The sequence below is a fragment of the Bos grunniens genome, chromosome 20, assembly GCF_055505025.1.
Source record: "Bos grunniens cultivar Pamir isolate PY7600 chromosome 20, Bosgru_T2T1.0, whole genome shotgun sequence".
NCBI classification, from domain to species: Eukaryota; Metazoa; Chordata; class Mammalia; order Artiodactyla; family Bovidae; genus Bos; species Bos grunniens.
This window is the reverse complement of record NC_141184.1, coordinates 40756872-40828960: the sequence shown is the minus strand read 5'-3', so window position 1 is coordinate 40828960 and position 72089 is coordinate 40756872. Positions and strand designations below refer to the sequence as shown.

The window sequence follows — 72089 nt, the reverse complement described above, 5'->3', positions numbered from 1 at the left end:
GAAACAAATGCTCTCAAAACAATGCCATTAGAAAAATGGCACCAATAGAGCTATTCAATGCTGAGTTGCCACAAACCTTCGACCTGTAAAAAAAAGGCCATATCTGTGAAGAGTAATACAGCAAAGTGCAATAAAATAGATATACCTACAATACAGTTTGCCTAAATGATACAGAAGACAAGAAATAGAGGGAGGTAAGAGTAAAAGACTATTCAGCTCTTCATATTTATGTATATCTTCATTACTTAATCATAAGGTTCATGAAGGCAGAGGCACCTCTGAGACCACTTTCAATTCCCTACATTCAGGTGTCCCCAACTTACATGACACCCTGTGCTTCCAATGGAAAGTTAATTAGATAAGACATTCTCTCCTAGACACTTTTAAGATTAGAATGTGCCCACTAGTCCACTCTTTAGTTAGAAGTTACTAAATTTTCAAAGACTTTTACTGTTTATAACTCAGGATCTTCACTTTGTGTATTACCTACATCCAAAACAAGCTACTTCTTACTATTCACAAATATGGTCTATACCTATTTGAATTTCTCACCAATCAAGATGCTTTGCTTCAAACTGTGCTCTATTTTGTTCTTGTACTATTATCAGACTTTGAAATTCTCCATGGCCAAATCATTAATGATTGCTCCTTAAAATTGTCTCACATCTTTCTCATCTACATCATCAAAATATTTCAATGTTTTAGTTAAGAAGATAAATTTCTTCCTCTTATTTTTCCACACAGAACTAATGATTTGTTTCTCATGACATTTATTGCTTGAGTAAAACAAATACCTCTCTAAAGACCATAGCTTAATCATATTACTGAAGTTTCCATTTCAAATAGATTGCCCAGTGGTCACCTATAATTTAAGGGTAAATCAGTCCAATAGTGAAAAGAATTTCACTTCTCTCTTACATATCAGTTGGTTAAATCTCTTACGGAATAATTTGTGTCAAAGTAACATAATCCAACATACTGCTTCTGGGTGATAATGTGGCAAGTGTAGTAGAAAGATGGGCTTCCCTGATGGGTCAGTGGATAAAGAATCCACTCACAATACCGGAGAGGAAGGAGACATGGGTTTGATCCCTGAGTCAGTAAGATCCCCTGGAGGAGGGCATGGCAACTACTCCAGTGTTCTTGCCTGGAGAATCCCATGGACAGAGGGGTCTGAAGGGCTACAGTCAATGGGGTCACAAAGAGTCAGACACAACTGAGCAACTAAGCACATATGGTAGAAAGAATGCTGGACCGAGACCCAAAATACATGGCTTCTAGTCAGTTGATACACATGGTTTCACAACTAAAAGTATTCTAAATGTAACACTGAGCAGAAATCTGAAATCATGACTCTGCTGAAAAATTAAGATTGCTGGAGCTCTCATTTGACTTCTTGTATTTACTATCTCTGAAATTTTGTACAAGTTATGTCAACATTCACCTATCTCATCTGTACAGTAGAAATCATATCTACCTTACTGGGCCCAGAGCACCAGTTATTATAACACAGAAAATGGAGGTTCCTCTCATTCTTCTCTGTGACTATCCCAGTTCATACTGGCAAAAAATTAGCCCATTACTCTACATCTTATTTCTCAAAGTAACATGTCAAGATTATTTGACTCTTCCCTGATCCTTCCTCTTTCTTCCTTTACCACTTTTATTTTCTTCATTTATTCCCATGTCAGTCTTCTTCTGAAGGATAAGCTTAGCATCAGCTGGGTCTTTCTGATTCATGGGCACATGAAATGGAAGATATTGCCAATTGTTCTATTTTTCTTGCTAAGAGACTTAGCTTTTTACCAAAAATAGGCTGCTCAAAGAAAAGCAGCAAATTAACCCAGACTAGACTCATGTTTTCTGTCTGCAATGTTCCCATAAAATTCATAGTCTGCATGTTTTCTTTAATGCTTCATCCAAAACTTTCCCATTCTGGAATACTATCTAGTCATCTACTTTGTGTAAGTGCCCAAGTTAAAATTGGGGTGTGTGTTTCTATGGACAATTAACATTACTTTAAAAGTCTGAGAATCGAGTCATCCTCCATAAGACAAGGATTGTTTATAGGTAGTCTATATAGACGTTGAAAGTCTGTTTTACTCAGTGAACTGTTGTTATTGGGCATTTATTTACTTAACTCAAGTCATTTTTGCCATTATGAATGTCTCAAAAACAAAGTACAAACGCTTGACACAGTAAAACTGGACTTGTCTTCTCACATGATCCTAAGTTCTCTGATTTCCTCTTTCTGTACTCTCTGCTCTGGGAAACTAATATGATCACACCTTTTCAACCACTGGTACAAGTACACAGTGGCTTTTAAATATTAGTTTAAAGATCAATCTTAAAATCATTAGCCAGTAATTTTTATGCTTCACTGCCTCTCTTAAACTTTGCATCTTAAATATGAAGCAATTTCTTTCTCCATAAATTATCATTTCTTAATTCTCTGTGACATTGAATGACATTTCAACCTCTTGATCCCTCACTCTCAAATATTATAATGGATATTACTTCAATCTTTAATCTTTTTACTCAAGAAGGGAACTATTCCTGAAATGAGATCAGGTTGCATATAACCTACCTACCACTCCTGGAATAAATTCCTTACTATGGCCTACAAAGCCCAAGACCCTCAGTGAAATGGATTCTGCCTGTTTCTCTAGCCTCATTTCCTAATACTTTTTACTCTAACCCCAGTGACAGTAGCTTCCTTTTTGTTCCCATACCATGGATAACAACCTTCTTGTAATGCAAGTCTCAGCCAAAATTCCACCTTCTAAAAGAGAATTTCTACCTATCTCTTGCCAAGTCATGATCTCATCATCTGGTTTTTTGTTTTTTTTTTCCAGAAAACTCACTGTTTACTTGTTGATTGTCTTCCCCAAACACCCACACACACAGAGGGAGATCTGAATGCAATCCACAAGAGTGACAGCTTGTCTGTTTTGTTCTCAGTTGTTCCCCCAGTACCCACTAAACTAAATGGAGATGCCCCCGGGTTCCATTATTCTTTCCCAGGCTACTCTCTACTTGGCCTTTCCACTTACTCATCACGTGGCATTCTGTCAGGTTCTGTCTACCACCATCAACTGTAAGTTCAAAAAGAAGATGAAATATATCTGTCCCACTCACCACTATTTCTGAGCCACTTAGCACAGATATTGACATAACAGGCACTCAGTAAATGCCTGTGGAAGCAAGGAAAACAAGAAAGAAGGAAAGAGGGAAAGAAAGGAGGGTGAGAGAAGGGAAGGAGGGAGAGGAAAGAAAAGAATAAGGACTTGACTTTAGAGTGACCAACCTCCCAGCATGCTTGGGACTGACGAATTTCAGTCTAAGGGACTTTCAATGCTCAAACCCAGAAACACTCAAGAAAGCCAAGACAATTTGGCCACACTAGCTTTGAAGGAAACCATTAGAAAACAGTCATCTCAGACATCAAAATGCCTGCAGATGTTATATGTAAGTCTCTCCTACATGTTTAACAAAATAGAAATCATTCTTATTTGTCTGGTTGAGTAATGTACTTCATAATTATATTGACAACTTCAAAGAAATCTTCAAGTTCTTCCAAATCCACAAACTCACAAATAAGGAAGGTATCCTAATACCCTGGTCTTGATGTGTGGACAAAGAATGTGCTGCTGACCCAGAAGCTGCCATTTAGAGGTTGGCTAACAGACTGACAAGTAATCTCCATGAGAACTCAGCCCACTGTGGGAGCCAGGAAAGCACTATAAAATAGATGTTGATTAACTATACCACCCTTGGAGTCAGGGGGTGGATCAAGTTTAATGTTTAACCAGGAGGAGATCAGGGAGAAGTGTCATGAGTAGTAGATCCAGAAATAGCAAGCAATGTCAACATAATATAATGGTGACATGTAGAATAGGGAGCAAGAGGTTTCTGGAGTTTCTGAGTCTCAGGGTGATAGAGCTAAGAACTATATCCTAAAATATACTGTGGTCTCCTAGAGGCCTGAATGTCTGGTGTTGAAACTGTTTCTGGTTTCCTTATTTCCCAGTGTATCATTACAATAAATCCCATTAAGTAAGGTAAATATGTCTCTGCTCCTTAGAAGTTAAAAGAACCTAAAAGATAATTATTTCTTCAGTTGAGGAATGGGACAAAAAGTAAGAATCAAGACCAAAAAGTCAGAAGAAGAAAAGAAAAAAAAAAACAAAAAAACAAGTCCTTAGGCTATCAAGTGATCATAAACCTCTAGTAAAGAAAGATTGGTGGCCAAGCAACCAACAGTATTTTTGATTATTTAGAGCTGTCTCTATGTGTTATATGTACTTGTTTGGCTATTTTTAATAGCCAGTTGTATTTTTGACTACTCAATTGTATTTTTGAAGGGTTCTTTAAAATTTTGTTTGATGAGGTACTACCTCACGCAAGCTAGAACAGCCATCAGATTAAAATCTATAAATAACAAATGCTGAAGAGTGTGTGGAGAAAAGGGAACCCTCCTACACTGTTAGTGGGAATGTATATTGGTGCAGCCACTATGGAGAATAGTATGGAGATTTCTTTAAAATTAACACTAGAGTTACCATGTGGTCCTACAATCCCACTCCTGGGCATATATCTGGAGAAAATTATAATTCAAAAAGATGCATGCACCCCAGTGTTCATAGCAGCACTATTTACAATAGCCAAGGTACAGAAGCAACCTAAATGTCCATTGAGAGATGAGTGAATATAGAAGATGTGGTACATATACAGAGTGGAATATTACTAGGCCATGAAAAAATGAAATAACTGCTATTTGCAGCAACATGAATGGACCTAAAGAATATCATACAAAGTGGCATAAATCAGTAAGATGAGCACCGCATGATTATCACTTACGTGTGGAATCTAAAATATGACACAAATGTACTTATTTATAAAACAGAAACAGACTCACAAACATAGAGAAGAGACTTGTGGTTACCAAATGGGAAAATGACAAAAGACGAATAAATTAGGAGTTTGTGATTAGCAGATAAACTACTGTCTATGAAATACATGAACAACGAGATCCTACTGTACAGCACAGGAAACTATATTTTATACCCTATTATAAGCCATAATGGATTGCATGTGAGTTTTGACCTGCTCCATTTTGGAAATGGGCCAGTTCACCCCCTCCTTATGCAAACTGGTGGTCCCTCGTTCCCAGGAGGTCACCATATTGATGAATTTACTGCAGACACCCTATTGGTAGACCACACTACAGGCCTCCTAGGCTCAAGCAGTCCTCCTGCCTCAGCCTCCTGAGTAGCTGGGACTATAGGTACAGACCATCACGCTTGGCTGTAATAAACCATAATGGAGAAGGAAAAAATTGTTTACAGTGGAAACCTGAATTTGATTGGATAAACTGCAACTCATTCAGTAGTCAGCCTGCAATGTGGGAGACCAGGATTCAATCTCTGGGTCAGGAAGATTTTCTGGAGAAGGAAATGGCAATCCACTCCAGTATGCTTGCCTGGAGTATCTCATGGATGGAGGAGCCTGGCAGGCTACAGTCCATGGGGTCACAAAGAGTCGGACGTGACTGAGCGACTAACACATACACACAAACTGCAATAACCTTCTGATAGATAATGTGGAATATAAGCAGGATTGAAGTACTTTGATTTGAAATATGTCCATCCATCTTTGGAGGCTTCCTTATTTTGGGGGGCTCCAAAATCACTGCAGATGGTGATTGCAGCCATGACATTAAAAGACACTTACTCCTTGGAAGGAAAGTTATGACCAACCTAGATAGCACATTGAAAAGCAGAGACATTACTTTGCCAACAAAGGCCTGTCTAGTTAAAGGCTATGGTTTTTCCAGTGGTCATGTATGGATGTGAGAGTTGGACTGTGAAGAAAGCTGAGCACGGAAGAATTGATGCTTTTGAACTGTAGTGTTGGAGAAGACTCTTGAGAGTCCCTTAGACTGCAAGGAGATCCAACCAGTCCATTGTAAAGGAGATCAGCCCTGGGTGTTCTTTGGAAGGAACGATGTTAAAGCTGAAACTCCAATACTTTGGCCACCTCCTGCGAAGAGCTGACTCATTAGAAAAGACTCTGATGCTGGGAGGGATTGGGGGCAGGAGGAAAAGGGGACAACAGAGGATGAGATGGCTGGATGACATCACTGACTCAATGATGGACGTGAGTCTGAGTGAACTCCGGGAGTTGGTGACAGACAGGGAAGCCTGGCGTGCTGTGACTCAGGGGGTCACAAAAAGTCAGACACGACCAAGCGACTGAACTGAACTGAACTGAACTGAACTTTGTGGCTCAACTGGTAAAGAATCTGCCTACAATGCAGGAGACCTGGGTTCAATCCCTGGGGTGGGAAGATCCCCTGGAGAAGGAAAAGGCTACCTACTCCAGTATTCTGGCCTGGAGAATTCCGTGGACTATAGCCCATGGGATCACAAAGAGTTAGACTTGACTGAGCAACTTTCACTTGTCACATTTATTTATCCACATTTGGGAGGAGAGGGAGACAGAATTATAGAATTATATGATTGCCAAAATAATTATCAAATAATATTTTGTATTTATTATAAAATAAATATAATAAAACACAAATAGAGAACAAGAATATAATCTACCTATTCATTTTCTTAGTTCTATAACTTCCATGGAATTCTGTGTGTGTGTGCATGTGTGTGTGTGTGTGTGAGTGGCTCAGTCATGTCCAACTCTTTGCTACCCCATGGACTGTAGCCCACCAGACTCCTCTGTCCATGGAATTTCCTAGGCAGGAATACTGAAGTGGGTTGCCATTTCCTTCTCCAGGGGATCTTCCCAAACTAGGGATTGAACCTGACTCCTATATCTCTTGCATTGGCAGGCAGACTCTTTACCACTGCACCTCCTGGGAAGCTCACTTGTTGCCAGACTCATTACCAAATATTTGGAAGATTTTTTTTCTGCATCTGCTAACGGCAAGTTGGAAGTTTCCTTACTGTCTGTGACTTCTTTCACCTGCTTATTTTGCTTGCATATCTTTCTCTCAATGCTTCTATTATCTCAGTTCAAGTCAGCTGCTGAGAGGTTAAGCAATAGGCAGAATGAGATTAGCCACACAATCATGCCTGCGATATATACAGATACTACCACTCCTAAAAAAAAATCAGTTTTTTTAAATTAATTGATCTTTTCACAAAGGCAAAAGAACAGTCAATGAGAGAAGCTATAAACAATAATGTAAATACATTGTGTATTTTTTCTTATTATTTCATCTGTATATATAAATGTCAAAAGTTTGGGGAGTAAAATAATTACAAAATGAGGAGAGGAAAAATTAGCATATTTATAATGATAAATCAAATCAACCTTATATCCTACAGCATTTGATTGACTCTACATCATATTTTTCATGTAATATGATTAAATGTGGAGAGAAACATTTTCTGCTCAAACATAGCCCCCTCCACCATCACAAGATGGAATAAAATTCAATATTTCACCACGAGAAATTTCTTTTGCTTAAAATGACTGCATTTTCAAGAGACCTCTATCAAAATTATTCTACCTACATACAACTTTATTTGCATAAAATAATTGTATTTAATCCTGACCACAAACCAGTGAAGCAGGTATCACTGACCTCATTTTAAATTACGGAAACTGAGGCTGAGAAAGCCAGTTCATATAGTTTGTTACAGGTTGAATGAGAATTCAAACTCTGAGGCCAAGTTCCATGTTCTGTTTGCACACTGCCCACTCTGGCTACAGATGTGCAGGGCAGAGCTTTGTAGTAGAATCCTCCCTGCCACATGCCGTCCTCAGGAAATCCAACTCAGATTTCCTTGCAGAGCAGAAACAGGACATTATACCACTATAATCGTGTAACAGAGTCTGCTTATTTATTTCCAGATGCCCCCTGGCCAAAGAATCCCTTTTCCTTATGTTTCTACACAAATGCTATCTCCTCATTTGGCAGAAAACATGATAATAGCGATGACAGAGTTATAGGGCTTAACGACGCTTAAGAAACTCTCCTTTTTAGGATTCCAGCCAAGTATCCAACAAGCTATGCAGACCTCAATATAGATGGCATTTCCTCCACTGAGAAATAAGCTCACCCCTAAAGGGGTGACTCTTTGCTGAAATAAGTGGAAAATGCCTAATTTTCCAAAGGTCAGAAAGTCAAGCCTGGCAAGCTCCTTGTGTAACATAAACTGATAAGATTTCATAATCATAAGAATTCAGACATATTTTTAAATAGAGAAGTCAAAATGGAAACTATTTCTCCTTAATACTTTACTAACGAGTCATTCTCTAAAGTATGAAACAGTCATTAAAACAACAGGCATTTGTTAGCACCTGTGTATAGAAGCTAGTTGGTACCAACAATTCACAGCAACAAGGTAAAAGCTGTGAGGAGCCACACCTAATCCTACCTTGAGGAAGTGACTCTTAAATTTAACCTGAAGAATAAGTAGGAGTTCTTTGGGACAATAAAGTGAAGAAGTCCTTTTGCACAGAATATATAGCACATTCAGAAGCATGGGTACAAGATTAAGAAAAATACAACTAGTGGGTTATAGAGGGAACCAGGGATCTGCTAGGGAAATTGCCCAGAACAAGGGTGGAAGGATGAGCAAATATTTGATCCTTAATTGCTGGCTGCCTACAAGGTTCAGTGCAAGGTGTGAAAACTCTTATCCATCATTCCTCAAAACAATTGCCTACAAATTATAAACTCAGAATCTGAAAAAACTAAGGCTGCAGTATGATTTACAAACCCTTATACGATGCACCACCAAGCATTTTCTCACTTTGTCAGATAAGTACTATTATTCCTATTTCACAAATTAAAAGCAAAATAAGTTTAAAAACTACCCAAACTTGTACCATTAGTGATAGAACCAAGAAACCAATAACTCAGCCTAACACCTAAGTCCAGTGAAATTTCCGTACACTATGTGAAAAAAATAAATTCCAAAAATAATAACTACCAACACTTGTTCTATTCTATTAATTTTACAAAATAATTTCAAATGCATTATTTGTATCAATCCTTATGAAAACCCTATACAAAAATTTAAGACTCAGTTACCCCATGTTTGTCCGACTTGTTAAGTGGTCAACCACAGACCCAAGAAATCTTAGGATGCTGACTTATTTGTTAAACCATTATTTTTCTAATAAAAGCTATAGATTTGGGTTTACAAAAGAATTTAAATCCTTTGAGGAAAAAGTTGGAATAAAGTTACCAAAATATTAAAAAAAAAAAAAACATACAACCTAGAAATAAATGAAAGAACTAACTGATCTGAATTTTCTCTTTACCTCTTCACTGAACATATTCTTATTAGGGTCGCCACAGATCCTTGCTTCATAGAATCTATTAGAGTGGGAGCATTCCAAACCACTTCTAATTTGTCACTTCCAGATTCAAATCAATTTTTTCTCAACCCCACCACCACCACCAACAGCCCCCGGGAGCAACCAAACCTAGGTATCTGTGGAACCCGTGACCTCAGGTTTCTTGCTGCCTCTGGAGGTTATGGGCAAATCCTTGGATCCTGGAACCTAGCTCCACAGCTTTCGTACTATGAGCTTTTTTAATTTATTTGAGCATTTCTTTTTCGAAACTGGTCCAGAATCAGCCTGAGAGTAACTAGGTCCAACTTAAAAAAAAACATTCTGGGTCCAGGATCAGCCTAGGTCTGATTTAAGCTGGACTAAGTCCAGTGTGCGGAGAAGGCGATGGCACCCCACTCCAGTACTCTTGCCTGGAAAATCCCATGGACGGAGGAGCCTGGTAGGCTGCAGTCCATGGGGTCACGAAGAGTCGGACACGACTGAGTGACTTCCCTTTCACTTTTCACTTTCATGCATTGGAGAAGGAAATGGCAACCCACTCCAGTGTTCTTGCCTGGAGAATCCCAGGGACAGGGGAGCCTGGTGGGCTGCCGTCTATGGGGTCACACAGAGTCGGACACAACTGAAGTGACTTAGCAGCAGCAAGTCCAGTGTGAGGCCACACGTGTTGTTTTAAAGCTGAAGGAGTAGGTTAACCCTACCAAAAAGAACCTTGAATGATAGTGGCCACCAGTGGAGAACTTTAAATATAGATACATTTATCTATTCATGAGGTATCCTAGAGAAAAGGGAGTTTCAGCCAGGGACTCACCATAATGGGTAGAGGGAAAGGCATTTTCCTCCTCTACCATTTCTGGTGACCATAATGAGAGCTGCTGAGACAAACCCATTCACTCCAAAGCCTACAGATGGGATCCTGGGAAAATTGGTAAAAGCCAGAAAAAAAGTAAGAATTCTTACCAAAGTCAGCTTTCTCAGTTCTCTATCTGTGATGCCTGGTCAAAACAGGAAGGTAAAATTTCACATTGTCCCTTCCTTTCCAAATTCAGATTGTCAGGGGAAAAAAAAGAGGTTATCAATCCTTTCTCTCCCAAAGACAGCTATTACCTCCTTGTTTATCTCATTTGTGTCCTGAGAACTTAGCTTGAAAATTGTCGGGTTGCAGGCGGGCTCCTGGAAAATCTCTAAGGATTTTTCTGTTACCTTGCAAAAGACAGATGGTAAACTAATCAATTTATTCTGTGTGTTAAATAACTTGGGAAGCATTGTAAAGTAAGAAGTGATAATAAACCTTCTTAGGTTATGTGTATGAATATATATACCTAAAATGTGTATTCCAGAAATTGTCTAAAGTTTCTAGATATTTGTCAATACTCTCCTTGTCCAATTATTATCACAAATTATTGTTTGTGATATAAATAGCATTTCCTTATCAAATGAATCTCATCAGATTTTTAAATATGGCCAATATTTTTATGTCTTTTTATCATTTAGCCACAGTTATTGTTTTACTCTGGTGCTTTTGCCCAGGTGACTCATCTTTAGAGAGATTCATGGAAAGGATCCTGACAAGTATTCTAGAATATAGGCCTCTGATAACTTTAACATCATAAAACTGAACTGGGTAAGAAGTCCCAGAACTAATGGGAAAAATGGCTTCAAGCAGAATAAGAATTAATAATATGGAATTGAATAAATGAACTAGGACAGTTTTAATTTTTTATATTTTTTCTTTGAGATGGGCTTCCCTCATAGCTCAGTTGGTAAAGAATCCACCTGCAATGCAGGAGACTCCAGTTCAATTCCTGGGTTGGGAAGATCCGCTGGAGAAGGGATAGGCTACCCACTCAAGTATACTTGGGCTTCCCTTGTGGCTCAGTTAGTAAAGAATCCACCTGCAGTGCAGGAGACCTGGGTTCGATCCCTGGGTTGGGAAGATCTCCTGGAGAAGGAAAAGGCTGCTGGTGCTAAGCTGCTTCAGTCGTGTCCGACTCTGTGTGACCCCATAGACGGCAACCCACCAGGCTCCCCGTCCCTGGGATTCTCCCCACTTCAGTAGTCTGGTCTGGAGAATTCCTTGGACTATATAGACCCCCGGGTCACAAAGAGTCGGACTTTCACTTTCTTTGAAACACTGTTGGATCCTTAATGCTTTACTTTTCCAGATTTAAGGAAAGTATCTTTTCTTTTCTCTTAAACTATCTATGACTTACACTAATTTTTTTATATCTCTAAACAAGTGAAACATATACTTTTTCTACTTACTTGATCTCTCTAGAACTCAGAAACGTATTGAATATTCTTATTTTCATGACAATACAGCAATTTATTAGTTCAGTAAGAATCTCTTCTCCTTATAATAGACACAATTGGAAACATTGATTATATTACCAAGGCTTTGACTATCATATTTGAGAATATGCAAAAATCAGATATGACTAGACAGTTTCATGGCAGTAAAGTTGATTTTATAGCACCAATAAAAGCACCTTGCAAAACCAGCCTGGTACTCTGTGTCAGAGTTTCTGGTAACCGTACTAGTTAAGTAAAAAAAATCATTTCCTGGCAGACCCAAGTACCTCCAAAAGATGAATTAACCCCAAAATACAGGAATTCCAGGTGAAGTATGATAGTTCTTGGCTTGGTTTCTTAGCCTAGGGAGCTTATAAAAGTCTAACCTAAAGATTCTTATCTGAAGTTCCAGCAAAGCAGATTTTTAAAAACCCTGTATAGTCAATCATTATTCTTGAGACACATATAAATAATCAGGCCCACTTAAAGAGACTATACTAACTTTGCAAAGAAATTAGTCTCACTGTGATATCTTTGAAAGAAAATGAATCTTGACTATGCTAAAGTCTTTGACTCTGTGGGTCACAACAAACTGAAAAATTCTGAGAGATGGGAATACCAGATCACCTTACCTGCCTCCTGAGAAATCTGTATGCAGGTAAAGAAGCAACAGTTAGAACCAGACATGGAACAATGGACAGGTTCCAAATTGGAAAAGCAGTATGTCAAGGCTGTATATTGTCACCCTGCTTATTTAACTTCTATGCAGAGTGCATCGTGCAAAATGCCAGGCTGGATGAATCACAAACTGGAATCAAGATTGCCAGGAGAAATAGCAATAACCTCAGATATGAAGGAGACACAACCCTAAAGGCAAAAAGTGAAGAGGAATTAAAAAGCCTCTTGATGAAAGTGAAAGAGGAGAATGAAAAAGCTGTCTTGAAGCTCAATATTCAAAAAACAAAGATCATGGCATCTGGTCCCATCACTTCATGGCAAATAGATGAGGAAAAAATAGAAACAGTGGTAGACTTTATTTCTTGGGCTCCAAAATCACTGTGGAGAGTGACTGCAGCCATGGAATTAAAAGACACTTGCTCCTTGGAAGGAAAATTATGACAAACCTAGACAGTATATTAAAAAGCAGAGATATCACTTCGCTGACAAAGGTCCGTATAATCAACGCTATGGTTTTTCAAGTAGTCATATACAGATGTGAGAGTTGGACCATAAAGAAGGCTGAACACCAAAGAATTGATGCTTTCAAAGTGTGGTATTGGAAAACACTCTTGAGAGTCCCTTGGACAGCAAGATCTAACCACGCAATCCTAAATGAAATCAGTCCTGAATATTCACTGAGAGGACTGATGCTGAAGCTGAAGCTCCAGTATTTTGGCCACCTGATGTAAAGAGCTGACTCATTGGAAAAGACTTGGATGCTGGAAAAGACTGAGGGCAAGAGGAGAATGGGGCAACAGAGGATGAAATGGTTGGATGGCATCATCAACTCAGTGGAAATGAGTTTGAGCAAACTCTGAGAGATAGTGAAAGACAGGGAAGTCTGGTGTGTTGCAGTCCATGGGGTCACAAAAAGTCAGATGCAACTGAGTGACTGAACAACACAAATAGAGGAAAAAAATATGCTTCTGTAGAAAATTATTGCACAACTTATAGACATAAGATTTTTGGCCTGTTTATTGTTTTTGAGATTTCAGGTGTTGTTGTTTTTGTTGTTGTTGTTCAGTCGCCCAGTCATGTCTGACTCTTTGTGACCCCCTGGACTGCAGCACACCGGGCCTACATGTCCCTCACCATGTCCTGAAGTTTGCTCAAGTTCATGTTCATTGCATTGGTGATGCCATCCAGCCATCTCATCCACAGTTCAAAGGTATCAATCCTTTGGCATTCTGCGTTCTTTATTTGGCAAAACCAATACAATATTGTAAAGTTTAAAAATAAAATAAAATAAATAAATCTAGCTCTCACAACCTTGTGTGACCACTGGGAAGACCATAGCCTTGACTACATGGACCTTTGTTTCAGTACATATCTGTAAACCAAACTGGATCCTGAATTCTAGTTTCCTCAAATATCTGGCAAAAACACTCCAAACTAACATTTCCAAATTTCTCCCATCCTTCTGTTTTGGATTCACTAAAAACAAAGACTTCTCTTGAATTCCCTTGAAACATAACATACCAGGTCATCCTCACTACCTCAGTTCAGTTCAATTGCTCAGTCATGTCCAACTCTTTGCGACCCTGTGGACTGTAGCATGCCAGGCTTCCCTGTCCATTACCAACCCCTAGAGCTTGCTCAAACTCATGTCCATCCAAACATCTCATCTTCTGCCATCTCCTCCTCTTCCTGTCCTCAATCTTTCCCAGCACCAGGGTCTTTTCTAATGACTCAGCACTTCCCATCAGGTGGCCAAAGTATTGGAGCCTCAGCTACAGCATCAGTACTTCCAGTGAAAATTCAGGACTGATTCCCTTTAGGATTCACTGGTTGGATCTCCTTGCAGTCTAAGGGATTCTCAAGATTTTCTCCAACACCACAGTTCAAAAGCATCAATTCTTTGGTGCTCAGCTTTCTTTATAATCCAACTCTCACATCCATACATGACCACTGGAAAAACCATAGCTTTGACTAGACGGAACTTTGTTGCCAAAGTACTGTCTCTGCTTTTTAATATGCTGTCTAGGTTGGTCATAGCTTTTCTTCCAAGGAGCAAGTGTCTTTTAATTTCATAGCTGCAATCACCATCTTCGTTAATTTGGAGCCCCAAAAAATAAATTTGTCACTGTATCCATTGTTTCCCCATCTATTTGTCATGAAGTGATAGGACCAGATGCCATGATTTAAGTTTTCTGAATGTTGAGTTTTAAGCCAACTTTTTTACTCTCCTCTTTCACTTTCATCAAGAGGCTCTTTAGTTCTCATTTGCTTTCTTCCATAAGGGTGGTGTCATCTTCATATCTGAAGTTATTGATATTTCTCCCAGCAATCTTGATTCCAGCTGGTGCTTCATCCAGTCTGGCATTTTCCATGATGTACTCTGCATAGAAGTTAAATAAGCAGGGTGACAATATACAACCTTGACGTACTCCTTTCCCAATTTGGAACCAGTCTGTTGTTCCATGTCCAGTTCTAACTGTTGCTTCCTGACCTGCATACAGATTTCTCAAGAGGCAGGTCAGGTGGTCTGGTATTCCCATTTCTTTAAGAATTTTCCACTGTTTGTTGTGATCCACACAGTCAAAGGCTTTGGCATAGTCAATAAAGCAGAAGTAGATGTTTTTCTGGAACTCTCTTGCTTTTTCGATGATCCAGTAGATGTTGGCAATTTGATCTCTGGATCCTCTGACTTTTCTAAATCCAACTTGATCATTTGGAAGCATTTGGAGGTTCATGGTTCACATACTGTTGAAGCCTGGCTTGGAGAATTTTGAGCATTACTTTGCTAGCGTGTGAGATGAGTGTTGAAGGAGATCAGCCCTGGGATTTCTTTGGAAGGAATGATGCTAAAGCTGAAACTCTAGTACTTTGGCCACCTCATGTGAAGAGTTGACTCATTGGAAAAGACTCTGATGCTGGGAGGGCAGGAGAAGGGGACAACAGAGGATGAGATGGCTGGATGGCATCACTGACTCAATGGACGTGAGTCTCAGTGAACTCCGGGAGTTGGTGATGGACAGGGAGGCCTGGCGTGCTGTGATTCATGGGGTTGCAAAGAGTCGGACACGACTGAGCGACTGAACTGAACTGAGACGAGTGCAATTGTGTGGTAGTTTGAACATTCTTTAGCAGTGTCCTTCTTTGGGACTGGAATAAAATTGACCTTTTCCAGTCCTGTGGCCACTGCTGAGTTTTCCAAATTTGCTGGCACATTGAATGCAGTACTTTCACAGCATCATCTTTTAGGATTTGAAATAGCTCAACTGGAATTCCATCACCTCCACTAGCTTTGTTTGTAGTGATGCTTCCTAAGGCCCACTTGACTTCACATTCCAGGATGTCTGACTAGGTGGATGATCACACCATCATGATTATCTGAGTCATGAATATCTTTTTTGTATAGTTCTTCTGCGTATTTTTGCCACCTATTCTTAATATCTTCTGCTTCTGTTAGGTCCATACCATTTCTGTCCTTTATTGTACCCATCTTTGCATGAAATGTTCCCTTGGAATCTCTTACTTTCTTGAAGAGATCTCTAGTCTTTCCTATTCTATTGTTTTCCTGTATTTTTGCATTGATCCCTGTGAAAGACTTTCTTATCTCTCCTTGCTATTCTTTGGAACTCTGCATTCAAATGTGTATATCTTTTCTTTTCTTCCTTGCCTTTAGCTTCTCTTCTTTTTACATCTATTTGTAAGACCTCCTCAGACAACCATTTTGCATTTTTGCATTTCTTTTTCTTGGGAATGGTCTCACTGCTTTCTGTACAATGTCATGAACCTCATCCATAGTTCTTCAGGAACTCTGTCTATCAGATCTAATCCCTTAAATCTATTTGTCACTTCCACTGTATAATCAGAAGGGATTTGATTTAGGTCATACCTGAAAGGTCTAGTGATTTTCCCTATTTTCTTCAATTTAGATCTGAATTTGGCAATAAGGAGTTCATGATCTGAGCCACAGTCAGCTCCTGGTCTTGTTTTTGCTGACTGTATAGAGCTTCTCCATCTTTGGCTGCAAAGAATATAATCAATCTGATTTCGGTGTTGACCATCTGGTGATGTCCATGTGTAGAGTCTTCTCTTTTGTTGTTGGAAGAGGGTGTTTGCTATGACCAATACATTCTCTTGGCAAAACTCTGTTAGCCTTTGCCCTACCTCATTTTCTACTCCATGGCCAAATTTGCCTGTTACTCCAGGTAGCTCTTGATTTCCTACTTTTGCATTCCAGTTCTCTACAATGAAAAGGACATCTTTTGGGGTGTTAGTTCTAGGAGATCTTGTAGGTCTTCATAGAACTGTTCAATTTCAGCTTCTTCACAGGCATCATTCTGTCATTTCTGAGATTGCACCCAAGTGCTGCATTTCAGACTCTTTTGTTTACATGATGGCTACTCCATTTCTTCTAAGGGATTCTTGCCCACAGTAGTAGATATAATGGTCATCTGAGCTAAATTCACCCATTCCAGTCCATTTTAGTTCTCTGCTTCCTAAAATGTCAATGTTCACTCTTGCCATATCCTATTTGACCACTTCTAATTCACCTTGATTCATGGACCTAATATTCCAAGTTCCTATGCAATATTGCTCTTCATAGCATCAGATTTTACTTCCATCAACAGTCACATCCACAACTGGGTATTTTTTCTCTTTGACTCTGTCTCTTCATTGTTTCTGGTGTTATTTCTCCACTCTTCTCCAGTAGCATATTAGGCACCTACCAACCTGGGAAGTTCATCTTTCAGTGTCATATCTTTTTGCCTTTTCATGCTATTCATGGGATTCTCAAAGCAAGAGTACTGAAGTGGCTTGCCATTGCCTTCTCCAGTGGACCACGTTTTGTCAGAACTCTCCACCATGACCTGTCCGTCTTGGGAGGCCCTACATAGCATGGCTAATAGTTTCATTGAGTTAGACAAGGCTGTGGTCCATGTGATCATTTTGTTTGGTTTCCTGTGAGTGTGATTTTCATTTTGTCTGCCTTCTGAGGGATAAGCATATGAGGGTTATGGAAGTTGCCTGATGGGAGAGACTGACTGAGGGGGAAACTGGGTCTTGCTCTGATGGGCGGGGGCATGCTTGGTGAATCTTTAATGCAATCTTCTGATGATGGGTGGGGCTGTGTTCCTGCCCAGTTGTTTGACCTGAGACCAAACTATGGTGGAGGTAATGAAGAAAATGGTGACCTCCTTCAAAAGGTCCCGTGCACACACTGCCTCACTCAGTGCCTCTGACCTTGCAGAGGCCACTGCCGACTCACGCCTCCACCAGGGACTCCTGGACACTCACAGGCAAGTCTGGGTCAGTCTCTTGGGGGTGTCACTGCTTCTTTCTTCTGGGTACTGGTGCGCAAACGATTTTGTTTGTGCCTCCAAGAGTCTGTTTCCCTAGTCCTGTGTAAGTTCTGGCGACTCTATGGTAGGGTTAATGGCGACCTCCTCCAAGAGGGCTTATGCCACACCCAAGTCTGCTGCACCCAGAGCCCCTGCCCCTGTGGCAGGCCACTGCTGACCTGTACCTCCACAGAAGATGCTCAAACACTCAAAGGCAAGTCTGGTTCAGTCTCTGTGGGGTCTCCTAGTGCGCACAAGGTTTTGTGTGAGCCTTCCGAGCATCTCTGGTAGGTATGGGATTTGATTCTAAACACAATTTTGCCCCTCCTACCATCTTGCTGGGGCTTCTCCTTTGCCCTTGGACATGGGGTATCTTTTTTTGATGGGATCCAACATTCTCCTGTTGATGGTTGTTCAGCAGCTAGTTATCATTTTGGAGTTCTTGCAAGAGAAGATGAGTGCACATCCTTCTACAATGCCATCTTGTACAACCTCACTACCTAGACTTGAACTTTGTGTCCACATCCAACTACAAAGCACTCCTCCAGACTCTTGGAATTACACACCAGTTGAAGATCTAAAATTAAAACTGATTAGGGAAGTTCCTGGAGAAGGCAATGGCAACCCACTCCAGTACTCTTGCCTGGAAAATCCCATGGGCAGAGGAGCCTGGTAGGCTACAGTCCATGGGGTCACGAAGAGTAGGACACGACCGATCGACTTCCCTTTCACTTTTCACTTTCATGCATTGGAGAAGGAAATGGCAACCCACTCCAGTGTTCTTGCCTGGAGAATCCCAGGGATGGGGGAGCCTGGTGGGCTGCTGTCTATTACTTTTGCCTTCTCACTACTTACTTTATCTCTCTGTTAATACATGGGAAGACAGTGTTCCTTAACACTGGCAACTATAGCTGAGTCTACTGCTTAGGCTACAATTGCACAACAAAAGTCCCTAATTTTCTTGCAAAGGTGGTTTTATTGAATAGATAATAGAATTGCTTTAGATTACTTACTGGCTGAATGAGTCTGTGCAATAGCAATATGTCTTGCTGTACCTGGATCAACATTTCTGGTATCATAGCAAATGTAAGAAATCAACAAACAAGCTATCTGTATAAAACAGGTTGACGCCCCTTCAGGTACATTCTTTGCTTTATTTGATGCCAACTGGTTTGGTTTACAAAGGTCTTAACTAAAAAGTACACTTCCGTTTTCTGGTATTACCCTCCTAACAGTTTCCATCATGGCCTCCTGGGTGCGCTGTGTTCTCTCAGTGGTCTTAAACACCACAGCCATCAGCAGGACGTTAGATGCTCTCACTGTCCTTGGAGAAACAGAAACAAAGTGAACAGCAAAAAACTTCTTCCAGGAAACTGACTTCATAACCTGTGAGTTTCACTATGAGATAAGAGCAGTTTAACTCTGATGGTGACTGAAAATGAAGCTAAGATCAAGTTTTCAACCAATCTCTCACAGATGAGAGGATGACCAGAGGAAGGAATTGTTAAACTAATTCAACCAGGAGGTCATTAGACTGATGTGGCTCTAATGCCATGGCAGCCTATGTAAGCAAAGCAAATTCTAAGCCTGTAAATGCCTCAAGGTTATGAAATCAAAACACTAGGGACAAACAATCACAAACAGCCAACCTACTTTAAGCTCTAACCAAACAATAACTGCCTTCCTCTGTCCTTTTCTCGATAAAATTCTCTTTTTAAGTTCCTGTTGATGGAGTACTCCTAACCACTTCTGGCTTCATGCTGCCCAATTCAAATCCATTTTTTCCTAAATAAACTACTTTTAATGTTTTTTTAGTTACGAGTCATGATTTTACGTTTATTTTAGTAGTTCTTTGATTAATGTCTCTCTCCCCCCCGCACGATTATAAATTCCATGACAGCAAGAACAGATCCATTGTTGTTCTCCATTACTGAATCTCTAGCATTCAGCACATTTCAAATGGGCACTCGGTAAATGTCTGTTGAATAAATGAACAGTTCTCACAACCAACAACATTTGCAATAAAATCATGACCTGAAGAGTCTGATCATGTTGCTTTCTCCTTCTTGTAACTCTTTCTAGCATTGCCTTCAATATCACTCTCCTGATTTTTCTCTAACCTTTTCCATTCTTTCTTCTTCGTCCTTGAAAATTCTTTCTCTTCAAACCACGCATCAATATTGTTCCCAGATACAATCCTGGCTTCTTTTTTCTTTCAACTTTATTTACTCTCCCTGGGTAATCTCATATAAACTAAGACTTCACTTACTATTAGCACTATTAATTGACTTTTAAATCTATCAGTAAGGACCTTTTGCTTGAGATCTTGATACATGTTTTCCAAATATCTACTGGCTTTTCCACAGTCATTTATCTCACAACAGGTTTAGAGCTGAACCATCATCTTGCCACAAAATTGTTTTCATGTATACCCGTGTTTGACAAATACCAGTTGCCTAATCCAGAAATTTTGAAATACTCAACCACTAGTTACCCTCAATCCTATTTTCATTATTCCCCAACTTCTATATATTTGTCCCCTAAATATTTCAAGAATTAGTCCCATTCTTCCCATTTCTTCTGGTACTACCTCACGAATTCCTTTCAGTCTATTTTAATTACCTCCAACTTAAACCCCAGAAGCCAGTATTTTCATTTTCCAGTGTGTTTTTTACTCATATGGTCCTCAAATTGTGACTCCCAGTCTAGTGACAGTCTAATAATTGTTTGTTTCCTTGTTTGTTTCCACAAGGAGATAAGGAGCTTGCACCAGAAGGTCACTAAGCATACTGCTTAGTTCAGCTAACTTTTTTTTGGTAGCCATTCTTGCTCAATGAGGGAAGCAAGTCATTGCTCTGAATGCTGGCACAAGCTCACCTCTTTGGAAACTTGTAGCAAACAGTTCATAGACTGCTTCAGCTAGGGCTATACCCTCCCTGAAAGAATTTCACATTCTAATCTGATCATGCACTGCCACACCAAGTTATAAGTTCTCATTCTTCTGTGGAGCTTGCCCTGCTCCTCTTGCCCTAGGTTGAGTCAGGAGAGCCCTTTGCACTATGTGCTTATAACAATAAGAGCACCCATCATAATACTTTATAAGTTTTATTCACCTACTTCCTGCCATGTTGCATAATTTTAGCTGAATAAATGATTGCATGAATGATGAATGACTTATACAAGAAAAATCCTACAGAATCAAATATAATTCTAGCCCACGGGCTTTTAATTAAGTTAAAATATGTTAAGTACATACATATGTTAAAGCCAATAGTTTATTGGCTTATTTCTATATGATTTTAGTCATATGACACACCATATACCTGATACAGACATTTTTTTTCTTTAAGTTTATATAGGAAGAAATTGTGACCTACTACAAATATTTTTGGCAGCAATTTCTCTAGTCAATTTGTTATCCGAATCAGATTTGGCGCCTGAGGTCCATTTCTACATCTACTTGGCCCAAGCTTACTGTACATATCACTTGAAACCTAGTTTTTCAAGAAATTATCATGTTTCAAAATTTGTATAAGCATGCACTTTACTCCCATGATAGGTAAATATGTGTGATTATGTGTGTGCTATATTCTTAGAGGAGCAAGAAATTTGATTTATGTAAAACACACACACATAAAAGCAAAACAAAACACAAATACACCCAACCACCCTGTGCGTGCAGTGATGTGAATGTTTTCAGAGCAACAGTTTGGAAATGCACTTCCCTACCCCAAGCAGCTTCAGCTGCTCATGCAGCTTGGCTTCCCAGGTGGAGCTAGTGGTAAAGAACACACCTGTCAATACAGGAAACATAAGAGATGTGAGTTCGATCCCTGGGTCAGGAAGATCCCCTGGAGGAGGGCATGGCAACCCACTCCAGTATTTTTGCCTGGGAAATCCCATGGACAGAGGAGACTGGCAGGCTACCGTCCATAGGATCACAGAGAGTCAGGCACAACTAAAGCGACTTAGCACACACACAAGCATGCAGCTTGCCACCATCTTCAGTTTAATTATTTATACCTATGACTCGCAGTTATCCTTGATGGATAAGTAATGCATTAAAAAGAAATGATATTTTGGACTTTCCTGGTGGCAAGTGGATAAAAATCCATCTGCCAATGCAGGGAACACAGGTTCAATCCCTGGTTCGGGAAGATTCCACACGCTCAGAGCAACTAAGCCTGTGTCCCACAGCTACAGAGCCCACGTGCTGAAACTACTGAAACCCACACATCTAGGGCGTACACACCACCACAAGAGAAGGTGCCACAAGGAGAAGCCCGTGTATCACAGAGAAGAGTAAGGGTAAGCCCACTCACTACTACAGAAAGCCTGCTAAAAGCGATAAAGACCCAACGCAGCCAATAATAAATATAATTTTTAAAAAAAGAAGAAAAAACAATATTTGTTCTAAATTTTCCCACCATCACCACCCTTTCTCCTTTAAAGCAGAACTCAGAAGTCTGAATTTAGGCAATTCAGCTTGTCTATTCAATAACCTTTTGGCTTTTTCAGTGAGGAATGTGTATCTGAGATAAAACAGGTGGACATGGGGAAGCTGCACCGCTTTCTAACCCCTCACAAATGAGATCTTGGCACACGATTTGTGATTTGTTGGAGAGGCTGTGTGTGTCCTGATTGTCAAATGACTTTCTATACCACTGTAAGACGCGTGTGTGTGCTGTCACTCAGTTGTGTCTGACTCTTTGCAACCTCATGGACTGTAACCCACCAGGCTCCTCTGTCCATGGAATTTTCCAGGCAAGATTACTTGGAGCAGGTTGCCATTTTCTACTCCAGTGGCTCTTCCCAACCCAGGGATGAAACCCACATCTCTTTAATCTCCTGCATTGGCAGTGTATTCTTTACCACTGTGCCGCCTGGGAAGCCTACTGTAAGTAGAGAAATGCATTATTTATTATTTCTGGCTTAGGATAATTTGCTATTTTTTGTTATCTGGGGCCCTGCTCTCTCCAAAATAAACACGAGTTAACTATTTTATTACTTGTTGGCCTATTCCATTTCTTGAATTATAAATCACATTTCTTTCATATTCTAAGAGTTCAGAAACTGAGACATGTCTGAAAATCAATGTGTGCATAAGTGAGGCAGTCTCTTCTTTACCCCACAAAATAGTTGTTGTACTGGTGATGTGACTAATAACTAATGATATCTTAAAGTTGATGAAAAGCCATATTAAATTCATAAAGATGCAGCAAGTGGTGGTTATTTAAAAACAAGTATCCTGATATCAAGTAACTAATTTTTTAATGTCCTTCATAAAAGAATACAAGCTGCTGTTCAACAATATCATATTTATTTCCACTAATGCAGTACATAGGAGCTTCCTCATTCCCTCAGATGGTAAAGAATCTGCCTGCAATGTGGGAGACCCGGGTTCAATCCCTGGGTTGGGAAGATCTTCTGGAGAAGGGAATGGCAACCCACTCCAGTATTCTTGCCTGTAGAAATCCATGGAGAGAAGAGCCTGGCAGGCTACAGTCCATGGGTTTGCAAAGAGTCGGACATGACTGAGTGACTAAGCACACCCAAACAGCCTTGGTTGTACAAACTCTCAACTCAATGCAGTATATGATATTCAACTCATTAAAATGAGTTCTTCAGGAATAGGAGTGATGTTTTATTACTTGATATCCAAACACTCTAGCACACACCTAGAACATGGCAGGCTCTAAAAAGATCTCTGCTGAATGAGTGAGTATAATTATTGTGTATAAACCACAGTGGTACCTAAGCTTCCTAGACCTAACTCTAAGGCAGGATTCAACAGAATTGCAAGATTCTCCAAATCTCTCAAAATATTCCTTAAATTGTTATGAAATTCCCCACCTAACATTTAGCCTCGCAGTCAATACTAGAATCAGAGGTCAAGGGGGAAAAAGAAAAATTAGAAGACTTCCCTTTTTAAGCCCCTGATTTCTGTTCACAGATCCAGGAGTGGGAGAATGGGCTATTTGGATTTTATTTTTATATGTTCCTTTTCCATAAACTTCAGTTTAAAAGTAACAAGAAATGATCTTATCTAATCAATAACTTTGAAGAAACTAAACCCCATAATAAACAAGATCTGTCTCAAATTCACATCATTTCTAAGTGGCAGACCTGGGGAACTGGACCTTCTCTACTGACTCCAAAGCCAGCACACTCTCCACTACATCAGTTCTGCCAAAGGAAAGCCCTACTTCCTTGTGCCAAGGGTTGAAAAGTCCTCCAGCTCAGTAACAGGTTAATCTTAACATGATGCTCTGCACAGAATCTCCCTAAAGCGCAAATAAACCCTGGTCTTTATCCTACCCTTAGGTAGAACAGTTACTTGTATCCTTAAAGCTAAAAGGGCAGATTAAGTTATATTTGCTGTCAACTCAACTTAAAATTCTTTTCTGACTTTAACAACATACCTACCACTTCTACCCATAGCTTTTCTTTGCCATTTTTCTAGGTCTAGTTGAAATTATCCCTGAAATTTCATATGTTAGAACCTTGAAAAAAAAGTTTTACTTTATTTATATTAGCTTCTCATGCAATGGTATGTACTTTTGCTGGTGTTATTTTTACTATCATTTTATACTGTTTCAGCTTCATTCCATAATCTTTCTTGACCCACATCTGCATTTTATATTTTATTACTCACACTTTTTTCTTTCTCTGGATCATAGTATTTGACTCGGTCACTTTAAAATTTGAAAAACAATAGTAGTGAATATTCTAGGTGGCCATTTCTTTTTGCACATTCAATTTTGTCCTCTGGAGCCTTCTCCCTTGATTTTGTATCTAAGTGTTGCCTTTCTTTTTACTGTTTTCTCTGCTTTAATTTGGTAATCGTCATCTGAAGTTTTACTTTTCTGGGTCTCACTTGATTCCCAATTACAATCTAACTGAATTATGATGGCTATCACTCTGTTAAGTAGTCCCTTATGTCTACATCGCCAATCATTTCCTCTGTGTTACTCAAAAGACAGACGTAAATTGTTTCCTTTCTTGTTTGTTCCTTTAAAGTCCATATTGGATAAACCCGGCTGCCTACCATGTACACAAACTTGGAGTGAAACTGATTTCTTTTAACATCCTGTAGGCCAGTTTATGTCCAAAGAGGTGAACACTTCCATAGCCCCTTATTTATCCTTTACATAAACCCTTTTCTTGTTTTTCCATTTCCTCATACAGCAACAGACGCATTCCTCATATCAGTTTACCCTATGACTAAATTTAATTTTGAGTTGCTTCACAGTGATACTACAGTTCTTTAAAGGTCTTCTCACTCTGTCAATGACTCCCAAATTTCATTTAGCTAGAAATTTGTATCTTCAAATTGGGTGAGGCAGTCACATCGTGTTATATAGGAGCAGATGAGGAGAACACGCACACACAGAAAAGGGTAGATGAATCTGAAAAACTGTAAGTTTTCATTCAGTTCAGTATACAAGTGGAATTTCTAAACTCCTTAGAAAGAGATTCTTCTCACAAGTTGCCCCTGGATGGGAATCAGGAGTCCCGAGCTATAGTCCTGTCTCTACCATTAATTACTACAGGGCTTTAAGACAGTGTCTTAACTTCCATATCCTATCCTGGAAATGTGACTCTCTTTGTAAGGTCATTAAAGCTAATAATTTATTCAACAACTGTTTTCTCAGAACCTGTAAAATAAACTCGTCTGTCTTAAACCACATCATCACAAATTCTGAATAAATTAGACTTGAATGAATGAATTTGAACTGTATTTCTTAATTTTGAGACCTAGTGGCACAGGCCTCGCTTATTAAAACCAATTAAAAAGACAAAGGAAATGGAAAAAGAGACCATTTGCTAAGTCCCTTCAGTTGTGTCCGACTCTGTGCGACTCCATAGACGGCAGCCCACCAGGCTCCCCCGTCCCTGGGATTCTCCAGGCAAGAACACTGGAGTTGGATGCCATTTCCTTCTCCAATGCATGAAAGTGAAAAGTGAAAGAGAAGTTGCTCAGTTGTGTCCAACTCTTAGCGACCCCACGGACTGAAGCCTACCAGGCTCCTCCATCCATAGGATTTTCCAGGTAAGAGTACTGGAGTGGGGTGCCATTGCCTTCTCCAAAAGAGACCATACATGTCTCCAATAGCCAAATGAACAAGAATAAGCAGGAACATGGATGACTCCAAACAGTGAGCAATTCTAAAACTTACTTTGAAAGATTTTCTTTTTCATTTGAGTAAACACCATTGTAGTATTTCAACCAAGCTTAAAATGAAACCACTTTGTAAAAATATAACTAGTCTTTTCTTCCACTAGTCCTCACTTTTATTCAAAATGGGGTTAAGCATTCTTCATATTGATACAAAGAATTTAGCAAACAGTGTTCTTCAGTTCAGTTCAGCCGCTCAGTCGTGTCCGACTCTTCACGACCCTATGAATCGCAGCACGCCAGGCCTCCCTGTCCATCACCAACTCCCGGAGTTCACTCAGGTTCACGTCCATCGAGTCAGTGATGCCATCCAGCCATCTCATCCTCTGTCGTCCCCTTCTCCTCCTGCCCCCAATCCCTCCCATATTGAAGTACAAAAATAGAATATGTGTAGCAAAGTAAAAGTAATAGAGGCTATCTTTTTACCAAATTTATTGAAACATAATTGACAAATAAAATTGTATTTAAGATGTATCATGTGCAGATTTGATAAACATATACATTGTAAAGTGATTGCCACAATCAAGTTAATTAACACTCCTAAGGAAATGGCAACCCACTCCAGTGTTCTTGCCTGGAGAATCCCAGGGACAGGGGAGCCTGGTGGGCTGCCGTCTATGGGGTCACACAGAGTCGGACACGACTGAAGCAACTTAGCAGCAGCAGCAGCAGCACCTCACATGGTTGGGCTAATGTGTATGCATGTGTGCGAACATTTAAGGTCCACTCTCTTAGCAAATCTCAAGTATAAAAAACAATGTTATTAACTGCCGCATTCTTAACTATGCTGTGCATTAGGTCCACAGAACTTAGTCATCTTACAAGCTAAACATTTGTACCAATTGACCACACTTCCTCATTTCTTCCACACTCCAGCCCCTGGTAACCAGAATTCTACTCTCTGTTTCTATAAGCTCACCTTTTCAAAATTTATACATAAGTGAGACCATGCAGTATTAATTATTCTGCCCTCAACACATCTCTACACACAAATAACATCACAAAAATTCAATTTTGTATTGCTAAAATAGAATGAATTCTGATAGTGAAACCATACAATTGAAGTGGTATGGATGACAGGGTAATTTTACATTTTTCTATACCTCCAGGGGAACCTAGACATTCTCAGTATACAAAAGACAGGATCTTACCAAACAGGATTTCATTGTGTTAGTCATTAGAATCTCACCAATATCAGACCCTGGAATTAGTACATCACTACAAACATGAAATAGACCATGAGAAAAGCTTAGTGCTATCTTTGGATCTTGGCCACAAGAGTGCAAGATGACAAGTAGATTATTCTTATGTGCTAATACCTTTAGGGAAGCTTAAAGGTTGTTACTTTGAGATCTAAGTTATAGAATGGAATAGGATATATGAGAAGGCAATGGCAACCCACTCCAGTACCCTTGCCTGGAGAATCCCATGGACGGAGGAGCCTGGTAGGCTGCAGTCCATGGGGTCGAGAACAGTCGGACACTACTGAGCGACTTCCCTTTCACTTTTCACTTTTCATGCATTGGAGAAAGAAATGGCAACCCACTCCAGTGTTCTTGCCTGGAGAATCCCAGGGAAGGTGGAGCCTGGTGGGCTGCCGTCTATCGGGTCACACAGAGTCAGACACGACTGAAGTGACTTAGCAGCAGCAGCAGGATATATGAGCCTTGCAAAAAGCTGAATTGTGTAAGTTTGACTGTTTTAAGTTTTCTCTATCCTTTTTTTTCCCTAAAATGTTATAAAAATTTTAGTTCACTTCATCTGGGCTACCAGGGGAAGGTAGGAGACTAGTTTTAGTCTAGGCTTGAGTCAGAGCTTTAAGGGAGAAGCAGCAAGGAAAAGGGATCAAAAGAGGATGGTCAGGCCTTCTCCGGTGGTCCAGTGGCTAAGACTCTGTGCTCCCAGTGCAGGGGGTCCAGGGTTCTATCCCTGATCAGGGAACTAGAATAGATCCCACATGCTGCAATCAAGAATTCACATGCTGCAGCTAAAAGCTCCTGAGTGCTGCAGCTAAGATCTGGCACACCCAAATAAATACATAAACAAATATTTCTAAAAAGAGATTGGCACCACAGCTCGGAGTGAAAGAACCTTGAACAGATACATGTGTGTTTATGTGTGTGTGTATTTCCTTCCTTAGGGAAGAAATAAAATACATTATTAAAGATCCAGCTAATAGAGTTTAAAGATTACATTATGCTTTATTTCATAAGACTTCTTTGGAACTTCCAATCAGTACATGTGGGTTGAGAACATTTTGAAGAGTTTTTCTTTTCAGTGGAATATGAATGCATACAAATTCAAAGTTCATTGATTCCAAAAGGTTCATTTCAATATACCAATTACAAATCTTTTGTTTCTACCTCCTTGCTCTGATAATGAATACATTTTTCTTTGAAAACAAATGGCAAGTGATAAAAACTACTTTATAGACTATTTCATAATATAACTATTTTATAAATATTCTTTCTGACTCTTTTCGTTTTTAAAATGTGTGCTATTTTGAAACATGTCTTCACTGATATAGATTCACTTTTTAGCTACATTCAGCTAGCACTGTTGACATAAAATTGGTTTTCACTCTCCTTAGCCTTTAAGGCATCAGGTAACTCATTTTTTACATTCCCTCTTAAGACAGATTATTAGAAGATTCAAAGCTAATATATCATCACCATGACTCCAAATGTTATGGATTTGTGTTTTCATTTAGCCTCACATTATAACATAAGCTCTTCTGGGAGTAAGTTTCAATCTCAGGGAGAATCTACAATATTGATAAGCTGCTTTACCCGTTCAGTCCCTAATGGCCATTTAATGCACTCAAGAGTCACATATTAAGATATTCTTCATCAAATAATACTGTCCCAAAGTCCCTAAATAAATTTCAGGCCTTGACCATTTCAGACTAATTAAATGGAAAGAAAGGAGCTAGCAATCAGGGAAATTGAGCTTGCTAGACAGTTTTAAATAGATACAGAATGATGCAATTATGGAATTCCAACCATTAGCCCATAGACTCTAGAAATTTCAAAACAACTTGAAGCATCCTATTCTGACTCTGCTTTTGTAATAAGAAAATTTTTTTTTTATTCCTTTTTGTCCCCTTTGGGTTCACTGTTTATCTTATCCTATAAATCATGCAGACTTTTTTTTTTTAGGGAATGTTATCCACATAGTTGGTCTTCCCGGGTGGCTCAGTGGTAAAGAATATGCCTGTGATGCAGAAAATTAAGGAGATGCTACGGGTTCAAGCCCTGGGTCAAGAAGATCCCCTGGAGGAAGGCATGGCAACCCACTCCAGTATCTTTGCATTGGAGAATCCCATTGACAGAGGAGCCTGGCAGGCTACAGTCCATAGGGTCACACAGAGTTGGACACGACTGAAGTGACTGAGCACGCACGCATCCACGTAGTTGATTACAAAAACAGCATTCAATTTGCAATAGAACTTTGCCTTTCTTCACATACCCCTGGGAATAAGAAATTGGTCCTTTATATCCACTGGCCTTCTCTAAGAGTTTCTGGCACATAGCCAGAAAGAATTAAGTGACTAACCCATAATTTCTACTGCAAATTTCTGTGTTCATTTAGCTTATTCTTATCTTCACCCTTGAATAAAATTTTTAAAAGGCATAAAATGCTAAAGGAAAGGAAAATTAAGGCCAAGCCCCTAAAGGACAAATAGAGAACAAGAATGATTTTTCAGTGCATTTAGATGAATCGTTTATTTATTCATTCATTCATGCATTCTTCAAATGTTTACTGAACACCTATATTAATCAAGGCACTATTCTAGGTACTAACAATAAAAAGCAAATAAGTCAATAATGTAATCCCAACTGTAACGGAGCTTATATTCTAGTAGAGGAGATAGACAAAAAGTAAACAAATAAATAAGATAATTCCAGATAAAGCAGTGAAATGGTAACTTACTCCAGTATTCTTGCCTGGAAAACCCCATGGACAGAAAAGCCTGGCTGGCTACAGTCCATGGGGTCTCATGTTCAAAATTTTGATATCTATCATCTAAATGACTAAGATGGCATTTCCATCAATCATTTGTAATCAAAGAAATGGTGCTTATTCTCAGAATAAAGATGTTTAGGGGAGAAAACTAAGCAAAACATTTTTAAAAAGAAGAAAAAGTAAAAATGATAATTTTTCTCCAGTTTCCATTCAGATGTTAGGGTGATACTTTAAATACATATGCCCATTTATAAGACTAATCAGTGACACAGCAGCATAGTGAATGACAGAATTATCACATCTACTTGAAATCCAACTAAACAGACTCATTTCAGTTTACTCCTTCAAAAACCAGACTAGTTGCTGTTCCAGGTTGACCCTTCACCCTTTCTTTCAAGTCATCACTGGCTAAGCACTGGTGCAACTGTCACCTTCTGGGCATTGAAGGGTGGACCTGGGCCAACGTCACCTCTCCTGTCTATTTCTATGGTTACCAAAACAGGAAATACAATGCAAAGAGAAGGTCAGAATGAACAGACTCATTGTTAACCTTCTCCCTACTTGCTAACAATTAGGGGAACAATTCTAATGCAACTGAAGCTTTTGAGTAAATAACTGGCCAGATACCATTTTCAGTGACAGTCTTTTATTAGATGATACACTGGACCTGGCTCATATAGTTCACCAAAACCAATAATTAAATTTTCGGGAATTTTGGTCATCAGCTGACAACATGTTGGTAGCTTAAATCAGCCACAGTAGGAGTGCTTATACCAGAGAAATTGGCAAACACTAAACATCAGAACTTTTTAGAGTTATCATATGATCTAGCAATCCCACTCCTGGACATATTACTGGAGAAAACTCTAATTCAAAAAAGATACATGCACCCCAGTGTTCATGGCAGCACTATTTACAATAGCCAAGACATGGAAGCAACCCAAATGTCCACCAATAGATAAATGAAGAAACATTTGTGGTATACATATACAATGGAATACTACTCCACCATAAAAAGGAAGAAATAATGCCATTTGCTGCAACATGGACGGACCCTAGAGGTTATCACAGGACGTGAAATAAATCAGACAGAGAAAGATAAATATCAGATGATATCACCTGAAGGTAGAATATTAAAAAAATGATACAAATGAACTTATCTACAAAACAGAAATAGACTCACAGACATAGAAAACAAACTTGTGGTTACCAAAGGGTAAAGGGGAGAGGAGGGATAAACTAGGAATTTGGAAGTGGCAAATACAAACTACTATAAACAACAAGGTAGATAGACAACAAGGTCCTACTGCACAGAACACAGAACTATATTCAATATTTGTAATAAACTGTAATTGAAAAAAATCCGAAAAAGACTATATATGTATATAAAACTGAGTCACTTACTGTACACCAGAAACTAACACAACACTGTAAATCAACTATGCATTAGTTAAAAAAAAGTTAGGACAGTTTTTTAAGATCCAGTTGTGAAATATTTACCATTGCCTCCAATTAACAATAATAAAAAAATAACTATATTAAAAGAAACTGTTTTTCAACCCTGACTTGAAAATTCAGCATGCTAAGGATATGCCCAATAATGTGCTAAGTACACAAACTAATTTAATCCTCCCAGTAACCATTTTAGTTGAAGTTACCATTAACTCCATTTTACAAATGAGAACACTGAAACATAGGAAGATTAAGTAAAATTTCTACACATAACTGTAGAGCCAAGACTCAGTCCTTCAGATTCTAGAGCCCTTAGTGAAAGTTATGCAGCCGTATCCAACTCTGTGTGACCCCATGGACTATACAGTCCATGGAATTCTCCAGGCCAGAATCCTGGAGTGGGTAGCCTTTCCCTTCTCCAGGGGATCTTTCCAACCCAGGTCTCGCGCATTGCAGGAAGATTCTTCAGGCAGATTCTTTACCAGCTGACCCACAAGGGAAGCCCAAGAATACCGGAGTGGGTAGTCTATCCATTCTCCAGCAGATCTTCCTGGCCCAGGAATCGAACTGGGATCTCCTGCATTGCAGGCAGATTCTTTACCAACTGAGCTATCAGGGAAGACTTCCCAACCCAGGGATCAAATCCAGGTCTCCCACATTGCAGGAGGATTCTTTAGCAGCGGGCCACAAGGGAAGCTAGAGCTCTTACTCTTAAACAAATAAAATGATGGCATCATCTAGATCATGTTCTAAAGATAAATAGCGTCTGAGTTCCTTTTCTTTCTTTCTTTTTTTTTTTTATTTTTGTTTGGGGGATAATTGTGCTGGTCTCTGCCATACAACAACATAAATCATTCATAAGTATACATATGTCCCCTCCCTCTTGAACCTCCCTTCCACACTCTAGGTTGTCGCAGAGCACGGGGTTGAGCTTCCTGTGTTATACAGCAACTTACCACTAGCTATCTATTTTAATATAGTAACATATATGTTTCAATGCTACTCTCTCAATTCATCCCACCCCTTTCTTAACTTTACTCCAGAGCTGGTTACTGGACCCTCAAAGACATCATAGACATTTGTTTATGTATCCTAACGCTACAAAATACACTTCTTCCTTAGCTTATAGAACCCTATCTGGTTGATAACAATATTCTCAGGGAAGATGTTTATAAGATTTTTAAGTAATCTTTTTCTATAATGAGGCTTATTCCTCATCTTCCCATAAACCTCAAATGAACTTCTTTTAAACTTCAGTATTCTGGAGTCATATTTGATTGTGTAGGTTTCTTTTTTTAATATGGCGACATTTGACCTTGATCCAAATGATTTGTGTAGGAAAAGATCAGAGAATGCTGAAAAGATCTTGATGTACAAAATTTACATAGTTTAAAGTAATAATCCCATTATTTAAGAGACCAATGTTGGGAATTGTTAATTTTGCTTTCAGAAAATCTGTAAGAAGAAAGATAAACCCACATGGCTTAGAAGGGAGAAAATAGGTTGAGAATAGGAATAGATCACTGAAACCTGGTCCTATTCCCTTAGTACCCTATCCATTAGACAGATTTTTTAATGAAAAAATAATCATTATTTATAATATTAATAATTGTCACATATCTCCCTGACCCATTGCTACCTTAGCCTGTTTCTTATCCAGTCCTCTCTGTATGCTTCTTTTCTTCAGGTATTAGCATTATTAATCATTAGTATATCACTGTAGCAATGTTTAACTGTGTTTAAAGAGAATATATAAGTATATAATCTTAAAGTCTTTTAATGTTTTGAAAACAACATTACAAATTACCTCATCTTGATGCTTCCATTTTAAAATATTGAAAACTATGACCCTTATGGCAAAAAGTGAAGAGGAACTAAAAAGCCTCTTGATGAAAGTGAAAGAGGAGAGTGAAAAAGTTGGCTTAAAGCTCAACATTCAGAAAACGAAGATCATGGCATCTAGTTCCATCACTTCATGGGAAATAGATGGGGAAACAGTGTCAGACTTTTTTTTCTGAGCTCCAAAATCACTGTAGATGGTGATTGCAGCCATGAAATTAAAAGACGCTTACTCCTTGGAAGGAAAGTTATGACCAACCTAGATAGCATATTGAAAAGCAGAGACATTACTTTGCCAACAAAGGTCCGTCTAGTCAAGGCTATGGTTTTTCCTGTGGTCATGTATGGATGTGATGGACTGTGAAGAAGGCTGAGCGCCGAAGAACTGATGCTTTTGAAATGTGGTGTTGGAGAAGACTCTTGAGAGTCCCTTGGACTGCAAGGAGATCCAACCAGTCCATTCTGAAGGAGATCAGCCCTGGGATTTCTTTGGAAGTAATGATGCTGAAGCTGAAACTCCAATACTTTGGCCACCTCATGAGAAGAGTTGACTCACTGGAAAAAACCCTGATGCTGGGAGGGACTGGGGGCAGGAGGAGAAGGGAACGACAGAGGATAAGATGGCTGGATGGCATCACCAACTCGATGGACATGAGTTTGAGTGAACTCCGGGAGTTGGTGATGGACAGGGAAGCCTGGCGTGCTGTGATTCATGGGGTCGCAAAGAGTCGGACACAATTGAGCGACTGAACTGAACTGAACTGATGACCCAAAGAAGCAGCTTGCTACTTCAGTCTCAAAATAAATATATTCTTGGGCTTCCTAGGTGGCTCAGTGGTAAAGAATACCCCTGCCAATGCAGGAGACATGGGTTTGATCCCTGATCTGGGAATATCCCACATGCCACGGAGCAACTAAGCTCATGCGCCACAACTATTAAGCCTGTGCTCTAGAGCCCAGGAGCCACAACTGTTGAGCCCATGTGTGGCACTGAAGCCCAAGTGCCCCAGAGCTTGTGCTCCACAACAAGAAAAGCTGCAGCAATAAGCCCACACACTGCAACTAGAGAGCAGCCCTTGCTGACCACAACTTGAGAAATACCTGCACAGCAATGAAGACCCAGCACAGCCAAAAATAATAAATAAACTTATACATATTTATATATATTTTAAAATCATGGTTATCAAGTCATTTGATACACGATCCTATTTATAAACTTGCATTTTAAAATCTTTCCCCACATTTAGTGATATGAGTATGTTATTGAGGCTATATTAAACAGTTCTGGCCTCCTAATATAATAGTATTCCTAATAATAATGACTAAGTATACATAGAGTTAAGACTTAAGTTACAAAATCCAGCTTTCCTTGCACAAAGCAAGATAGAGTTATATTAAACCAATAAAAATTATTAACAATTCATTTGAAATTAGTTTATCAGGTTAAATAATCAACAGAACATCAGCAACCAAAGAACAAGGCAAGTATATTTTTATGAAATAAGTATATTTTATCTACTCAATACCAACCTCAGAAGTTGGCCAACCAAGGATATTCTAGAAGAATCATAAATAGCACAATATAAGCTTTGAAAAATTGTAAACGTCAACCTGATATTTTAATCACCTATATTTTTACATCAAGCTAAATTTTCGTAGTTCCTTCCTGTCATAAAAATGTTTCCTCTGAATCTAAAAACATTTTCCTCATAAATAGAATTCATAATTATTTGTAATATTTTACATTAATAATCTGTTATAGCAAATCTTTCAAAAAGATTTGCCTCCTCAAAATGCCTCCTCAAAAACTTTTTAAAATATTGACATTTGTCTCTGGGTGATTTTTCTTTCCTCCACCTATTATTCTATATTTTTCCAAACTCTCCATATCTCCCAAATTAAATAAAAACATAACCTTTAAAACTTATGGGGATATAATGTTGCACTGTTCTATGCTTGTTTGTGTGCATTCAAAAGAGTGCTGAAAGATTTGAAAATTATGGATTCACTGGTATAATCAAATTTGCAAAGCACTCCAGAGACAAACATTTAGTTTACAAGCTACAAATCTAATTTGGTTTCTTCAGAGAGTAAATAAAATGTGCTTTAGTTAAACCCTTACAGTATGCTTTCCACCTTCAATTCTAAAATGTGGTTTTGAACAATACTTTATTAATTTCTTTCCAAAATTCCTTTATTAATAATTTTAATCATGTGAAGCTTAATTTCAAAAAGAAATTCAAAACTCCACTTCTCAGATTCTTTGCTAGGTTATATCTGTTCTCTTGATAGTTTTTGACTCCATATACTGCAACACACTTAAATGGTAACATTTTACTCAAATTTTCAGTCTCTTAAAACTTGAGGAAGATTAATTATTCTTTTAAACTAGTGACACTGGGACTTATCTTCCAGGAAATAAGAATAGTCCATATTCTTTATTTTCATAGAAAGAGAATTTTCAACTTGATTATCTAATTTGTGGTCAGTTCAAGTCCTGATTTTTTCTTCTTTCACAAAGAAAAATTTAGCAGCAGCCATTGGAAAGTATAATAGCATCAATTCAAAACACACTCTTTTCACTCTCAGGTGTATTCATTTTTCTTCCCAGAGGTCTTGAAACTAATAAAAAAAAAACTTAACGATTGGCTAAAAAGTAACCAATTTTAATTCAAAGCTCTGAAAATACACAGCATGTTGTTTACCAGATATTAAGAGCTAATTGAAAATGACCTTTTGCAATGAGTCCACTTTACATTTTCAGCTGCCACCAAAACCGTACACTGATAGCCAGACTCATTGATGGGGAACATGGCAGGACTCATTTGATAGTCATCTTTTATTATGAATTATTTTCACTGCTAGGATGTTTGTATGAACAATTTCTGTGAATCACCAATATACAACCACTAATTAAAGCTGTTCATAACAAAAGATAATATACTGATAGAGATATAAATTTTTCTTTGTTTTAGGCTTAAATCTCTAAGTAATTCTTCACTTATGTGAAGATGTTTTAAGTTTTTTCTGCCTACAAAGACTGAACAAATCCATATCTGCACTTTTGTATCGCCAAGTTAAAACATTATTTAAAAATTTTACTAATCAAATATTTGGCATTTATAACTAGTTCCTTAACTAAAATCCACACTTTCCTTCCTCCTTTCCAAGACAACCCTATTTGGGGGCGGGGAGCAAATGGAAGGGAAGATAGCAAGGTTCCCAAATTTTTTAAAAAACATTATGCAGGGGCTTTCCTGGTGGTTCAGTGGTAAAGAATCTGCCTGCCAATGCAGGAGACACAAGTTCAATCCCTGATCCAGGAAGATGCCACGTACCGCACAACAGCTAGGCCTATGCACTACAACCAGTGAGCCTGTGCTCTAGAGCCTGGGAGCCGCAACTACTGAGCCCACGTGCTGCAACTACTGACCCCCTGGTACCCTAGAGCCTGTGCTCTGCAACGAGGGAAGCCACCACAATGAGAGCTCCTGCACCGCAACTGGAGCCCCATTCTCTGCAACTCGAGAAAAGCTCTCGCAGCAACAAACACTCAGCACAATCAAAAATAAATTTAATTAATTAATTAAATTTTAAAATACATTGCACATCATCCCTTGCAGGTAGAAGTAACCTGTGACAGTTCTGACCAATGAAAGTTGGTCAAGGTTTCTGGGAAACAAAAGTTGAGGGTTTCTGGGAAAATTGTACTTCCCTGATATAGATAACACCCCTTTTATACATTTCCTTCTTATTCCTTCCTGGAATATGGATTTCATGATTTAGCAGTCAGTTTGCAACTATGAAAGTAAAGCCAGAGAATCACAGAGAGGTTTTAGCACTGACATCCTTGTGGGCTCAGTCACTCAATTATGTTCGAATCTTTGTGACCCAATGGACCATAGCTCTCCAGGCTCCTCTGTCCATGGGATTCTCCAGGTGAGAATACTACAGTCGGTTTCCATGCCCCCTCCAGGGGATCTTCCCCACACAGGGATCCAACCTGCGTCTCCTACACTGAAGGCAGAATGAGAAAAGCCCCAGCTGACATCCTTGACCTACTACAAAACCAGCCCCAGTAACTGCTTCAGTTCAGTTCAATCACTCAGTCATGTCTGACTTTTTGCCACCCCATGAATCACAGCGCGCCAGCCCTCCCTGTCCATCACCATCTCCCGGAGTTCACTCAGACTCACGTCCATTGACTCAGTGATGCCATCCAGCCAGCTCATCCTCTGTCATCCCCTTCTCCTCTTGCCCCCAATCCCTCCCAGCATCAGGGTCTTTTCCAATGAGTCAACTCTTCGCATGAGTGGCCAAAGTACTGGAGTTGCAGCTTTAGCATCATTCCTTCCAAAGAAATCCCAGGGCTGATCTCCTTTAGAATGGACTGGTTGGATCTCCTTGCAGTCTAAGGGACTCTCGAGTCTTCTCCAACATCACAGTTCAAAAGTATCAATTCTTCGGCGCTCAGCTTTCTTCACAGTCCAACTCTCACATCCATACGTGACCACTGGAAAAACCATAGCCTTGACTAGACAGACCTTTGTTGGCAAAGTAATGTCTCTGCTTTTCAATATGCTATCTAGGTTGGTCATAACTTTCCTTCCAAGGAGTGAGCGTCTTTTCATTTCATGGCTGCGGTCACCATCTGCACTGACTTTGGAGCCCAAAAGATAAAGTCTGACACTGTTTCCACTGTTTCCCCATCTATTTCCCAAAAACTGATGGGACCAGATGCCATGATCTTCATTTTCTGAATGTTGAGCTTTAAGCCAACTTTTTCACTCTCTTCTTTCACTTTCATCAAGAGGCTTTTTAGTTCCTCTTCACTTTCTGCCTTAAGGGTGGTGTCATCTGCATATCTGAGGTTATTGATATATCTCCCAGCAATCTTGATTCCAGCTTGTATTTCTTCCAGTCCAGCGTTTCTCATGATGTACTCTGCATAGAAGTTAAATAAGCAGGGTGACAACATACAGCCTTGACGTACTCCTTTTCCTATTCGGAACCAGTCTGTTGTTCCATGTCCAGTTCTAACTGTTGCTTCCTGACCTGCATACAGGTTTCTCAAGAGGCAGGTCAGGTGGTCTGGTATTCCCATTTCTTTCAGAATTTTCCACAGTTGATTGTGATCCACACAGTCAAAGGCTTTGGCATAGTCAATAAAGCAGAAATAGATGTTTTTCTGGAACTCTCTTGCTTTTTCCATGATCCAATGGATGTTGGCAATTTGATCTCTGGTTCCTCTGCCTTTTCTAAAACCAGCTTGACCATCTGGAAGTTCACGGTTCACGTATTGTTGAAGCCTGGCTTGGAGAATTTTGAGCATTACTTTACTAGAGTGTGAAATGAGTGCAATTGAATGGTAGTTTGAGCATTCTTTGGCATTGCCTTTCTTTGGGATTGGAATGAAAACTGACCTTTTCCACTGCTTACCTCTTAACTATTTGGTTAAGCTACCAAATAGTTTCTGTTTCTCAGAAACCTAAAGCAAATATTCACCAATCAAAGAATATAAAATTTAAGGGCTTCCCTTCTCTTTAGTTATCAGATGATAAAAATAAACACTTTTAAACTTTACAGAATTTCCATCAGCTGAAAACTGTTTATTTCCCCAAGGCCATATCTACTTAGCCAATACTTAAGCCAGAAAACCTACATGTGACCTTGCCCATTGGTTAATCAGATCAAAGAAGTTTTCAAACTGTTAATTTCTCCCAAAATTTTGTGCCATGAAAAAACAGTTCTTCCCAGCCAAATATCTAGGTTCTCATTTCATTTTATTACTCAGTTCAGGTCAGTCCAGTCACTCAGCTGTCTCCGACTCTTTGCGACCCCATGAATTGCAGCAGCCAGGCCTCCCTGTCCATCACAAACTCCCGCAGTTCACTCAAACTCATGTCCATCGAGTCGGTGATGCCATCCAGCCATCTCATCATCTTTCGTCCCCTTCTCCTCCTGCCCCCAATCCCACCCAGCATCAGAGTCTTTTCCATTTTATTACTAGACAATAAAAATCTTGTATAATCTATCTTTTTTCCCTTTTAGTCAATTGACAATTAAATTTTGTATTCAATTGCAATAATTATCTCAAATCAGGTACCTGAAGAAATTTCTCAACGGCTTCTAAAACTGAGGTCTCAAGCAAGGCTGTGCCTCATGTAGCCTTGAACAACCTGAAAATTTACACAAAATATTTATAAAATAAACTAGCAAAAATTAAAAGAATATGGCTCAGCAGGCAAAGAATTCCCCTGCAATGCAGGAGACAGAGGTGATATGAGTTCAGTCTGGGTCAGGAAGATCTCCTAGCGAAGGAAATGGCAACCCAACTCCAGTATTGTTATCTGGGAAATCCCATGGACAAAGGAGCCTGGCAGGCTACATTCCATTTGCAAAGAGTTGAAAACGCTGAGCAGCTAAACTAAGCTAAACCAGCTTTACAACAAATGCTAAAGGAACTTTTTTAGGCAGGAAACACAAGAGAAGGAAAAGATCTGCAAAAACAAGCACAAAACAGTTACATATAAAATAAAAGCCCATCTCTTTCATCAGAATCTCAAGGGAGTTTATGACAGCACTCCCCCAATGTTATAAATCACTGCCCTAAACGTTTTGGGTTTTTAATCTCTTGATTTTCATATTTTTTATCAAACTCTCTTTATATGCTAGTACTACTGATGCATAACAAGTTACAAAACACCAAAATTTAATTACTTAAAAACAATATTTTATTACATTTCACCGTTCCTTCCAGGCGAGAATTCAGGAAGGTCTTGGCTGGGCATTTCTGGTTCAGGATCTCTAAGTGGTTGCAGCAAGATGGTAACCCCAGTGCAGATGTCAGACCTCAGGGCTGGCCAGGCATCTTGGTCTCTTCGTGGAGTCTTGGGGTCTTGCCTCATGGTTTTTCACATGGATTAGTTTGAGCTTCTTCACAGCAAGGCAGCCTTAAGGCAGTCAGACTGCTTTCCTGGCTGCTGCAGATTTTGAGGATAAATATGAAATTAAAAGACGCTTACTCCTTGGAAGGAAAGTTATGACCAACCTAGATAGCATATTCAAAAGCAGAGACATTACTTTGCCAACAAAGGTCCATCTAGTCAAGGCTATGGTTTTTCCAGTAGTCACGTATGGATGTAAGAGTTGGACTGTGAAGAAAGCTGAGCACGGAAGAATTGATGCTTTTGAACTGTGGTGTTGGAGAAGACTCTTGAGAGTCCCTTGGACTGCAAGGAGATCCAACCAGTCCATTCTAAAGGAGATCAGTCCTGGGTGTTCTTTGGAAGGAATGATGCTAAAACTGAAACTCCAATACTTTGGCCACCTCATGGAAAGAGTTGACTCATTGGAAAAGACCCTGATGCTGGGAGGGATTCGGGGCAGGAGGAGAAGGGGACGACAGAGGATGAGATGGCTGGATGGCATCACTGACTCAATGGACGTGAGTCTGAGTGAACTCCGGGAGTTGGTGATGGACAGGGAGGCCTGGCATGCTGCAGTTAATAGAGTCACAAAGAGTATCCACAAAATTTTGGAGAAGGAAAAAGAAATTTCTGCTAGTTTTGATGTCACACCTAAAACTGCAGAAGTTACGGCAATAATGCCTAAGTGCTTAGTTAACACATTATTGACCAGAGATATATTAATACATCTTTTGTTATCCGAACGTTATTAGCTGGAGGCAGATGTATTTGTTTTTTAGAGCTGGCCGTGGGCCTTAATTTCTGCAAAAATCCCCCAGTCAATAATGAGTTAAGATGGAAAAGCTGTTAAATTTGTACAAGATTTTTACAAAGAGACCACGTTCACATAACTTTTATTACAGTACATTGTTAAAATTGTTCTATTTTTTGTTGTTGTTATTCTCTTTCTGTGCCTAATTTGTAAATTAAACTTTATTGTAGGTATGTTTGTAAAGGAAAGGCTTCCCAGGTGGCACTAGTGGTAAAGAACCTGTCTGAAAATGCAGGAGACTTAAGAGACACAGGTTTGATTCCAGGGTCGGGAAGATCTCCTCGAGGAGGACACGGCAACCCATTCCAGTATTCATGCCTGGAGAATCCCATGGACAGAGAAGCCTGGCAGGCTACGATCCATAAGGGCATAAAGAGTTAAACACAACTGAAGCGACTTAACATGTACACACCTGTAAAGGAAAAAACATAGTATATATATGGTGCGGTACTATCCACAGTTTCAGCCATCCACCTTGGGGGTCTTAGAATGTATTAACCATGACTCTATCAGTTGAAGCACTCACAAAAGCCCACCCAGTTCTGAGACGATTCTACCTCTCATTGGGAAGAGTGAAAAGGAATTTGTGTTCATATTTGAAAACCATCATATACTGTATATGTGCACATTATAAATCATTAATATCAGGTAATGGCAAATTTCTCTGTAACTCAGGACCAAATTAAAAATCTCCTCGGATCCCACATTATGTCAAACAATAACATTATGCCTTATGGATTTTATTAATAAACATAATCTGCAACAGTTCGGAGAAGGCAATGGCACCCCACTCCAGTATTCTTGCCTGGAAAATCCCATGGATGGAGGAGCCTGGTAGGCTGCAGTCCATGGGATCGCTGAGTCAGACACGACTGAGCAACTTCACTTTCACTTTTCACTTTCATGCATTGGAGAAGGAAATGGCAACCCACTCCAGTATTCTTGCCTGGAGAATCCCAGGGACAGGGGATCCTGGTGGGCTGCCATCTATGGGGTCGCACAGAGTCGGACACGACTGCAGCAACTTAGCAGCAGCAGTCTGCAACAGTTAGGACTAATTTTGACTTTTGGCTTATAAATACCTCTCTCAACTGAGCAGGCAACTCTCTCTATATATATACTTGTAATATACATATATGAAAGTGAAAATGAAGCCGCTCAGTTGTGTCCAATTCTTTGCAACCCCCATGGACTGTAGCCTAATAGGCTCCTCCACCCATGGGATTTTCCAGGCAAGAGTACTGGAGTGGGTTGCCATTTCCTTCCCCAGGGGATATTCCCCACCCAGGGATCAAACCCAGGTCTCCCACATTGCAGACAGACACTTTACCATCTGAGCCACCAAGGAAGCCTGATATATACATAATATACACATATAATAATTCTATAATTTTCATAAAAATGGGAGATCCTACTGTAATCAAGAATAATTGCACCCTGACTTATCTTGTGTATCCAGATTTTAACTATAAGATTTGCTTAAAGCTGGATGCTCCTATATCACAACCTAGAGAGTGGTACACTTTTGGCAAATCTCTCAGGTGAATGATTATGCAAATATAATTTAAAGCCTTTTGATTGTGAGTTATTAATTTGTTTATTGATAATATTTTAAATTTAGCATATGCTTAACAGTTCTGACATCATTAGCCATATTTCTGACCTAGACTTGAAATCATGAGAAAATTCTATAAGGAAGTACTTGGAAAATTCAGTCATTTATTTTTCATATACTTAACCTCAGCTCATTATGCCCAGAATTTAAATTCCTCCTTAGACAAATAACATATCATCACACAACATAATGTGTGTGTGTGTGAGTGTGTGTGTGTTAGTCTCTCAGTCATGTCCGACTCTTTGTGACTCCATGGGCTGTAGCCCACCAGGTTCTTCTGTGCATGGAATTCTCCAGGCCACAATACTACAGTTTGGTACCATCCCCTTCTCCAGGGGATCTTCCCAACCCAGGGATCGAACCTGAGTCTCCTACATTGCCGGCCGATTCCTTACCATCTGAGCCACCAGGGAAGCCCAAGAATACTAGAGTGGGTAGTCTATCCCTTCTCCCGCAGATCTTCCCAACCCAGGAATCAAACTGGGGTCTCCTGCATTGCAGGCAGATTCTTTACCAACTGAGCTACCAGGGAAACCCAACCTAATACATACTATATATTAAAATGTAAACTGTTGTAAACCCAACAGTGAAAACCAGTTCAAGAAAACATGAGAATTTGAATCAGGCCTGAGGCCCATATAGCTTATCTGCAACAAAAACAGAATCCTAAAACAAAATCATCTTCTCTAAAACACATTTCATTGTTTCTGATTTTCCTCAAGATCCCACTTTTTACTTACTATACACTAATTTATTTAAAACTGTTGTTTAGCATATTTTCATTCTATAATTTATTCCATAAATCCTTACTGCTAAATTCATTATGATATTTCCTTTTTTTCCTAAAGTTTAATCTCTTTTACTCTTCAAGGAGTTTCCCCACTTTTAATACTCTGAAAAGCAAAAATGCAGTAAACCTGTCACTTTCTGCTAACCCACATCCACCTCAACTTCACTCGCTTCAAGCTTTGCCTCCACAGAAACTGGTACTAATCTTCTGAGCCTATCTTTATCAATTTGTTTCCTCCCCAGGCTCATTCCTTTTAACAGATGTAACTGTTCCCTCCTCTTCCCAGCACCATCTCCAACAACACAGCAGACTCCTAAGTCTCAAGATTGAGCAAGAAACTATTTGGGACAGTGAGATAACACTGTTTCCAAAATACTTTACTCTTAAATTTCACCAGAATGATATGGAATCTATAGCCAGGAAAGGACAAAAATAAAAAATTCATCTAAGATACTGGTAATGTTCTGATGCTTCTTTAGTATCCTGAAGGCCAAGAAAACCTGTGTCCCCATAGTTGGCATTCCATCAGAGCATTCTGTCACTAATCACTGTTCAACTAATGCCCTGTTGCATGAATCCAGAAACACTTCCAATAACATATCCCATGTGACTCTTAGGATAGTAATGACAAAAAGATAATTCTAAACAAGCACTTTAGAACATGAGTAGATACAGAGGAGACATGTCTGCAGGCCTGTTAGGAAAGATTCAGTTCAGTTCAGTCACTCAGTCATGTGCAACTCTTTGCGACCCCATTGACTCCAGCACACCAGGCTTCCCTGTCCATTACCAACTCCCAAAGCTTGCTCAAACTCATATCCATTGAGTCGGTGATGCCAATCAACCATCTCATCCTCTGTCATCTCCTTCTCCTCCCACCTTCAATCTTTCATCAGGGTCTTTTCCCATGAGTCAGTTCACATCAGGTGGCCAAAGTGTTGGAGCTTCAGTCCTTCCAATGAGTATTCAGGACTGATTTCCTTTAGGATTGACTGGTTGGATCTCCTTGCAGTCCAAAGGACTCTCATGAGTCTTCTCCAACACCACAGTTCAAAAGCATCAAATCTTTGGTGCTCAACTTTCTTTATAGTCCAACTCTCACATCCATACATGACTACTGAAAAAACCATAGCTTTGACTAGATGGACCTTTGTTGGCAAAGTAATGTCTCTGCTTTTTAATATGCTGCCTAGATTGGTCATAGCATTTCTTCCAAGGAGCAAGCATCTTTTAATTTTATGGCTGCAGTCACCAACTGCAGTGATTTTGGAGCCCCCAAAAAATAAAGTCTGTCACTGTTTCCATTATTTCCCCATATATTTGCCATGAAGTGATGGGACTGAACGCCATGATCTTAGGAAGGATTACTGTCTTGTTTATCTCTGGCTCCACAGCACCCAGGGTAACTATGGGATCACCATGGCCTTAAATAAATATTGAATGTTGAATTCATTAATTATTATACAAACGTACAACTATATAATAAAATAGACCTTACAAAACATCTAAACTAACCTCTTATTTTACAGACAAACTGAAATCTAGAGATTTCATCTTGGCACAGCCTTGGGAACTTGCCCAAATTTAATATCTAGGTAGCTGACATAACAATTAATCATTTTTCCATAACAGTATGCTTTATTTTACAAACTTTCTGAAAACCCATTTTGTTTTTACAACATTTTAAAGAGATAATTAAATATTTATACTTTATAATCTAAAAAGTAAGCTCAACTGATGTATCATAGTAATTCAGCTGACTTTTTCCTGAGTCTCACACATTAAATCTGGTTGGTGTTCTCCTCACCACATCCCCAACTCCTGCCCTGTACACTGTCCTGATCCAACTGCCCTGCTTAATCTGACTTTGTTTATTGAATCTAATATTGTTATGCCTAGCTATTCTATGCATTGCTAATTTTGTAATGTATTAAGATTGACCATGTAATGTATTCAGATTAAGGCCACTGATGTGAACTACAATAGAAATTCATGAAATATTTATTTCCAAACTCAACTGAACAAAAACCATGTATCTCTGCTGTGTGAAAAGACTCACGCTCATTGCTATTGCATAGGGTTGCAGATAATTCTCTGCCTTGAAAGGAAATAATTTGAGGAGCAATTAATTCAAATCACTTAAAAAATGATATCCCATGGAGACTCATTTCAACCCCTGACATGAGTCTGTGTGTACACCGCCTCTACTCCCACTAGCTCGCTGCCATTTGCTCCCCACCCAGTTCTTCTCTATTCAATGTGTTTCAACCAGAGGGTGCATGGGGGTGAAGAAGGTGTGGGATTTGAACCCCTTGTCCTTGGTACACTGCTCCTGATTACAGGATCAGCAAAACCACAACACCAACATCCGAGAAATAGAGTTAGTAGCATTGAAATAAGGCTCCAGATGTCACATGGCCACATATAATGTACCCAAGTCAAACCGTCCCTAATGATAACAAAAAGTTAAACATCTCCAAGAAAAGAGCTGTAATAATCTCCTTTGGTATCTATCTCCTTTTACTATGATAAAACGATGGAGTGAGTATGTTACAGGCCATGTTCTCATGATCCAGATGGCTCTCTTATACAGTGGAATTCTCCCTCAGATGTCAACAGAACAAGAGTATGGATATCTATTCAGAGTCATGTGCAAGAAGATATATAATCTGACTTGTGCACAAGTTGTTAATGGAGAAGAATGGGGAGGAATGGAGATATAGGGAAGAGAAGCTTTGCTAGCTTAAACACTCATGACATTAACGTGTAAAGACTACATGCCCTTGCCTTGCTCAGAAAATACCATTGGAAGGCATCTGTGCAAAATGAAGACAAAAATTGAGCTTTTAGCATAGATGTTGCATCTGAGAGATGATAAATCACAACCAAAGTCCTCATGTTCTGACTATCTATTGGTAAAATGCCAGATGTAAAATGAATCAGAAGTTTCATTCCTCATCCCAATGGATTCTATCTACTTAAACTTTTGAGGGTTTAGCCAATAAATTTTCTTAAAAATAGAGAACAATGACTGGGTGACACAAACTATTGGGTACAACATAGGCTCAAGGATGTACTGTACAATGTGGGGGATACAGCCAACATTTTGTAATAACTGTAAGTGGAAAGTAACCTTTAAGTTGGCATGAAAAATAAAAGAAAAATTGTAAACATTAGAAATTATCAGCCTAAAGTGGATTTTAAAAAAGAGCTGGTAACTCCAGGAATAGACTTCAATTAAATAAGGTTTATTTTACAAAACTGAAAGAAAGAAAGGGAGAAAAAAAGACAAAAGAAAGAAGGGATGAAGGGAAGGAGGAAAGAAAGAAGGAAAGACTAACTCTCTACATTTTAGTCAACACGACAGTGAGGGGAACTTCCTCAATGGAAAATAGACAACCATCCTTATAAACCAGGTAAATAAATATATATATTATTGTTCATATCCTTGACTACAAAAGGAATAAACAAACCTTTATGGAATATCATTTACTTTCAAACTGTGCAATTCTATGAGGCAAGTACTGTTATCTCTGATTTTCTATAAAATAAAATTACACAATTTTATTGTGTAATAAAGTGGCAAGCAATAAATAAAGTGGCAAGCAATAAAGTGTCCAGATTCAAAAATCTGTGTGTTTGTTGTTTTGAGGGCGATGGGTTTGGTGTGTTTATTTTTTTGTTTTCACCACACCCCACACAGGCAGTGAGAGTGAAAAGTCCTAACTACTAGATGGCCAGGGAATTCCCTAGATTCAAAAATCTGGAGTTTCTGGCTATAAAACTACATGGTCTTTACATTGCCCCACACAGAAAAAGAAAAATATTCTTATCTCCTTATTTCTCCTGCATGCAAGATCAGACTTATTTTCTAGTGAGAAATAATTCTTAAAATTTGTGATTATTGGAAACTTATTAATACTTTTTTCAGATTATTCATTAAAGAAACTAGGGCTTAGATTCACCTTTTATGACACTGAGGTATGTTTTGTACCTAATTCACTAGGTTATGCATATGCTTCCTTGGTCAGAGCCTTATTCTTAAGAAGATCTCTGAATTCCCTTTCTCTCTCTCTCTCCCTCTCTCTCTCTCCCTCACTCTCTCTCTCCCTGTCTCTCTCAGGGACTTTGGAAAGACTATCAGCCTGGAAGGAGAAGGGGGAAGAAAAGGCAGAAATCTCCCTAGGTAAATTCCTAGTGTATGAGGAGCAGGCAGTTAGTAGCACTTAACACCATCATATTATAGTTATTCAAATAAATGCCTTAAGTCCTCTATACTTCTATAAGCCTTTTATAAGCAGGAACCATACCTTACTCATTCATAGATTGCCATACACATCAGTAATCTTTTGAATAGAGCCAGAGAACTCTACAAAGACTGATTTGATATTAAAGTAAGATTTTTAAGTCAAATATATATTTGTTGAATCTAATAAAATGTCTTATTTGACAACACATTGTTACAGAGCTGGTACCCTGGTATATAGAACTAAAAGTACATGTTTTGGAGTTAGCTACCTGGAAGTCTTTTCTGGTGAAAGGAAGGCAATAGTCAACAGTTGCAGAATGTCAGATCAGCATCAGCAGCAACATATTTACTAATGAGGAAATCTCAGTCTAACGAGGTTAAATAATTTGCCTAATGTCACATCAGATCATGGCAAACCGGTACTAAAACCCTGCCCTTGCCTTTAGTAATGAAATGCCTTTCTTTTGTCTAGTGTGACTTGGATCATCCTTCTTCTCATATTTCTGAATGAATAAATAAACTGACAAGTCTCACCAAATATGGAAAGAGACTGGACTAACACCGTGCTAGGAGTAACAATATCAGAGCCAGCCTTTGCAGGATAGAATTCTGTTTTCCTCAAAAGACATAATTAGACATTTACTAAGTAAATGGATATTTGTAGTACATGATAACAAAATTGTGCTGGAATCCCACATTACCTTCATCTGCTTCTGTTACCCTCTGAGGTTCCCTGAGATGGTCTCCTTTTCCTTACTCTGATTTGTTGAGCTCTTGCTTATATTTCTGAAAATGATAGGATGATAAGCCAAATTTCAGTGGCATTCTTGGAATAACTCAGAACCTAAGTCTTAAACTGACAAACCCCAAAATGGGTTTTCCCTGCCTGCTTCTTCTTTCCTTCTCCCAGTCTGCACGTTAGTATACAACAAAGGGATTCATGAATCATGATTTTGGATGGAAAGCACGCTATCTTGAGGCATCCTCAGTATTTTGTAACTGCTGGAGAAAGCCATACAACAAACCCTGGGAGAGGGAGAGACTTTTTATACGGGGCATTGGCATTCCCAGAGGTCACAGAGTTTTATGGTGAGTGTAAGAGAGTACACCTTTTAATAGTGTGAGTATGCCTCTGCTGCCACTCTGATCAATTATGTTCCTGTTTTGAGCTAAGATTGAGAGAGGATGGGGTGAGACTGGTAGGGAGAGGCTGAGTATTTAGAGGTAGCCTATAATTGAAGAGTGCGCCAGCCAAACCAAGTCCATGCTGCATGCAGGTTGAAGTGAAAATGTTAGTTTCTCAGTCGTGTCCAACTCTTTGTAACCCCATGGACTGTAGCCGGCCAGGCTCTTCTGTCCATGAGGATTCTCTAGGCAAGAATACTGGAGTGGGTCGCCATTCCCTCCTCCAGGGGATCTTCCCAAAACAGGGATCGAACCTGGGTCCCCTGCATTGCAGGCAGATTCTTTACTGTTTGAGCCACCAGGGAAGCATGCAGATTACTTACCCAGTTTGCCTGAGCCAAGTCTTTAGCCAAACAAAGAACCCAGAGATTCCCATTTCCTGTCTCTTACTCTTTGATACCACCAAAGAAGACTCTCTGACTACTTAAAACTCAACAGCCACATACCATTTCCAAAGGAGGGAAAGAAAACAGTCCCCACACCTCCTAGAGTCGAAAATTTTTGAAATACATATTTTTAGTTCTTCAAAAAAGTTTAGTTCTCAAAAACACTGTTTATAATAAATCATATGTCTCTGTTTTTAAACTGTAATCAACTATATGGTGAAAGCAGCTCTTTTATAAAAACTCTGCAATTAAAACAACCACTTAACACTCCAACCTAATGCCTGCAGTAAATCAAATGTCTTTGTTGTTTAGATTTTCACTGAACAGGTCCATATAAAAAAGGAGTTTTAGCACTATTTATAAGAAGAATTGTCTCTCCAAGCCCATCCAACAATTTTTTTCATTCGTTGGGTTAAAACTTCAGCAGGAACTTAAGTGGGGTACAGGCAGGCTACCAATAACTTTTTGTGCCAGACATCATATAACAAGGTCAAATTTTAATGTACGCACAAATGGACAGCAGCTTAAAAGAAGCGGTTATTCAAAACAGTGTCTGATAAATCATTGCCAAGGAGCTGGGAGGGCTATCAGGGCATCTGTGTTAAACCACAGCTCTGTCATCTGTGTACTCAGCGACCTTGGTCATATCACTTAACCCCTCAGCTTCTCAGCTTCCTCTGAGACAATCTCTCTACTACTCACTCTACACCTTCCCAGGTCCTACTCTCTACATGGAGCCATCCATGTGGCGGAATATTTCTTCACATTCTCCCAAAAAGTGTTTGCCCCATGACTCTTGCTACAAATCCGTTCTGAGAAGAGCATAATTCCTTGCCTATTCTTTTATGGGCAAAGCAGTCTCTTCCTTGCAAATAGATTTTTCACTCTCACCAAAGACAGTGGAGGAGACAGATGAGAGCAACACAACAGAAAAGGACAAGAACTATGTTGTAAGTCAAGAAAACCAGGTTCCATCCCTGGTTCTGCCTCTGCATGGTTTGGGAAAAGATACTTTGTGTCCTCATCTAAGAGATAAAATTCGACTATGATACCTGTATGTAAAACTGTGTAATATTGCCACATAAACAAACAAACTGATCAATGGAATACAGCAGAAAATCCAAAAACATATGTAACTGTGTGTGGAAATCTGGTATATGTAAAGGAGATATCTCAGATGACGAGGACAAAGTGGCATTTTTAATAAGCAATACTGGACAATTGCATAGCCATTTGGAATAAAGATGTATTTAGATCAATTCCTAACAACAAATATGTGAACAAACTACCAATCGAACTGGAATTGAAATGTAAATAAATAAAGCCATGCAAGTACTTAAAGAAAATATGGATGAATTACTCTGTAATCTATGATTCGAAATCCATATTGTGACATTGTGATGAAGGAGGAAACAGACAGAACAGGCTCCATCTTGAAAGCAGGACTCCATCTTGGGCAGGACTGTGGACTTTGAGCTATATGCCCAGGATCTATGGAAACAACATACCAAGTGGAAAACCAGACACCCCGGATGGAAGAGCCCCAGGGCTCATACCTAGACTCTCCATTGCCTAAAAGGATACCCTAATCATCTGTGTAACCGAATAGAGTCATAAATTCTATTATGCTTATTGCAGTATGACCACAGGCCTATTAATAATTGTCCACTGTTAACTACCTAGGCTTAAGGCATATGAATCACGGGTTAACTTTGATTTTATCTTTTGTATCTTTTGTTCAGACTAGTTTCAGGGAATTTGGGGAGGTGGCTTTGGGCACGTACACTTAGGGTATATAAGGTTTACACAAAAACTGCTCAGGGTCCTTGGCTAAGAGCAGACTCTGCCTTGGGCCCACCAATGTAATAAACTGCACTCCACTACCTATATTGTCCTTCTGAGTGAGTTTCTTTCCCAGAACGGGTGCTACAACAGTGATTTACAATAAGAAATATAGGTTTGGTCTTCATCCCTGTTTCTGGCACAGAGCACCTAAAACCCCTGGAATTTCCTAAGCAAGGAGTACCACAAAGGTGTCTTTTGTTATGTTAAAAAGGCCACTTTGAGACCTAAAGATGAGGGCTGGTTGCCAGGAGAACCAACTCTGTGATTAGAGATTTAGAACTTTCAGCCCTACTCCCTGACCTCTGAGGAGGGGAGAGGGACCAGAGCCTGAGAACAATCTCCAGTGGTCAATGATTGGACAACACACCTGTAATAAAGCCTTCATTTAAAAAAAAAGAAGGGGGAGAGGGACATAGGGGAGAATGTTGTGCTCTAAGAGAATGGAAGCTCTGCACCCCTTTCTCCATAACTTGCCCTGTGCTTCTTTTCTATCTGGCTGTTCTGCAGAGCAGGGCAACCCACTCCAGCATTCTTGCCTGGAGAATCCCATGGACAGAGGAGACTGGCGGGCTAGATACAGTCCATGGGGTCACAAAGAACTGGACATGACTGAGCGATTAACTGCACACATTCCTGAGTTATATTCTTTTATAATAACATTGATAATTTAATAGTAAATCTTTTTCTGAGTTCCTGAGCCTCTCCAGGAAATTAATCAAACTCAAGGAGCAGGTCTTTGGATCCTCCAATCTTTAGCCCATTAGGAAGCCCAGGAGGCAACCTGGACTAACAGTTGACATCAGGAGGGGAGGCAGGAACAGGATTGGGGATTGTGTAGGACTGAATACTTAAAATATGAGGTATGACGCTATCTCTGGGCAGAAGTATCAGAATTAGGATGAAATGTAAGAAAGGCAGCTGAGCTGGTGCCAGAGAATTGCTTGGTATGTAGGGAAACATCCCGTCTTACACACAGAGACCTATGAATTTGGCATCAGAACTATAATATATAATAAAGGAATGATTAGTAAATTTGAACCTTTTGCACAGCATAGTTGAAGGCAAAAAAGGAGTTAATTGTTTCTAAAGTTATTAAGTTTCAAACTGAGAAGCAAATATAATAGAAAATAGGCAAAAAAATAGAAAATTTAGCAAAAAAAAATGGTATGAAAGGTGTAATACTCCTTAAGCACATGAAAGATATAATAGTCCTTAAGTACATAGTCAAAGCTATGGTTTTTCCAGTAGTCATGTATGAATGCAAGAGTTGGACCATGAAGAAGGCTGAATGCTCAAGAATTGATGTTCTTGAACTGTGGTGTTAGAGAAGACTCTTGAGACTCCCTTGGACTGTGAGGAGATTCAACGAGTAAATCCTTAAGGAAATCAATCCTGAATGTTCATTAGAAGGACTGATGCTGAAGCTGAAACTCCAATTCTTTGGCCACCTGGTGTAAAGAGCTGATTCATTAAAAAACACCCTGATGCTGGGAAAGATTGAAGGCAGGAAGAGAAGGGGATGACAGAGACAAGATGCTTGGAGGGCATCACTGACTCAGGGACATGAGTTTGAGCAAGATTTCGGAGATGGTAAAGGACAGGGAAGCCTGGGGTGCTATAGTCCATGGAGTCACAAGGAGTCAGACACAACTGAATGACTGAACAACAAAAGTATATGAAAACATGTTCAAGTTCATTATAATAAGAAAAATGTAAGTTAAATGTATGCACTGTAATGACCAAAGGGTGGGATTAGGGGAGGGGGGGGAGTCTCAAGTGGGAGGCAATATAGGTATCAGTTCAGTTTAGTTGCTCAGTCATGTCCAACTCTTCTGACCCCATGGACCGAAGCAGTCCATCACCAACTCCCGGAATTTACCCAAACTCATGTCCATTGAGTCAGTGATGCCATCAAACCATCTCATCCTCTGTCTTCCCCTTCTCCTCCTGCCTTCAATCTTTCCCAGCATCAGAGTCTTTGCAAATGAGTCAGCTCTTCGTATCAGGTAGCCAAAGTATTGGAGTTTCAACTTCAACATCATTCCTTCCAATGAACACCCAGGACTAATATCCTTTAGGATGGACTGGTTGGATCTCTTTGCAGTCCAAGGGACTCTCAAGAGTGTGCTCCAACATACAGTTCAAAACCATCAATTCTTAGGTGCTCAGCTTTCTTTATAGTCCAACTCTCACGTCCCTACATGACCACTGGAAAAACCATAGCTTTGACTAGACAGACCTTTGTTGGCAAAGCAATGTCTCTGCTTTTTAATAGGCTGTCTAGGTTGGTCATAACTTTTCTTCGAAGGAGTAAGTGTCTTTTAATTTCATGGCTTCAGTCACCATCTGCAGTGATTTTGGAGCCCCCCAAAATAAAGTCATACACTATTTCCACTTTTTCCCCATCTATTGGCCATGAAGTGATGGGACTGGATGCCATAATCTTAGTTTTCTGAATGTTGAGTTTTAGGCCAACATTTTCACTCTCCTCCTTCACTTTCATCAAGAGGCTCTTTAGTTCCTCTTCACTTTCTGCCATAAGGTTGGTGTCATCTGCATATCTGAGGTTATTGATACTTCTCCTGGCAATCTTGATTCCAGCTTGTGCTTCATCCAGCCCAGCATTTCTCATGATGTACTCTGCATATAAGTTAAATAAGCAGGGTAACAATATACAGCCTTGATGTACTCCTTTTCCTATTTGGAACCAGTCTATTGTTCCATGTACAGTTCTAACTGTTGCTTCCTGACCTGCATACAGATTTCTCAAGAGGCAGGGTATTCCCTGTCAGATATTCACACCTCTTTCAGAATTTTCCACAGTTTATTGTGATCCACACAGTCAAAGGCTTTGGCATTGTCAATAAAGCAGAAATAGATGTTTTTCGGGAACTCTTGCTTTTTCGATGATCCAGCGGATGTTGGCAATCTGATCTCCGGTTCCTCTGCCTTTTCTAAAACCAGCTTGAACATCTGGAAGTTCACGGTTCACGTATTGTTGAAGCCTGGCTTGGAGAATTTTGAGCATTAATTACTAGCATGTGAGATGAGGGCAATTGTGCGGTAGTTTGAGCATTCCTTGGCATTGCCTTTCTTAGGCAATGGAATGAAAACTGACTTTTTCCAGTCCTGTGACCACTGCTGAGTTTTCCAAATTTGCTGGCATATTGAGTCCAGCACTTCTACAACATCATCTTTTAGAATTTGAAATATCTCAACTGGAATTCCATCACCTCCACTAGCTTTGTTCATAGTGATGCTTCCTAAGGCCCGCTTGACTTCACATTCCAGGATGTCTGACTCTAGGTGAGTGATTGCATCATTGTCGTTATCTAGGTCATGAAGATCTTTTTTGTACAGTCCTTCTGTGTATTCTTGCCACCTCTTCTTAATGTCTTCTGTTTCTCTTAGGTCCATATCATTTCTGTCCTTTATCGAGCCCATCTTTGCATGAAATGTTCCCTTGGTATCTCTAATTCTCTTGAAGAACTCTCTAGTCTTTCTCATTCTATTGTTTTCTTCTTATTTCTTTGTACTGATCACTGAGGAAGACTTTCTTCTCTCTCCTTGCTATTTTTGGAACTCTGTATTCAAATGGATTTATCTTTCATTTTCTCCTTTGCCTTTCACTTCTCTTCTTTTCATAGCATTTGTAAGGCCTCCTCAGACAGCCATTTTGGTTTTTTGCATTTCATTTTCTTGGGGATGGTCTTGATCCCTGTCTCCTGTACAATGTCACGAATCTCCATAGTTCATCAGGCACTCTGTCTATCAAATCTAGTCCCATAAATCTATTTCTCACTTCCACTGTATAATCAGAAGGGATTTGATTTAGGTCATACCTGAATGGTCTAGTGGTTTTCCCTACTTTCTTCAATTTAAGTCTGAATTTGGAAATAAGGAGTTCATGATCTGAGTCACAGTCAGCTCCAGTCTTGTTTTTGCTGACTGTATAGGGCTTCTCCATCTTTGACTGCAAAGAATATAATCAATCTGATTTTGGTGTTGACCATCTGGTGATGTCCATATGTACAGTCCTCTCTTGTGTTGTTGGAAGAGGGTGTTTGCTATGACCAGTGCATTCTCTTGGCAAAACTCTATTAGCCTTTGCCCTGCTTCATTCTGTATTCCAAGGCAAAATTTGCCTTTTACTCCAGGTGTTTCTTGACTTCCTACTTCTGCATTCCAGTCCATTCTAATGAAAAGGACATCTTTCTTGGGTGTTAGTTCTAGAAGGTCTTGTAGGTCTTCATAGAACCGTCCAACTTCAGCTTCTTCAGTGTTACAGGTCATGGCATAGACTTCAATTACTGTGATATTGAATGGTTTGCCTTGGAAATGAACAGAGATCATTCTGTCATTTTTGAGATTGTATTCAAGTACTGCATTTTGGATTCTTGTTGACTATGATGGCTACTCCATTTCTTCTACGGGATTCTTGCCCACAGTAGTAGATATAATGGTCATCTGAGTTAAATTCACCCATTCCAGTCCATTGTAGTTCGCTGATTCCTAAAATGTCAATGTTAACTCTTGCCATCTCCTGTTTGGCCACTTCCAATTTGCCTTGATTCATGGACCTAACATTCCAGAATCCTATGCAATATTGCTCTTTACAGCATCAGATCTTGCTTCCATCGCCAGTCACATTCACAACTGGATATTGTTTTTGCTTTGGCTCCGTCTCTTCATTCATCCTGGAGTTATTTCTCCACTAATCTCCAGTCCATATTGGGCACCTACCTACCTGGGGAGTTCATCTTTCAGTGTCCTATCTTTTTGCCTTTTCATACTATTCATGGGGTTCTCAAGGCAAGAATACTGAAGTGGTTTTCCATTGCCTTCTCTAGTGGACCACATTTTGTCAGAACTCTCCACCATGATCCATCCATCTTGGGTGGCCCTACATGGCATGACTTAGTTCCATTGAGTTAGACAAGGCTATGGTCCATGTGATTAGATTGGTTAGTTTTCTGTGATTGTGGTTTTCAGTCAGTCTGCCCGCTGATGCCTTCTCTCAGCACCTACCATCTTACTGGGGTTTCTCTTACCTTGGACATGGGGTATCTCTTCCCGGCTGCTCCAGCAAAATGCAACCTCTGCTCCTTACCTGGGACGTGGGGTATCTCCTCACGGCTGTCGCTACTGACCTTGAACGTGGGGTATCTCCTCTTGGCTGCTCGCCACTCCAGCACTGCACAGGGGCCAATATATACATAATTATAGCTGAATTGTGTTACTGTATGGCAGAAACCAACACAACATTGTAAAGCAATTTTCTTCCAATTAAAGAAATTTTTTAAAACTACACTGAGATACTATTCTCCTTTCACCAGATTAATACATATTCAAATTCTTGGCAATTTCAATTCATTTTACTTGCTAGACTGTGAGAGAAAAGAGCTTAGAAAAAGTAAACCCAAGAAGCAATGAGCAGCACAGTTTAGTGCCCCATCATATTTTCTAGATGCCATTCCTTACTAAGGAAACGGAAATCCTAGCAGAAAAGACTGATTGCAGGGCTATTGGGGAAAGTTTAATATGAGCCTGAAATGTCTTGTCAGATGAAAAAGTAAGTGCTCCAAAAAAATGATGAGAGCATATCAAAAGGACACAGGAACCATTTTGAAAGGGCTCCAACTAGCCAAATTTATGATCATTTGAGCATGAAAAGAAATAAAACTAAATAACTCGCAGCCTATTGAATAAAATATGAATTCATGAGTCAATACTGATAATAAACATACAAGTGACTAGGAACATGTGGAGGGTTCTTCCTTACAGTAAAATTCCAAATGATAAATGCAGAGGGGTTTGAAAATCAAATATTTGACAGTCACAATTTATTGTAATGAATACATTTCTGAGATGAAAACAGTAGGTTTTGATTAGGGGTGTTATGGTTTTGGTGCTCAATTCTTTACGATTTCCTTTTCAATGTTGCCCGTCAAAGGCAATATCTGCTCTTCAAGAAAATAACAGCTAAATGCAAACTGGGTGATGATTTTCGAATTGCTGAGGTTGTCCCAATAGTCTACAATTCCAGACACTATGCTAGAGATTAGGGATATAAAGCTAGCTAATCATCTACCCTTACAGCAGAAAGTGAAGATGAACTAAAGATCCTCTTGATGAAGGTGAAACAGAAGAGTGAAAAACCCAGCTTTTTCACTCAACATTCAAAAAACTAAGATCATGGCATTCAGCCCCATCACTTCATGGCAAATAGATGGGGAAATGATGGAAACAGTGACAGACTTTATTTTCTTGGGCTCCAAAATCACTGCAGAAATGACTGCAGTCATGAAATTAAAAAACGCTTGCTCCTTGGAAGAAAAGCTATGTCTAACCTAGACAGCATATTAAAAACAGAGACATTACTTTGCCAACAAAGGTCTGCATAGTCAAAACTATGGTTTTTCCAGTAGTCATGTATGGATGTGAGAGTTGAACCATAAAAAAAGCTGAGTTCCAAAGAATTGATGCTTTTGAACTTTAGTGATGGAGAAGACTCTTGAGAGCCCCTTGGGCTGCAAGGAGATCAAACCAGTCAATTCTAAAGTAAATCAATCCTGAATTTTCATTGGAGGGACTGATGATGAAGCTGAAGCTCCAATACTTTGGCCTCCAGATGCGAAGAGCCAACATTGGAAAAGACCTTGATGCTGGGAAAGATTGAAGGCAGGAGGAGAAGGAGACAACAGAGGACAAGATGATTGGATGGCATCACCAACACAATGGACATGAGTTTGAGCAAACTCTGGAGATGGTGAAGGACAGGGAAGCCTGGCACGGTGCAGTCCATGGGGTCACAAACAGTTGTGCACAACTAAGTGACTGAACAATGATGTAACTAAGAACTAAAGAGAGAGGTAGAAATAGGAACAAAAAGCTTTTTCATTTCTTCCCTGATTTTGGATGAAGTGGGTAGTATTAATGAAGGGACTAAGAATAAGAAAAGTGGCCACTCAGATAAAAGTCATAGAAAATGAAAGGCCAAGTGACTTGGGAGAGAATTCTCTTGAAATATTAAGTGTGGGACCTCTGAAGAAGAGTCACCAGGGGCTTCAGGATTTCAAGGACTGGAAAATTCCTTGGCTCCCCTTAGTGATGTAAGTCACCCCAGATACTTTTCCAAGAGAGAATTTCAGTTTCCGTATGCAATCCATAGATTCACTTTAAGAAGTGGTAAACAAGAGGAAAGGACATTCTGCTAAAGCACTATTTATAGAGCTAAAGTACTGGGCTTTCCTCTTGGGCGGATTTTTCCCAGATGTGCTATGTAGAGACTCAGCCAATAATGTGTGATTTCCCACCCACTAGTGTATTATCACTCCTTGGTCTGAGGATAAAAGTGCTTAAGAAAGTTTATAAAGTAGAAGTTCCAGATTGAATTACATGGAACATTGAAATCCCATGAGCAAATATGGCAAAACCACCAACCATGTAATTATAGGTTCAAAACAACTAAAGAAATCAAGTGATTGAAACTGGACCCCAGAATCTTTAAAAGATCACATCTGGAGATGTCACTCATATTGTACAGACAGTAGCATGGTAATGAAGCAAGTCAAATGTAATATGGAACCCAACAGTGAAATTTTGAAAGAGCATTCTCTTTCTAAGTCAGTATAAACATCCAGGACATTATTGAGTCCCTCTTTCAGTTCACATTTAGGACAGGCCCAACCCACTAGACTTTTTGGACTGCTCCAATATCAGCCAGCCTCCAGAGGAGACTACAGGAGAATGAATTTCTTCTACACTATGGTTTCTTTCAGTTAGTGATGTCAATTAGAAATAAATGAGGCAATATGCATATTCAGTTAATGACTTACTACCTACTAAAATTAGGTCAGTCAGCAGGGAAAGCAAGACTAGTACTCAAGAATTTTCTGATCATGTGAGTTTGGTTTTATATATTTCTCTGAAATCACATCACTTCTTCCTTCTTTACAACTGTTTTGACTTGATGCAGACTTTCTTTCCTCGTACCTCCTTTAGAAAGGTTATACAGGCTCACTCATCTTGGACATAATTATGTCAGTTCTTCCAATTACTTCTATATGTTAACATTTTAATATAGGAATGGTAAAGTTAGGCACATATATAGGTGTTCCTTTGTGGCAACTGAGATTAAAGCCAATTTCTTTGGTTCACATATTATACTTCTCTAGGTAAATCTTTGTTAGAAATAGTACTCAGATTATTTCTTAGCACACCGATTTGTCTTGAGCTTTTTCTTACCATCCTATACTTTTGGTTTCTTGGCAAAGATCTCTTTTCTTAGATTATCCTTATTCTTGTTCACTAGTTTCTAACACACTGTGAAACCTGCTATTATATTTGATCTTACTCCTATCACAAGGAACTTTCCCATGTTTTTGGTCATTGGGCCTGTGTATACCAGATACTTTGTCCGTGTTAGACCCATTAGGGAAACTAATGAAGTTTGAAGTCAGAAATAAGTTTCCAGAAGAGAATCAAAAAGGTAGAAAGGGGACACAATGTCAAAGCATTGCTGAACTAAATTTGATGCCCACTGCTTCACATATTTGAATTAGGCCTCAAGTAACCCATGACCATCTTTGCTTTCAACCAAGGCAACTGTGTTGTGTTGTAGTTGTTTTTGTTGCTTAGTGGCGAAGTTTGACTCTTTTGTGACCCCATGGACTGTAGCCTGTCAGACTCCTGTTTCCATAGGACTTCCCAGGCTAAAATACTGGAGTGGGTTGCCATTTCCTTCTCCAGGGGATCTTCTCAACCCAGGGACTGAACCCGCATCATCTTCATTGGAAGACATAATTTTTACCACTGAGCCACCAGGGAAGCCCAATTGTATTATCAGTTCAGTTCAGTCACTCAGTCATGTCTGACTCTTTGCAATCCCATGGACTGCAGGCTTCCCTGTCCATCACCAACCCCCAAAGCTTGCTCAAACTCATGTCCATTGAGTTGGTGGTGCCATCCAACAATTTCATCCTCTGTTGTCCCCTTCTCTCTTGCCCTCAATCTTTCCCAGCATCAGGGTCTTTTCCAATGAGTTGACTCTTCACATCAGGTGGCCAAAGTATTGGAGCTTCAGCTTCAGCATCAGTCCTTCCAATGAATACTCAGGACTGATTTCCTTTATTATAAGAAACCTTAAAAATACAAATGCCTTCTTGACTTTCTGGACCAAGAGATCATCATGCAAACAATAATATTAAAACCAAAGAAATTCAATAGTCATAAAATTCAGAGCCAAGAGAAAAAAAATTCACATTAGTGAGAAACAACTGAACCACCTGAAGAAAGATATAAAGAAGATGCCTTTTAAGATGTTTAATATAGCTGCTGACCCATAAAAAATACCACATCCAGAAGAAGCACATAGAAGAAAATTAAAGGTACTTCAAAGGCCTCCAGTTTCTAGCCAAGATCAGAACGATAAATACACGAAATAAAATGACTGTGCAGTTTAACTCAACTGAAACATCTTGTGCTAGAAAGTGGATGATTCTGGAACAGAAAACCTCACCTCCAGGTCATGTGTTTGCTCCCACCATTGAGCACGGTGTCATCAGTTCCCTGTCAAACCATTTATTTCAAATTGTCAAATCTTTTTGTCCATCGTTGTGTAAGAAGATCATCACTATCCATGTTTTTAAGCATATTTTCCTAAAAATAAAATGATTCTGAATTCATTTTTGGTTAAACATACTGCTTTCTAATAGATCTTATCCCCCTTCACCTTACCCTGCTAGTCTGCAAGATTTCCTTATCCTTCTAGAAGTTACTATTTATTATTCCAAAACCTATAGTGAACAAAATGAGCATGAGAAAAGTGAAAAGCAGAGACAACATTAGTCCCTAACATATTTCTTATAGTGAAGTCACTCAGTCGTGTCCGACTCTTTGCGACCCCATGGGCTGTAGCCTACCAGGCTCCTCTGTCCATGGGATTTTCCAGGCAATAGTCCTGGAGTGGATTGCCATTTCCTTCTTCAGGGGATCTTCCCAACCCAAGGATTAAACCTGGGTCTCCCACATTGTAGACAGATGCTTTACCATCTGAGCCACCAGGGAAGTATTTCTTAGTATGCCAACTATCAAAACAAACTTCCTTCTAATCTTCTTCCAACAACAACTTCTTACAACTTAGATCTCATGCAAATCTATCCCTGGGATTCCTTATTCTCAAACCAGTTTTCTCCACCACACCTATGCTACCATCCCCAGGCCCTTATTTGATCCCTCCATTACTTATCATATAACAAGCAGTACAAAAGTCCATTCTATATTGGCCCATAAACTGGAGAAAATAAAACAAATTTCTGTTGACCAGATCAAATATTACTATTGACTAGAACATGATTTTCTGTGGGGTGAAAGATATAACTGTCTCTACAAATCTATTTCTCATCTCTCAAACTCTATACCCATATCACAGATCTTTCATTATTATTCAACAAACACACATATAAGCTGAGTTTACCATGGTCCCTCACGATTCAACCCATCTTCCACGCTTCCTTGTGTGAGTTCTACCTTTTCAAGCAAGGTCCTATTCCACCAACAGAGGATCAAGCAAAAGAAAGTAGGAGTTCAACTGTGAGGTAATCCAGACAAGCATCTCTTCTTCCAAGCAAATTTAGGGATCAACACCAGAAGATGAGTCTTGGGCCTGGTGAAACAAATTCAGTCCTCTCCCTGAACCCTCCAACCTTGATTAGGTACAAGTTTTTCATGGACAAGTTGCAGCAACCCCTACAGACCCTCTATTCCTCTTTTCCCTTGTATAGAAAAGAATAGACAGTTACTAAAACAAGATGTCCCAACAGAGAATTTAGTCTCACTCCAAGAAAAAAAAACTCTTTTTAAACAATAAAAGATAGATTATCCCTGTCCTGGAGGAGGGGACAGCAACCCACTCCAGTATTCTTGCCTGGAGAATCCCATGGACAGAGGAGCCTGGCAGGCTATAGTCCATGGGGTCGCAAAGAGTCGGACACAACTGAAGCAACTTAGCACAGCACAGCACATCCCTGTCCTGAGATTAATATGTTATTGGATGAATTCACTTAACCATTCAGCGTTTGGGAAAATGTTCCTCATCTCCTGGGTCCTTTCTTTTTCCTTATGCTTAGCTAATGCCCCACATTAAAATCATATTCTTGCCTATGCCCAGATGCCTCATTTAAACCTCATTACTAAACCTTGTCTGGGATCCCTGAATACAAACCCATTTTCCATATCCCACCAGGCTGATGCAGACACTAATCTCTGCATCCTCTAACCACAGATGTCCCTAAACTTCTGCTCAGTTTGAACCTCTAGATGTCCACCCGAAAAAAATCCAAAAACAAGAAACAAAAACACTCAGCTTGGGATAAACTCTGAGGTTCCAAGCTCCAGTTTATCCTTGAAATTCTCATTATCAATCTTACCCTTAGCTGTGCTTTCTGTGTCCCTCCTCCCTCCCGACCTAACATTTGTTCATTCTTAGTCCAGATGCTAACTTAAAGGACATCACAGAACTCTTCAGCCAGTCCTTCAATGAAATAAAAAACTGATGAAAGGCCTAGGAATATTCTCTGTCGGTTCTGACGTTAAGCAGGAAAAAAAGGATCTCAGTTGATCATTTCAAAAAAGAGTTATAGCTAAAGTGACATGAAGAAAGAATTGACTGAAAACTGTATTTTTTGGCAAACAATTCTAGAAGTTTCTAAGGTTGGGTTTTTGGTTGTTTTTTTTTTTTATGACTCAAAGAAGGCACCCTATCCACATGTGTATGTGAGCCACATGTGTATAGACTTGTTAGAGCCAGGTTTTAATTGTTGCTGCCTCATAAAGTGTCTGTCTTACAAGAAAATAAAGGTTAATTCTTTTAGAGAATTGGCATTATATAACCATCAAATATTTCACCCTCATAGATTTAAGACAGTTCTGAAATCTTGCTACATTCTCCCACAGTTCATTCCAGTCTTAACATCAAAGGTGAAATTCCTAAATGTGTAAGACTTAGGCCTTTACATTAAGTTTTAGTATTACCTTCTACACAACATTGCTAAATCATTTCTGCCTCAGGGTTCACCACTGGTCATTTACTGTGTGAATAGTGAAATATGCAGTGTTTTTGCAAATGGTACAATATTCCAGTGAAAAACATAATGCCCGGGCCCCTCATTCCATCTGCCTCTGGTGTGTGTCAAGCTGACATTCTGTAGGTCAGTTCACTCATCCTTAATACATTGTTTAAATATACAGTAAAAGCAATATTCATAGAGTGGTATAAATATCATACACCTAAATTACAACAGTTTTATTTAAATACTTTCATCTTCTACAGGACTCATGGAGATTTCAATGTTTCCACAGCTTGAGATTTAAACAGACCAAGAGAAATACTCTGAGATGGATGATACAAAAGCAAAGTACAAGAGACATAAGTGAATTTTTTTTAATCTTTTTTTTTCCCAAACATCATTGCTTTGCAACTTTTGGGGGGAACACTAGTAAAGATCTATGAAATACTTCTATTTATAAAAATCCTTTCTCCATCTCCATTGAGGAAGTTAGGGTGATGATAAGTATAGATACTGGTGTCAGTAACAGCAGACCACATTCATCATTAAGGCAACAAGACTCTCCACGTAGAATGAAACTACTGAGATCGTTAATTTGCTACATTCACACAAGTGAATTAGTCCAACACTCAATCAGAAAGCAATAAATTAACATATCATTAATCACCAGTCTCACTAATGAAAAGGACTCCCTGTTTTGATTTCCCAGAAATCTGACTTCGCTGGTATTTAAACAGTGTGCAGTTCACATTGGGCCTAGGGAGGGCTCTGACAGGGGAAAGAAATCTTTATTTTTATCCCAAATAAGGGCTAAATAGTTGTGTGACTTAGCTTAGCTCAAAAATTAGAGAATAAATTGACTCTTCTTTTAAATATCTATCAAAAACAACCCCCAAATCCAAAAGGAATGTTTCCTTAAACATGAGAATTTCTAAAGCCTGTACTTATATTTCAAAAATTGTTAGAAGCATTTATCATTACGCATAAAGAAAGAGCAAATTTCATGGGGAAAGAAATATAAGAAAAATAAAAAGAAATGTATATCTCAAGATTTCATTTAGTTTGTACTACATATATTACCCCCATCATATTTATATGATAATTCAAATAAAAATGCTAAAAGAAATATAAACAAACAAGCCTGGTTGAAACAAGGAATATTAAAATAACTTTTGAGAGGAATGCATGGCATATCTAAACAAATAGTTTCAGTAGATGGAGCTTCCTGACATGAGAGATGGCAACAGATAGTCAATAACAGAAGGTAACACTGAGTCATAAACCAAAACTTTAGCTGAAAACTTCAAAGACCCAAAGAATTACTAGTGAATAACCTTTAAATCCATTGACATGAGAAGAATTTTAAGTATTTTTCAAATGCAGATGTCTGTAGAATAATGAATTCAGTGAATGCTTGACTTTTATTGAGAATTTTTTAAAGAAAACCCATCTCCTAATGTTGGTTCAACAGCAAAATTTTTTGAAATTCAATTGTTGTTAAGTGAGGCCCCCTTCCTCTGCTTTTTGTAATTGTGGGTGATCACTAGACACAACATTTTCCTGATGCGTGAGCCAGAACCCCAGATGCCTGCCCGGTTTCTATCCTTTCCAATTTACTTTGACATCGTCAGTTCCTTTCATAGGAAATGAATATTAGCCTCTTCTGCATCCTGCCTCCTCAGTGATGGCCCATCTCAAAAGCTATTGTCAGAAACCAGTCAATTCTCACCTGACCCAGACACACCATTGAAATTTAATTTCTACAGGTGTTTGGCAGATGAACTGAGAGAAGCCTCTGTAATTTCCATTTTCATTCTATAACCCCACCGTTTGGTGCTTAAATCATTTTTCCCCTTCTTCTTCTTGAATGTAACTGAATGTTAAGAGAGTTAATAAAGTGAGACCACGTTGTAATTTCTGCTATTTGCTGAAATCCACCAAGCTAGTGTATTGTTTTCATCATTTTGTGACCCGTTTCACATTTTGGCAGTGGCCTCCTCCCTATTTGCCATGATGAGCTGAGGCATCACTCATGGAAGGATGAAGAGCTTGCCCAAAAGCTAATTCCTCGACCATCATACTACCTTGGGAGATTTGGTGGAGACCTCAGCCTGTGGGCTCCAGGAAAGTCAGAAAAAGGGGGGCAAATGTCACATTTTCATTCCTTTTATACAAGTTACCTCTGATACAATTTCTTTACAAGTTTGCTGGCAATCCTAGAAGCAAATGGACTATTTGTTCCTCCATGGGAATTTTCAAAGCCACAGGATAATGGTTTCAAAGAAAGGAAGACGGAATGATGAAATAACAACAATGCTATTACCCTTTCAAGGATAAAAACTACCAGCATATTTCAACTGGGTGGTCCAATTATTACAAATGAATATTTATTTTTTATTTGTTTGTTGGTAGTACGACTTATTCCGGAAAAGATTTAAAGCAGCTTCAAAAGAAACTTATAAAATACAGCAAGTTAGAAACATAAAAAACATATGGAAAAAAATTAAAGGAAAACTCAGGAGATGGAAAATGAGCTAGAGAAAGAAATTCATTAAATAAAATTTATGTTGTGTCCTTTGCTTTGCTAATGGTATGTCACAGATTACTGTTAATTAAGTAAATTAATAAACTCACAAGTAACAAAAGCACTGCTTATAGAAGGAGAATGTAGGATTGAAGAGCTGTGAAAGTTGTACTTGAAATGAAGATTGTAGCAATCTCTGCAGGACAGATGTTGGTGTCACTAACAGATGGACTCATTTTACTCTGAAAGCAAACATGCATATGCCATGGCTGAGATGCTCTGTTGCACTTTTTAGTCCCCACGTTCCTAAATATTAAAGCTAACCTTAAAAAATATAGCTTTATTGAGAGTTTAATCTGTCAGGGACCACAGCATCGGATTTTCCACATGCAGAAGTATTCATAATTTGCCTCTTGAGAGCTGATATCCTATTATTTCATGACAATGACAAATGAACTGTAGCACCACCTAATCACACGTGCAGTTTGGACCTAGTTCTTGTCACCTCAAGAATATTTTCTTGCACACCTATGGAAGAAAATTCACCACCAGATTAAGCAGTAGGGGGAAAGTCCTCCCTTTCCCAAAAGAGCAGTCCTCCATTATTTTGGATGATTTACGGCTCTGCACTGTGAAGCTGGCACCTAGAAAACCAACTCACTAGTCACAGAATTGTTCTATTCAAGAATCCTGTGTATGACAGGTGTTCTGATACGGCAGGGTGATTTTTCAAAATCACTAGTGACTGCCTTTCACTTTCATCCCAAGAGGCAAAGCCTTGAGAGGAGGCTCCTCCTCCATTTCTGCTTTCTCTTTTTGCCAACTGGACATGTACAAAACTGGACATTAAAAAGTTCAACTGGTCTTAAATGCCTCTTTGAGTCTTTTATGCTACTCTATCCTTCACTGACATCATGTACCATTTTTCACTGGCCAAAACACTGGCAGCATTTTGAGTTAACGCTAAAATTTTCATCTTAAGGAGGTACAGGTGGCTTGTATAGGCCTTTTCCCTAGCACCAGTGTAGTGGGTGTGTGGTGAAGCTCCAGTGAATATCGACATGCTTGGTAAAGTCCTCAGAAACATAATGCTTCATTTCACAATGCAGAAGTGAGATTTTCAAAACTTCTTCAAGATGGGTTCCAGTCCAAAGTTAGAGTATATCACAGAAGATGACCAAATTCTCCTTGCTGGGAATGAAACACTGGGAGATTTAGAAGTGTTGAAGTATGCCTCTAGAACCTCTCACTTCCATTTCCAGAGGCCGCTTTCATGTATCAAGGGTCAGAATAAAAACCTATCTATGTGCTCTTTCCCTTTTATCCAGATTCACTCATCTATCCCTGTATCCACAGAAGTAGAAATAACCTACATGATCCTACCATCATCAAAATACCAACAATAATAGCAGCAGTCCCCATTTACAGAAGGCCTACTGGTATACCTGGCACCATACTATATGTTTTATCATGTTATTTCATTTGGGCTTCACAGTGGGTTTATGAAACTGCTTTTATTAGCCTATTTTATTACAGAGGAGGAAACCAAACATTAGGCAAATGCAGTGATTTGTCCAAGATCACCCAACTAGCAAGCACTAAGTCTTTAAAAGTGTGAGGCTAATGAATCTGAGAAATGCAAATCAAAACCACAATGAGGTACCATCTCATGTGGTCAGAACGGCTGCCATCAAAAAATACCATAAAATAAAGTTATCTCGCTTAAAATATTAGGGAAAAAAGTCTACAAACAATAAATGCTGGAGAGGGTGTGGAGAAAAGGGAACACTCTTAAGAGATGGTGGGAATGCAAACTAGTACAGCCACTATGGAGAACAGTGTGGAGATTCCTTTAAAAACTGGAAATAGAACCGCCACTGCTGGGCATACACACCGAGGAAACCAGAATTGAAAGAGACATGTGTACCCCAGTGTTCATCGCAGCACTGTTTATAATAGCCAGAACATGGAAGCAACCTAGATGTCCATCAGCAGATGAATGGATAAGAAAGCTGTGGTACATATACACAGTGGAATATTACTCAGCTATAAAAAAAGAACGCATTTGAGTCCATTCTAATAAGATGGATGAAACTGGAGCCTATTATACAGAGTGAAGTAAGCCAGAAAGAAAAACACCAATACAGTATATTAACACATATATATGGAATTTAGAAAGATGGCAATGATGACCCTTTATGCAAGACAGCAAAAGAGACACAGACGTAAAGAACAGACTTTTGGACTCTGGAAGAAGGTGAGGGTGGGATGACTTGAGAGAATAGCATTGAAACATGTATATTACCATATGTGAAATAGATGACCAGTCCAAGTTCAATGCATAAAGCAGGGCACTCAAAGCTGGTGCACTGGGACAACCCAGAGGGATGGGATGGGGAGGGAAGTGGGTGGGGAGGTTCAGGGTGGGGGGACACATGTACACCTGTGGCTGATTCATGCTGATGTATGGGAAAAAACACAATATTATAAAGTAATTAGCCTCCAGTTAAAAGAAATAAATTAAAAAACATTTTTAATAAAATAAATGTGTGCAGCTAATGAAAATTTCTTTCAACTCCTTGGAGAAATATACCATAGAAATAACAAATTCTTAGAAACCTATGAAAAATTTTCCACACTATTTATAGGCCAACCATTATTAGGAAATATAATTAATGAAGCATAGGAGGCCACATGCACAACACTAAATTCGCCTCCAGTCCAGACAAGCTGAATTGCCTGGTGGTACTAGGTTTGGGAGTCTTTTGCAAGTTGCTGGTTGCTAACCTACACAAATTAAATAATGGCCAACTGGTGTCAGTAACCTTCAGGGTCTTCCTGGCAAGGTAGGACCCATGGGCATAATCCACAGTCACTCCTTCATTCATAATCCACCCAGATATTCAAACTAGATCAAGCTGCCTGAAAACACTCTGCTTCAAGAAACTCAGCAAAAACTCTATCCAACTGAGAGCTTAGTAAAATGCCTACAACTAATCCATGGTCTGTGGGTTCTCTGGGAGCTAGTTTGGGAGGTCAAAGCTTACACACAAGGGAAAACAAAACATGTGCGAATGTAGATGAATCTTTCATCCCAAAGCAGTGCTGGAAAACTCATGTAAATATACAAATACACTGAGCTGTATTGTGAAAAGAGCCATTTGTTTTACTAAAACAAGTTGGTATGGTGCAAGATTTTTCTTGGCAACTAAACAGAACACAATGGAAAAATTTGTAAACAGTGAGACTTTCTGGCAATTTCTTAAAAACTGAATGAACAATCTTTCCAAAAGGTAAAAAACTTCCTTTTCCTCAATCCCCCATGAGCTCTTACTCACATATAATCACTTTGACAGTCAAAGCAGACGAAGAAATACAGCTCAATGATCAGCAGAACTTGTTAAAAGGACCATTTGGTGGCTAGTGAGCTAACCTGATAAATTTACAACTTGGGGAACCATAGAAACCAAGCCATTCTAGCCAGAATGAGAGGTCTCTCAATGATGGTCACGTACTAGAGTTCAGGAGGTGAAGAAATCACTCCTCTTCCCAGAATTCCTCTTACGTGTAGTCTTCGTCACTGTGACGAAGGTTCGATACAGGAATTGCTTTACTTCCCAGATATTACTACAGAAACCAAATGTTCTTGCTTAAACACAGGTTTCATTGAAAAAGTGTTGGCTGAAGTTCAAAAATAGAGAGGAAAAAAGTTCTCCAAAGATAAGATACGTGATGTTAGCTTAAGAAATCTCACCCTAGTATGGTCATACCTCTCTCCCAAGCAGTTCCCAAACCAAATGGATGAAGTCTGTAAGTCTGTCTTTAGCAAACTATACATCTTTTTTTTTCTACTTGTTCATTCAAAAGCATGAACACACACAAACACACACACACACATAATTTTGGAGTCATTGTCTGAATCATGTCATTCTATAACATGCTCAAAAGAACGTTTACATCACACGTCTTAAAACTGCAAAGGACTGTGAGTAAATCTTGTCTTAATTTATATCCAAAATATCTTTAAGTGAGAACTTTATACACTTTATTATACATAACTGTATAAAACTACACATAAAAAATATATATTAGGTTTTTCTATCCAACTCCAGTTCCTCCTCCCCGAGGAACTGGTAATGACCTTTAATTACTTCAGGGTTTCCCCCATCAAAGTTCATAGATGCCTCTTAAGTACTTAAAGTCTATCTGCCCTCAGCCAGGAAAATGATGTTAACAATTTGTTAACAACTTGTACATATATTTCATATTCTTCTGCATGCTCATATGCTCACAAATATATACATATATTACATATGTATGTGTATATACCTAATTTGATATTATATACTAAAATATGTGTTGGGAATTTTCTTTGATTGTCAAGAATGAGGCTACATATGTACATACATATATATTTTTTCTCACTTAAAAATATATAGTGGAAATCTCTCCAAGAGTAATTTAGCTCATTCCTTTTAATGGTTGTTTTCAAGGTCATAGTAAGTATTTGTTAAAATTTAATCAGCCATTTCTCTGTTGATGGGATTCATTTTCTGTCTTTTCCCACTCAGAACAGCTCTACATAATTAGAAGTAAAGCGCAATGGAGAAATATGTAAAAGTTTAGTCTGTATAGCTAAGAGTACACAAGTCTTACTCCAAATAGAACGCCAAAGAGGTATTATGTATACACACTCTCTATCCTTTGTCCCCGTCAACCCCATATCACCACATAAACTGTGCGGAAGTTCCCAGCTGGTCTCTCTGTTTCCACTCTTGGGCTTATACATTCCAGTCTTCACACGGCAGTGGATGAACTGCAAAAATAATAAATCATCTCCTTGCTCAGGACCTTCCAACATCTTCCATTCACACAAAGACCAGAATCCACAGCCAACCAAGTCCTATGTGGTCTGGTCCTTGGCCATCCTCCCCACTTTGTCACTTGACACCCTCTTCACACTCACCCCACTAACCAAATTTCCTTTCTCATTGTTCCTTAACTGCACCAAGAACTTTCCAACTACCCATCTTTTCACCTGCTGTTCAATATGCCTGAAACCTCTTCCCCAGAAATCCTTCATTTTATTCATCCTCTGCTTAAATATCCTCTTCTCATAGAAGTCTTCCCTAATTGTCTTATTTGAAATAGCCACTTACTTTGCTATGTTTGTCTTTGACTCTCTGATCACTTCCTGACATTACATGGCACAATTCTATAATTATTTCTTTTTCCTCCATTAGAATGCATGTTCCGTGCCTTGTCTTCCACAGTATCCCCAAACTTTAAAACACTGCATAGCATGTAGTAGGTGCTAAGTTATTTCTGTTACATAAATGAATGAACATATCAGTGAATGAAAAGAACTAAAAAGGTAACAGAAAGAGATAGATACAACACATGTAGACTTGAGTCTTTTAGGAGAGTCATACTTGGAGGAATTTTACCTGAATTGGCTCCAGCGTATGCTTCATCTTGCATTAGTACTTTATGTTATTAAATCTTCTCCACAAGACTAGACAGTTAAAATTTTCTATGAAAGTAGGCAATTATGTAATGGCCCGAAGGATTCATTATGTCATTTGTACTAGTGCACACAGTTGTCTGAGTTTCCATTTAATTTCATTCTTTGTGGTCTCCCTAAACATGAATGAATTGCAGAGTTCTTTGTGGAAACAAATGACAATGCTGGAGAGAAAAATATCCCTGCACATGAGGGGTGTTCTGTTTCACTTTGGGGAGTTATACGTTAAGGAATAATGGGAAATGCTGTGCTGTATTATTCCTTATTTTCCTTTGAGTCCAATATAATTCAAAAGATGGGCATTCTCATTATCTATTTCAAATATTCATAGTTCAAATCATTGTATATGGATTTGAATTTCAGTAAAAAGAGCACCTTAACTAGTATGGGACTACCATCCTGTGAACGGGGAAGAGGTTGAGGATTCTATTAGGCAGAATATGAGTAGACAGGGTTTAGTTCTAACTGTTTCTAATGGAATGGTCTATCTGCTGACTTGTCATGATTTTACTATTGTCTCTGCTCCCAGGGCTTTCCTTCTGAGGCAGCAAATTTAGCTGATTGCCTCCACCACAAGCTTTGTGGGATTCTATTTCTTAAACTGGACAGACTAAGAAAAATTTCTCAATGGATGGAAGGAGGTAGATTTACCAGATGGTGGAGAGACACAGAATTCATATGAAAATAATCAGTCTGTGAATTCCTCCACCGTTATTACCATGGCAAGTGGAGCAGAGTCATGCTTTTCCTGGCTTAGGCTTTCTCATTTTGTCCCTACCCCTACCTGAAGGCATCTTTGATGTTGATTTTGACTTCATCTGAAACAAAAGTTCCCTCAGTGGTAAAGAATCTGCCTGCAGTGCAGGAGACCTGAGTTTGATCCTTGGGTTGGGAAGATCCCCTGGAGAAGGGACGCCAACTCACTCCAGAATTCTTGCCTAGAGAATTCAATGGACAGAGGAGCCTGGTGGGCTGCAGTCCCAGGGGTCGCAAAGAGTCAGACATAACTGAGCGACTAACACTCACTTAAGTACCATACAAAAAGTTAGTTTTGGGCTTTCCTGGTGGCTCAGCTGGTAAAGAATCCACCT

The 72089-nt window shown here is 39.2% G+C and overlaps 1 long non-coding RNA gene and 1 other non-coding gene across 2 annotated transcripts; both read right to left on the bottom strand.

Moving 5' to 3' along the window:
• Positions 1 to 5021: 5021 nt before the first annotated feature.
• LOC147350308 (signal recognition particle RNA) lies at positions 5022 to 5308 on the bottom strand. The gene has a single exon (XR_015149310.1).
• Positions 5309 to 39822: 34514 nt separating this feature from the next.
• On the bottom strand, positions 39823 to 51000 carry LOC147350307 (uncharacterized). The gene is made up of 3 exons (XR_015148712.1): positions 48975 to 51000; positions 48168 to 48252; positions 39823 to 40055 (listed from the first exon to the last, which is right to left on the bottom strand). It is a non-coding gene; the product is annotated as an uncharacterized LOC147350307 (long non-coding RNA).
• Positions 51001 to 72089: the final 21089 nt, after the last annotated feature.